We start from the raw sequence: 58,824 nt of genomic DNA, 5'->3' as shown, positions 1-58,824 counted from the left end.
AGTTTATGTCAGTTTGACAAGATGGATCTCAAAATCATACAGTCACTGCTGAAAAGGGTTCAAATATGCAGAAGATTTTGGAAAACTAAAGAATTTGCAAGACCTGGAGGATTTTTCTGAACAGAGGGCAGTTGAACTGCACAGCATTAAGAATTAAGTGTAGGGCCCTATGAAATCCATTTTATTTTTTCACAAATTCCGTTTTATTTTTTTCCAAATTCAGTTTTTTTCCGTTTTAATTTTTCTGGATTCCGTTTTATATTGTTTAAATTTTTTTCAACTTCTTTTTAATGGTTAAATTAATATTTATTAATCAAAGAAAATGTCTAATTAATTAAAATCATAAAACGTATACAATTTCACATCAATTTAATAAAGGTTTAACAAAAACGACATGTTTAGGGCCCTATGAAATGTTTTATTTTTTCTCACCATATGTTTTATTGTTATCAAATTCTGTGTTTTAGCATGTCTAATTATTTGAATGCATACTTAATTTATTCAAATTTATTCTTAAAATAGCCTTATGAAAGTTTTTTTTTTAACCTCAGAAATTCTGTGTTGTGTATTTAAACTGTTCTGGTTATCAAATTAAGGCATAAAACATTAATTTCATTTTTCATTAATTACTGAAAATTAAGCAAACTTTTGTTTTTGCAAACAAAGGGGAATTTACTATTAAAATTAAAACATGGAAGAAATGTTGTGTGATTATACCCTAAAAAATAATGTTTGTTTCATTTTAGTAGCAGTAGTAATAGTAGTAATATATATCTGGCACAATGTCTTCAAGTTAAACCGGACTTTTATTTTGATGGGTTGCCATGTCTACCATTACATTTCTGTGTGTATATGATATAACGCTAGTTTTCCTAAAATGGAATGGTCAAATGCTCATGAAGTGACTCTCAGCAGATTATGTTCATGTATTTATGACGACAGATGTTGAAATTACCGCGAGTGTCACACGCACTTCAGTGTGTGTAGTAAACAAACCCGCTCATCCGCTCCATTCATTAAAACAGAGACATGCAGAACATGCAGGATTTACATTTAAATGGTATTTTTGCAGCGTAATATTTACAGATACTAGTCCATATTGCGGTTTGATTTCAGTGCAATGACCTACTTTTGATTAATTCATTCAAACTTTTACAAATGCCGTGACATTCCGCGTTATTCAGTAAATTCCGTTTTTATGACTGGATTACACGATTCTGTCTGCATTTTCCGCATCGCAGAAATCATACATTATAAGTGTATGTAAACGTTTGAATGGGGTCATTTTTGTAAATGTAGTTATTTTTTCTTGACTATGCAAAAAAACGATTGATGTCTCCGTTTGCCAATCCCAGGTATAGGGTACAACGGGGCTAAAGGCACCCCAGGGTAAAAGGCACCTTTGATATTATTTTCCTCTATACCACTAGATGGCAGAAAAACGTGGCGTAGCACTTTCCCAAATATTTGCTTTTCAAGATGCACGTGCAAATTTGCCTGATCCTTAAAGCGATCGCGGATCTAATATTTGGTGTTTTTAAAAATTTTGTAGATTTAAGTAGCAAATGACAATCACTAAAAATTCTGAATATATCTTGAGACAACGGTCTTGTTAATGATTTTCAGTTTTGTTTAAGATAATTAAAGCAGCAGTTTCTACATAATAAAAGAATATGTAAAAGTATGGTGTTTGGGGTAAAAAGCACCCCTGTTGTTGGGGCTCAAAGGCACAATAATTAACATGATAATTAATAGAAGGCTTATTTTTTCCATTTGTTGGATATGACATTGTTAGATTCAGATGGTAAATATCATATATTATGTTGTGTGTCCATCTTATAGATAATCACCATGTTTAGAATGAAACCATCATATTTAAAAACATGATATTAGTCATATACAATATAATTTTTTTATAATTTACTACTGTAAATCTATATTAAAATTATTATGGGATCTCCTTCAATGCTTTCAGAACCTTTACATTTTAAAAATAATTTGTTTCTGTATTTTAAAGTAAATGTTTTATATTAACATATTTTAATGACAGTATATTTACTGAGCAAAAATTAATTCTTTTATTTATCAAAATAAGCAGAAAATAGTACAAACTTTGCTAAAGTGATTGTTTTGAATTAGTATTAACTTATACATTATTTAAAAAACAAAAAATACATTATTTTAGCTAAAGTATTTGTATCAATACTGTTTGCCTTCTACCCCATGCTCTTCTTATCACCTCATACATTTATACGATTTTTAAACAAAATAAACATCTTGCATGATTTATTTTCACACAAAATCTGCTGCTCAATAAATGTTCAATACAACAGTATATATTTTTCTGCAATAATACACTTTGGGAGCAGTGAAAATTAAACATTTTTAGGGTGTGCCTTTAGCACCGTTGTACCCTATAAATATGACCCACTCACATAAGGCTTACATAATAAAATGTTGGGAATACATATGTAATCACCCACTCAATCACTATTTATTTACCAAACAATGGTAATTTTCTGTAAACCTGTGACAGTTGCGGAGGGATTCGGGTGAGTGGTTCCACGGCAGCTTTGGCGTCTGCGCTCTATTGCTATGAATCATCATTACTGTGTCACGTTCTCATTGGTTTGTTGGCATGTGGGTGATTGCTGCCAGTTTACGATTATTGAAAATCACATTGTATTTGACGCAAAAGTCAAAAAAAAAAAAAAAAAAAATCATAACTGTATGTTTTCATATGTTCTCAAGTAAAGCAGATTTTTAAAGTCTACTGAAAACATTTCTTCTTACGAAACATTAAGAGCCAGGGGATGAAAACATTTGGCATTTGAAGACTGGTATTTGTACTTACTTTGTCTTCTAAGAAACAACATCTGAAGGGCAAAAAAATTACGTATCTTCACCCCACTGGTGATGCATTGTGTTTCCAACTTCAGCTTCAGTAAATGTTTGAACCTTTCGTAATTGTTGCATATGAGCCTCTGTTGTTGTCAGTGTAAAAAAAAAGATGGATCTCAAAATCATACAACCACTGTTGGAAAGGGTTCAAATATGCAGAAGATGCTGGAATTTGCAGGACCTGGAGGATTTTTTTTCTTCAGAGGGCAGTTGAACTGCACAGCATTAGGAATCAAGTGCATGTAAACTTTTGAATGGGGTCATTTTTATAAATGTGCGTGTACACGTGTAAGCCTGCCATCATGCTTCTAGTTTGTCATCACTGATAAATTAGATAGCATACTGATTGACGTCACCGTGTGCCACCGCCAGGTATACTAGACTCCCCTAATTGGTTCACACGACTCAAAGACAGCTAGTCTTGACAGATAAGGAAAAAATCACTGATTTACACTTGCTGGCCACCCGCTGCACCTGTAACATCATGTACTTGTGATGGTACAGACCTAGTAAACCCAGATGGAGCTTAATAACTATAATTCACTCGAATGAATCTGGATTACAGACACACGAAGGCCAGCCGGTCTGTATGTTGGCGCTCTGTTAGCTACACTGACATACTGGCAAGTCTGTCTCTCTCTGATAGATCCAGTTTTCATGTGGTGCTTTTATTTTACAATCATTGTCTCCAGGCCAATTTCAGAATCATAGTCGCTGGAACCACAGCGAGCAATCTTGAGATAAGTGTGTCATGGAAAAATCGCGTGAGAGTGATGGGAAACGAGCTTAGGGAGGACAGACACACGAATGGAGAACACTTCGTTTGTCCAAAAATAGGAGCTCTCCTCAGTTCTTTTAAATTGCCCAGTAATAGGAACTGACCCTTTTCTTTCAATGGTTTCATTAAAAGTAATTAAGTTAAAGAAAGAGCTACACCCGTGGGATTGTGGAAAAACGGCATATCTGCGTTAAAGTCGTGCATGAGCTGCCACCCAGAAGGCCCCTCATAAAACGCGCTGCCAAACCGTAATGCTGAGAGCCCTGCTGTGGTGCCACTGAGAGCCCCAATCACGGCCTGCGGTGCCCGTCTGAACGCCGAGCTGCTTTATTGCGTTCATTGTGCTACTTTCGCATGATTTTAGGTCAGGAAAATTACATTTCTGCTATTACGAGACATTATAGTTTACTAGTAAATTGTTTGGCGTTTCATAATCTCATGCAGATTCACTCATGACTTAATGAGTAGTGACAGCCAGACGAATGCGTACACGGAGGGATGTAATTTATGCAAGCTCCTACCCATAGTCTCTGCTAATGCGGCGCATCATTTATTTTGATCCTAATTAAGGGGATCCGGTGAGAGGCTGGAAAGACGATTCAGGTTGTTTCTCCACCTCCAGTTTGATCTGCACTGCCATCTTGTGGTTAAAACCATGCTTACACCACTAATTCAAATGAAAAAAATAAAATGCATACAGGAATCAATCAGGAAAGTAAGAAATCATCTGATTTGCATACTGATTTGCAGTTTAAAATGATAAACACAGCTATGATTAACCCTATGAAGTCTACTGTATCAGGAATATGCACATTTCTAAGGCCTCTAAATGATCAACGCAATCAAAACGTTAAATACAATCTACAAGCTTTCTGTGAAATGCTTTGTGGTTTTGCTGTGAAAACTTTACTGATTTTTGTGAAAAGAATAACTTTTATATTGTTAATAGTGATTTAAGATTAATGCATGGACTGAAGCAACTTTTAATTTGGTTATTCGTTTTTAGAAAAAGCATTTAAATTGTGAGTCTCAAATATGATAATCAGGCTTTTGAGGAATGTATTTGTTCATTTCTCAATCAGCATTGTATTGTATTAGTTAAAAACTAATCATTTAAATACCATCTTACTAAGACAAAACTGGGAAGATATACACATTTTTTTAAAAGGTTGTTAAATTCCTTCTTTTTTTTTTTGCACTGTTATGCTTAACATAATATGCATGTATACGCATAAACATATTACTGTAAGCTTAATTCATTTTCAACAAATAGCTGGTGTTTGATTTAGGTTCAGCTTTTTTATTTATTTGTTTCACAGCACTTGATTACCATGTCTATGTAACACACTGTGCATGAGTATAATTAATGACTATGGTAATGTGTACAACATTCAATAATTTTCAAGCTAATGAATTAATGACTGCATACTGATTGCATATTTTCTGTAATTGCAATGGATAGCCTGGAACCTGTCATGTAAAATGTGACCTGATACACTTCAGTTAACCAACATGCTGGAGTTTTATTTCTTTCATAATCACGGTGCAAAATGAATGCGTGTATTCACACGGCTGTGATTTGCTCTCACCTCTTTCACGACGCCGTCAAAACTGGCACGGTCCAGTTTAACCTCTGCCTGCACAGCGGGGACTTATTTACCCAAGTTCCTGGATGTAGTCAATGGTGTGGAGGAAGCACTGGGCCGGAACGAGGGAATACCTTGGAGGAGCGGCGCAGAGAAAGGGCCCATTCAAAGATGGAATGACAAATAGGTGAGTCTGTTTACGTACACGCTGTTGACACAAGTATGCATTTGGCTTGGTGGGTTATTGCTGGGTATTCGGGAATAAATCTCAACCTTTCAGGGCTACTGGGGTCCTGCAAAACAATGCCAATCTGTTTGGTTTAAAGCCACACATTTCAAAGTGATGGGTTTCCTAATGCCTCTTCCCTGCTTCTTATGTTTTGTACTGTACCAAGTGTCAAGCACTCAAATCATTAGCATTTTAATATTGGAATAATAAATACTTATTTTTTTTAATTATTTATTTATTCGTATTACATAATTGCATAACATAATATTAGTAATACATAGAGAGGTCAGTATTATTTTATGGGCCCACAATTAAAATCTCAGGTTGTTTTAATCCTGAAAACAAAACAATACAAAAAAATAGTTTTGATTTTTGATTTTTTTTTTTTTTTTGCTAAATGTTTTATGGCATTTTCTGTTGTTTTGTTATATGAACAACATTTTGAAATTATTTCATGGTCCTGAAAAAATAATCACATGAATTTCATCTAGTGGAAATGTTGACTAACATACTAAAGCATATAAAGCATATTAAAGTATAACTTTAACTGTAGTGTGTTATTTGATGTTACATTTAAATTACATTATATTTAAAGTTTATGATTTACATTATTTTTTATATATCTTATAATCTAAATGTACAAAATTGCAGCTTAATCATTACAAATGTGATCAATTACAAATATACAGAATTTGAATACAAGACATACAAGTTTAATGGAAATTGCTTTAAATATATATTAGTTCATCATAAATGATTGTCAGTACATTTGACAACACAATTTAACCTTATTTCAAAGACAACAAAAGTCATACTTAAGTGGGTGAAAAAAGCACTCTTAAGTTCAACTAACTGCATTTATTATAAATAATATATATTTTATTACACTTTCATTTTTTGTAGTTAACATGCAATGAAGTGTGAAAACATTACATTCAGTGCACACTCAAGTACATTATTTTAAAGTATATTATTTCCACAATATGTGCTTTTTAGGACAGAATTAATTTTTTTTTTGGTGAACTACCCCTTCACCATACCATCCTTTGCAACTGCAACTGCGTTGCATCAAGCATCTCTGTCCATGTTGAACATCTGTTATCTGCAATCTCATTTCAAACACAAGTTCCTTTTATTTCCTCAGTGTAAACAAGGCTTTTTTTTCCATCATTTCCAGTCCTGGATGATATTTTGGTCTTGTGGTACTCGCACTCGTAACAGCCTTGGGCTTGCCAGTGTCCCTCAGGCTTCTGGGAAGATGAAATAGTGCGCTGTTTCAAGAGGAGCACACTGCTTCAGCCACAGGTTTAAATTAAGCGTGGTGGAGCAGCGTCGGGAGGGGAGGCCTCAAACCCCCTCCGGCCACATAGGAAAGAGAATAACTCATGTATGGCAGCATGAATGCGCCGGCTGATACGTTAAATGTAAACAAGAGGAGAGACACGGTAAGCGAAGGGTCAAGTCATCGCACACATATCGCTTGAGCAGGGGAGGGCGTGCATTCTGCAGAGCTTATTTTGGTTTTGCTTTTCATTTTTGGTTTTACACCACGACGCACAAATCAAATATTAATGAGCAATGTGCGTCAGAAAAGAAGGCAGGAAAGTTTGTTTCCACTTTAGAGTGCCAGAAAGAGAGAGAGAGAGAGAAAAAACTAGTTTACCTTGATAATGTCTTAAAATGTTCCAACCGTTATTAAACAAACAGGATCTCATTATTATTTTATTCTATGCATAACTAACAAAAAGCGTGTCCTTTCTCATTCATGTTCTCGTGACCTCACAATCCCGGGTGGATTGATGTACTTGAAACGAGTCATTTGTTTTGTATGAGCATGTACGTGTCATAAACATGCCGGAGTTGTCCTTCAAAGATTTCCGTTTGCTAGCAAAGAGCCTTCTTCAGTCCAGTCTAAGTCCCCTGCTCATGCTTTCTGTGGGCCTGCTGGAATTCCTGTTTTGCTTGGGCCATCAGCACGTCCTTGTAGAACTGCAAGCCTTCTTTCTTTTTCTTCAAGGCATTCTTCAGAGCGGTTCTTGAGGTTTCATTTTCTTCTAGTTGCAGTGCCAGCCTGCATGGACAAGAAAATATGCATTTTAGTTACTCTTAGTTTTGCAGTCAGATTAAGCAAGCATCACTAATATAATAAACAATAAACTTTGGCATGTAACTGATTCTGCATAGATGTGCCACATCCATAAATGATACCCAATTAGTGTTGCCATGTGCTGTTATGTTCTAGTTCATTTCCAGAATTTCCTGATAATTTAATCACCCCCAAGCCATCTAGGGTGTTCATGTCTTTCTTTCTTTAGTCAAAAAGAAATTAAGGTTTTTGAGGAAAACATTCCTGAATTTATCTCTATATAGTGGACTTCAATGGGTTGAAGGTCCAAATTGCTGTTTCAATGCAGCTTCAAAGGGCTCTACATGATCCCAGCTGAGGAATAAGGGTCTTATCTAGTGAAATGATCAGTCGTTTTCTAAAAATATACTTTTTAACCACGAATGCTCTTGCACTAGTTCTTTGTTCTTTGTCTGTGTATTTCAGTTCAAAAAGGTAGGGTAGGGCCAAAAACTCTATCTCATTTTCTCAAAATTTCTTCAAAATCGTCCAACATTGTTGTTTTAGTTTTTTTGGTAAAGGGCATTTGACTTTCTTTGTACTTTCACCTTGTAAACACTGGATTGGTACTTCCGCCTATGTCATGCGTGGATAAAAAGTATGTAATTTTTTATTTTTATTTTTTTAGAAAATGACCAATTGTTTCACTAGATAAGACCCTTATTCCTCAGCTGGGATTGTGTAAAGCCCTTTAAAGCTGCACTGAAACTGCAATTTGGACCTTTAAACCCGTTGGCCACCATTGAAGTCCACTATATGGAGAAAAATCCTGGGAACTGTTTTCCGCAACTTAAAAGTTTAGTCAACTTGACATGTTAAGTTGTACTAAGTGACAACTTAGATATCCGAGTTCATTCAACTTTAAATTTTAAGGCAAGCCCAGCTTTTAAGTTTAACAAACCAAATTGTTTGTTTAGTCAGCTAAAATATCTAAGTTTTCACTTAGTACAACTTAACATTTCAAGTTGACTAAACTTACTTGAGCTGACTGAACTTAACATTTTAGGGCTGCAGGGTAACAAATTATTCTAAGTTGACTCAACAAATTGATTTTTGTTTCAGTGCTCAAAAACCTTAATTTCTTTTCAACTGAAGAAAGACATGAACATCTTGGATGTCATGGGGCAAGTAAATTATCAGGAAATTTTTATTCTGGAAGTAAACTACTTTAAGGGTTTTCACCTGGATGATAAAACTGGCAATAAAATGCCCTAATAGAAGATCTATAGAAAACAGACTTTCACATTGGCAGTTTAGGTCAAAACTGAGCACAGTTTTCATGAAAAAAATGGTCATGAAAAAGCAGTCATGTGGACCAAGGAGTGCACCACAGTACTCGACTTAAGACTACCTGCAGAAGTTTTCACATAAATGTCTCAGTTCTCTAAACTGGACAGCACAAAATGTGCCCAGTGTGAAAGCCTCCCAATAGGTCACATCCAAGAGTCACACCAGAACAATTTTGTAACCACCCAGAAATGTCCTACAGTTCCCATGAATTAGAAAAACTTGCACAGCTGTATCTGGGCAACTGCTAACAACAGCCCAGCAGTTGCTACTCAGGAGAATTCCTGTTGGGATGTAACAGCTTACGTGAAAACATGCTGAACTGTGACTTAAAATGTGACTGAAAATGCGCATCAAACCGTTAACTGTCACTGTCATTTCACTTCAAGGTAAGTTTCACACAGGACATGGCAAATTCAAGTTTCTGGAAAATTTTCAGTGTGAGGCATGTGGAAAGCGGCATGGTTTTGTAGCAGCAGGAAGGCGAGAAGGTTAGCAAATCTTTAGTGACATTTGATGTGCAAAAGGTTGATTGTAGTGGCTCATGAAGATCAAGCTGAGGTCATTTTTAAACCAAGCAGTTTTTTGTTGGTGACCACGGCAAATCATAAAGTTTGACCTTGAATACATGTGACCAAACTGAACCTGTTACAAAATCTGTGTGGGAAAAATTTTCAACCTTTTAAAAATTCCTAATTGCATGGATTCCTATTTAAATTACTGGATTTTATTCACCTGCAAAAATTCACCGAAAAGTAGTAAATGTGACCGCACCTCTTTTGCTATTGGCAGGCCTAAACAGAAAATGTGAAATCTACAGAATTTGAACAGCCTTCATTTAGAAAGTTATTCACATCCAGCACTTTTTAATTATTTAATATCAGAGTGTATATTTACACTAAGTGCAAATAGCCCGCCCTTGTAGTGTAAATATTTTGTGTAAACAGGCAGTGACTATTTACACTAACTCGGCCCACCAATGTGTGACTGGACTAGTCAAAATTAAAAAACACAGTTGTCAATCACAAACTCCAATGGCATTGATGGTAAAGCACGTGTCGTGTTCTTTTTGTTCTTTTTTTCCTCCCTTTTTCAAATATTATATCACATCGGAAAGGCATTTATTTTCAATAAAAATGGAAATAATCAAAAAGTTGAAAACAAGTATCAGGTAGGGTTAGGGTAGGTGTAGGGAGGGCTTTATTGTTCCAGTGGCATCTATTTAATAATCTGAATTAAAATTATAATTTACACTCAACACATTATTATTGCATACTGTTTTATAATGTACTACAATACTGAGTTGCAAATAATTGCCACTATTTGCAATAAATAGTATAAAAACCTGCTATTTTAACAAATGTAAATAGAATCTATAGCTATTTGCACTTAGTATAAATAGCATATTGCTAAAAATACTGCTATTTGCACTTAGTGTAAATCACATTTATCGCTAAGAAAAATGCTATTTTCACTTAGTGTAAATAGCCTCTATTGTTGTTTACACTTAGTGCAAATAGCCGCTCCCATTACATATTTTTGGCCTATGTTGCTAGTTAGATAACAACTAATTAGACTGTAGCACTTTCAGCTCAGCATAGCACATATGTGACCCTGGACCACAAAACCAGTCATAAGTGTTCCGAAATTGAGCTTTATACTTCCTCTGAAAGCTGAATAAATAAGCTTTCCATCGATGTATGGTTTGCTAGGATAGAACAATATTTGGCTGAGATACAACTATTTCAGTATATGGAATCTGAGAGTGCAAAAAAATCTAAATACTGAGAAAATCACCTTTAAAGTTTTCCAAAATAAGTTCTTCGCAATGCATATTACTAATCAAAAATTAAGTTTTGATATATTTACAGTAGGAAATTTACAAAATATCTTCATGGAACATGATCTTTACTTAATTTCCTAATGATTTTTGGCATAAAATAAAAACCTATATTTTTGACCCATACAATGTATTTTTGGCTATTGCTATAAATATACCCCAGCGACTTAAGACTGGTTTTGTGGTCCAGGGTCACATATTACTGTATTTGAATCCATTCCACTAGATTCTGCAGATTTCCTCCCACAATCAGGGTAAAATAACAAAACAAGCAATTTTGTCATCTGGGAACCGGGCATTTGTAATCAACAGCTGCTTTTTCACAGTCTGACCAAAGCGTTCCATTAACAGATAACTGGGCAAGTAAGTAAGTCAATGCCTTGGTAATGCTTGTGTTTACAGATGGTATGAGATGTAAATAGTGACCGTTTCATGGAGAATGATTACATTTTTCTGTTTACATTGCTTAAATAGCACGATCGACCAGGGAACATACAACTGACCAGTTCTGAATGGTGACGTCACTACATGCACTCTATCAGCTGGTTCATCACAACGGAGTCGAGAACAGTTTGTAATCGTGCCATGCCAAGACAAGTCCACATAGACATATAACTGTAACCATTTCTCTCCGTTTTTAGAACTGTACGGCCCATTGGTGGAAAAGCAGTTTATTTGACAGTTGTTGAAAGATGTTTTAGTAATAAAATGAGGTTGCATGTGAATACAAAATTTAGGAAGAAAAGCAGTACCGTGCGTGTTTTGAGTTCACTAAGTTGAGCATCACGGGTGACATCTGAGGAGATTCTGGGAGACAAACCCTCTTGTTTGTCAGGGAGACTCAGACTCAGACTCAGAATGCTGCCTGAGCTTCCTACACCAGGCCAAGAAAATGCAGTGAGACTGCTTTTTAATCAGACATTCAATGAACCTTTTACAGTGTAATAATAGTTTTAGTGACACTTCTGTGAAATATTATTGAAACTGAAAAAAGCAGTCTATGTGAAGTCATAGAGAACCTGTTCTACTCCGATTAGATGTTTGCAAACTCGCTTCTTTCCTTGAGTCCAGTTTGGCTTTCTCCAGCTGCTGCTCCAGTAAGACTGAACGCTGCCATTCTAGCCTGAGTTTCTGCTCAGCTTCTGCACACTGGCGCTTTGCCTCTTCTTCACTGTGCAATAAAGTAAGATTATTTAAGGACATAAACTGTAGCCATCCATGAAAGCAATTATATGTGTAATTTCTGTTTTACAAGCATCAACAAAACAGAATTGCAAAAATAATGACTTTTCAAACAGCCAGTCCCATTATAAGCTCATTGCCTGTCCTATATGCCAGGGTTTCCAAACAGGGGTTCACTAGGGAACTGCAGGGGGTTTGTGAGTTGACAAAAAGCTAATAATTCATAATATTGACTGTAACATTAAAATAAATATAAGGGGCTGCACAAGAATCAAGATATAGCTAAGTGTGAACATCTGAATTTTAACAGCATTCACAGGGACCCCATACACCGATGCCCTTTCCAAACACATACACTGTAACTTTCTTTCATCCATGGAACCCAAATGAAGATGTTTTGAAGAGAATTATTCATAACTTAGTTATTGATTCTGTCCTACCTGGTTTGCTGTACTTTGGTCAGCTCCAGCAGTTTGTCTCTCTCCACACTGGCAGCTTGATAAAGAGTCTTATACTCAGCACACTGAGCCTGGAGCGCTGGGATTTTAACAGCACACTCTGGACAGGCCGCTCGTGCTTCTCTGAAATAATATGCAATGCTTTCACTCATGTTGCTGTATTAGATAACAGCAGATACTGCAGACTGTATAAAGTGTGTGTGGATCTGTGCAGAAAATCACGGTTTATTTGTTGTTGACTAAGAATGTTAATACCTGGCAGAGTTTGACTCCCTGCTGTTTTCATGTCGTGATGTCAAAGGCCTGATGTTAGTTTGACTCTTACACTCTGACTGCTTCTGCACCAGACACACAAAACATGCATAAGCATGAGAAACGAAACGCAGCTGATGATGTGATCAGACGTGTCATACCATGAGCGCGAGTTGCTGGATCTCCTGCTCCAGCTCTTTGACCTTGTTCTCTTTCTCTGACACCATGACTTTGAGCTGCTGGATGAGGGAGGCGTGCTGCTGGGCCTCGCTGTGCAGATGCCTCTCCACACCCTGCTGAGCCTCCTCGCGCTGGAAGCCTTTCTGGCTTAGATGACCGAGCATGGCCTGCCACTTCGCCTGCTGCTTCTGCCAGAGGAGGGAGTCAGAGGTCAGCCCTGCTAAAATATTTAATATCACCTGCCAAAATTAATATTCAATATCCTGCTTCTGCTGGAGAAGGGAGTCAGGGATCATTCGTCTGTTTGGAATTTTATATTCTTTCTTGTTCATACATACTGTATGATAATTATTGGCAAGAATATCTATATCACATTACTATTTACAACAATGTAAACATTGCAAACACTATACCTAAACTTAACAATTACCCACTAACTATTAATAAGCAGCAAATTAGGAGTTTACTGTGGTGAAACCCTTATTTAATAGAAAATGTGTTTCCTAATCTAAATTCTGCTCATATTTACTGCTCACTATTAACTAACTATTAACTATAACCTTTGCCTCAATAAACTAATTTGCTTCCTATAAGATAGTTGTCAGGGTTATGTTTAGTTCTTGTTCTTGTCCTTGTGTTCATTGAGTTTTCAGTTGGCCTGTTCCCGTTACCTAGTTTTTCTTTGTTTCCTGATTGTTATTCCGTTCACCTGTGTTTATTAATTAACTTGTTAGTTCCTTTAATTTGCTCCCCTTCTTAAACCCTCAGTTCCCCTATAGTCTTTGTCCGTTCTCAGTCATTATTATTAGTTGTGTGTTCTCCCTGTCTGCCTGTATTTCAACTATTTTTCAAATCATTTTGTTTACAACATTCTCCATTCGTCATCTGCCTTCCTGCCTGCTACACAAACATGACAGTTGTACACTGACAATTTGTTGAGTCAACTTAAAATAATTTGTTACCTGGCTGCCTTTAAAATTTTAAGTTCAGTCAACTCAAAAACATTCAGTCAACTTGAAATGTTAAGTAGTAAAATTTTAAGGCAGCTGGGTAACAAGCCCAGCTTTTAAATTTAACAAACCAAATTTTTAGTCAACTCAGATATCTAAATTGTGACTTAGTACAACTTAACATTTCAAGTTGACTAAACTTAATTGAAAACAGCAGGGTAACAAATTATTTTAAGTTGACTCAATAAATTGTGTGTACTGATAAACAACCAAATATAATAGTAATATGCATGGTAGTTAACAGTGAAAATGGGTCCTTAAAATACTTTTTTACCATTCATACATAAATATTTATTTAATAAATGAATAATTACTTATAAATCTATTATTCTGACAATGACATTGTTAATATTAATAAATATAATTATTAATTGAATATTGGAGTCTTTTAATATATCGCTGTCACAGTAATTTTTAAGGTGAGCTAGCTCTTTAACCAGAACCTGAGTGTCTTTTAGCAGCCTGCAAGTAATATGCATTGGGCTCTTAAGGTATTTCACGCTCAAAACTAATCAGCACTAACTAACCGAGGTAACTGGTTCCTGAACTTGCTGGAGTTACATTACACTGATAATTTCACTAATATATATTTACCCACACCCACAAAAATAAATCTTCTCCATTGCCATTGATGGTTTTGTGTATAACTTCTAACATCTATTGAATTTTTACAAACAGTTCTTTAGATTTTTAAATGTTCTTCACAGTAGAAAGGAATGGTTCTTATAAGAAATGTTTACTGAGAGGTTCTTTGGTGAATCCCAAAAATAACCTTAATTTTTAGGAGTTTATATATCTATGAATACTCTGTATTGGGTATGATAATTCAAGAATCTGTTACCAATAAGGCATCGACCAGCTCATCATCGTGTTTGCCTTTATCCAGCAGAGTACTGATCTGGCTCTTCAGGGCTTTGATTTCTGTGCTCAACACTTTGCTTCTGGCTTTAGAGGCCTCCAGCTTCTTTTTCATGTCTGAGTGTTCTTCGAGCAGAACTTCATAATCCATTGTGAGCTTCTGCAAAGACACATCATTATAAGCATGTAGAAAATGTGAAATGTTATGACATACTCTGGGCCATAAAGATGTTTAATCGACATGCGCAACCTCCAGTGTCTCCTTCCTTTCCCTCTCTATGTGACGGATGTGGCTGAGGTTTCTGTCTTGTGTCTTCTGTTGGCCTCCCATTCTTGTGATCTCCTCCTCAAGGCCAAGCTCGCATAGCTGCTTTCTGAGAGAGGACTGGCTCAGCTGTTGTTCCAGGTCTCGCACCTTCAGTGTATAAAATGTAAAATATGACCTATGAGTACTAAAAAACCAACAGAGCAAATTCCAATAATGGGTGAAACTATGAAAGCCTGTTTCCACCATGGAATAAAAAATAAATAAATAAAAAAAAAAAAAAAAAAAAGAATTGCAGCTTTTTATCTGCAGACAATTCAAAGTTTTTTCCTCGCATTTCTCAGAATTGCTAGATATAAACTTAAAATTCGGACTTCCTCACAATTCAGAGTTTATATCTCACAATTACGATTTTTTTTTTCAGAATTGCAAGTTTATATCTCACAATTCTTACTATATCTCACAACTCTTACTATATCTCACAATTCAGACACAATTCAGAATTGCAAGGAAAAAAAAGACAGAATTGTGAGATAAAAAGTTACAATTGTCTTTTTTTATTTTTATCCTGTAGCACAAACAAGATTTCATATGCAGTGGTTGTTTTAAGCTCATTTTAATTTTGTCCAGTGAATTTGTGATTAGTGGGTAACTTTTTTTTTAACTTTTGCAGAGATTTCCATTTTGTATGATAGTGTATAGAATAAATATAAAAGAATTATCATTATTATAAAAGAATTAAGAGAAACAAGTCTGAATTGTAAGATATAAATTCAGTACTATGAGAAAAATAGGATAATTGTAAGAAAATTGCGATATATTAATTCAAAATTCAGACTTTCTTTCTCACAGTTCGAATTTACAAATTTGAGTTTAAACCTTGCAATTTGGACTTTTTTAGAATCATGAGAAAAGAGAGATTTGTGAGAAATAAACTCGGAAGAAAAGTCTATTTTGAATGACAAATGTTATACAAAAGAATAAAAAAATACAAAAGAAAAAACAGCACTTCTGTTTTGCTTGTGAAAAATATCCAAGAGAGAACAGCCATTCTCAATACATGAAGCTGATTATGTTTAGCAAATGAGTGAATAATCAACATCTACAACAAATCATTCAATTATCATGCTAAAAGTTGAACATGCACGTTCAGGTCATGTTGACTCACTCTGTTCTGAAGAGCGAGGATCTGCTGTGAACGGCCTCTCCAGCCTCCTGGGTTACACAGTATCTGCTGAATATTCACATCCTCACCCACCTCACAGCTCAACACCTGACAAAACAGTTTGACTAAATCCTGATGTTTGCTGAAACGTATTCATATAAATGACAAGATTTATTGCGAACAAACCTTGTGAGCTATTTTTAACTCTTGCTTAAACGTCTGGATCTGGTTGCGGTATTCAGTCATTTTGAGCTGGGCTGTAGATAATTTCTCCTGCAGGGATTTTACTACCGGGCTGTTCTGTGCATAAAAACATTATAAAGTCATGTAAAAACAATTGCACATGTCTAATCATGTACCAAATGATGAAGAACATGTTATAGCACAATATTACTTCAAGATGGTCGTTCATAGTTCTTGAATTCTGCATTTTGTTTGTCTTCTTTCCAGGATTAAGTAACAGCGTGGTCTGAAGCTAATAAAACAGCAGACATATTGATGAAATACCACACTTAGAAGAAGCTGATTGTGCACCAAAAAACGCATCTGAAATCAAAGTAGTTAACAATTCTGTTTTATCTATACCTCTTTCTCCAGTTCTTTGACTCGATTGTTTGCTTGTTTAGTTTTGGTCTTCTCTCGTTCTATGTCAGCAGCTAATTCTCGATTCTTCTTTGACAGTTCCACAATTTTGGTTGCTGCTGCATCTCCTGCCAGACCAGCAGTACCTAGGCCAAAAAAAAAAAACCATACAAAAGATTGCTGGGTTACACTTTATTTTGATACTCCACTTTAGACATTCTTCTAATTATAAGTAACTTTGCAACTACATGTCAACTAATTCTCATTAATTTGCAACTACATGTCTACTAACTCTCAAAGCAGACTGTTAGGTTTAGGGTTTAGGGTTTTAGTAGAATAAGTTGACACATACTTGCAAAGTTTAGAAGATTGTTAGAAGATATTAGGCAGACAGTCTACTAATACTCTAATGACTAGTTGACATGCAGTTGCAAAGTCACTTACTGTGAGTAGAATGTCTTAAGTGGACTGTCAAAATAAAGTGTTACCTTTAATGTTTATATTTTTTAAGAAATTAAGCAATGATGCATTACATTGATCAAAAGTGACAGTAAAGATTTATAATGTTCCATCAGATTTACATTTTAAATAAATGGTTTAATTAAAAAAAAAAAATCCATTTTAAATTTTAGATTTGAATTTTTGTTGTTGTTTTTTTTTTACTTTTTGATCATCAAAGAACCCTAAAAAAATAAATGTTATCTCTGTTTCCACAACAATATTAGGCAGCACAGCTGCCTTCAACATTGGTAAAACACTGCACATCAAATCATCATATTAAAATGATTTATTGAGGATCATCTGGCAGTGAAGACTGGAATAGTGATATTGAATAGCTTTCTATTTTTTTTATTAATTAAATGCAGCCTTAAAAGAGAAATTCACTTCCAAAACAAAAATTTACAGACTATTTACTCACCCCCTTGACATCCAAGATGTTTGTGTCTTTCTTTCTTCAGTCGATAATAAATTGAAGAGTTCAGATGCAAAAGCCTCTAAATCCATCTGACATTTTTCTTTAAAATGAGCATTTCTTTCTGGCTACTTTGTATAGGTTTCTATGTAAGTACTGGCACTTCTGATTGGGCTGAGGCTGGAATGTAGCGAGTTTAAAGTAAAAGTATTTGATGGACGTAAACTATGTGTCAGGAGCATTCACTCAGTATCATTATCTCATTTTTGACCAAGATGACTTTTAGCTGGTTTTGCATCTGAACTCTTCAATTATGTTTCTTGAGGAAAACATTTCAGGATATTTCTTCATATAGTGGACTTCAATGGTGCCCCCAAGTTTGAACTTCCAAAATGTAGTTTAAATGCAGCTTCAAATGTTTCTAAATGATCCCAGCCGAGGAAGAAGGGCCTTATCTAGCAAAACAATCGGCCATTTTCTATACAAATTGACAATTTATATACTTTTTAACCTCAAACGCTCGTCTCAGTTTTTTCCGGTTCAATGCGGTCAGTACAGTTAGGGTATGTCGAAAAACTTCCATCTCGTTTTCTTCCCCAAATTCACAGTTGTCCGACATCGCTGCAGAAGTACCACCCTAGTGTTTACGTGAACAACGTAAAGATCAAATGGCCTTTAAAAAAAAAAAGGAAGGTAAAACAGTGATGTAGAACGATTTTGATGTTGAAGAAGAAAACGAAACAGGAGTTTTTCGACATACCCTAACTGTATTGACCCGGTTTACATAGACTACGTATGCACTTTGCAGAGACGAGACAAGGCGAGCATTTGAGGTTTAAAAAGACCCTTATTTCTCGGCTGATCATTTAGAGCCATTTGAAGCTGAATTTGAACTGCATTTTGGAAGTTCAAGTTCAGAAAGAAAGACATGAACATCTTGGATGACAAGGGGGTGAATAAGTTATCTGTTAAGTATTGTTCTGGAAGTGAATTTCTCCTTTAATGAGATTTCTTTCAAAAACATTAAAAAAATTGTAGTAATATACTTTGACTTCATGCAGCCACTAACCAGTTCGTTAGTAGTCAATGCAAAAACAGCTAAGAACATGTAATGAGAAAAGCTTTATTTGTTTGCAGATGATACATGCAGTGCAAGGCTTACTTAAGTATGATGTACTGTAAGTGTCGTATAACTTATTGATGATATTCAATGATATTGAAATTGTATATCAAGCTCACAACTGTAGAAACGACATACTGTTTACCTGCTAAAGCCAATCGTTCCTCCTCTCTCTTCTTTTTCAGGTGTTTTATCTCAAAGTCTTTCTCACTCAGCAGTTTATAGAGTCTGCCATTCTCATCTCTCAGCTCCCTCACGTAATCTTGCAACTGTTCATTTTCATTCTGCATCACTCTGAATTAGAATACAATTACTATTTTATTAATACTTGGCATATGGAATAAACACATAGTTATACACACACACACACACACACACATATGGTTATGTCATTTTGAATAACTAAAAACTAGTGGAGGTAAATTCAAAAGAAAATCCATGCAGAGGTAATAGAATTTTAAATGAAAGTGGTAAAGGAGAAAAAAACTGAATGCAGTCTGCTAAATTACCAATGAATAATTCAATTAGGTGTCATTTCTGACATGATGGACTATGTTGTTGTCCTGAAAGGATGTTGTTCTCATAATTATATTTTGTGATAGCAGCTCTGTGGACTCATGTTTCATGTGTCACCTTGCGTTGAATACATCCGTCATGTCATCATCCTCTTCTGTGAAGCTTATATTGTCCAGGCTGCTGAGAGGAGGAGCGTTTGGGTCAGTCTTATCTCTTTCCGTCTTTTTCATCTCCAGTCTTTTCTGGATGCGCTGCACTTGTTGCTCTTGAAGAGCTTGAAATTGAAGCCTCAGCTGCTCCTTTATTTCATCACTGTCACCATCCATCACTGAGAGATCAGAGACAATATGACACATCTGACAAATGGCATGAGAGCTTGTTTACGCAGTCTAATGCAGTTATAGATGAGAGCTGTCCAAACATGCTTCAAAGAAACATCCATACATCCAGGTAACTTAAAGAGAGCACTTCACACCTGATTTGCCTCTTGCAGGATTGAGTTTTAAAGCACTTTCATTTCTTTTTTTTATGTTATTTCGTTGTAAGTACAATGTTTAGGCTACTCTGTGTTAATGTTTATACTTTGAGCTGCATTGTGCTATGCAAATAAAAATAAATAATAAATAGAAATAAAATATTTATTATTTTTACTACTACTCCTACTGCTTACTACCAGCTTCCACAAATAATATATGTATGATATCAGAGCAATTTAGATTATTTTAGATAAATTAATGTTTGACTCTTACCATACAAACTATTCACTAACGTTACAGTCCGGGGATGATTCTCAAGCGGTCAGTTTAAACCTGAACAAAAACTTACCGGACAAATTTAGAAAGATTCCGGTCAACTTAAGTTAAGAATTGGCATTAAAATTGACATGGTTATTAAGTTAATTCATAAAAAATAGCTAACAGAGTACAGTCCGTGAGTTAACAGATACTAAAGGTTTCACGAATAGTTTCCCGTCCATTTGTATACACGACCGTCTCCATGGGAACGCGTTGCCACACACTGAGAAAAAAAGGTACAAAAGCTATCACTGGGACGGCACCATTGCGAAAGAAACTATTATGTACCATATGGGTACTAATATGCACACTTGAACTACTAATATGTACTTTTAAGCTACTAAAATGAATCCTTGAGGTATAAATAAGGTGCAAAGGTTTACCTTTTGAAAGGGTATACCGTCCCAGTGACAGCGTTTGTACCTTTTTTTTCTTAGAGTAGCAGGAAGTGCGTGCAGAGGTGCGTTTGATAACCTCTGTTGACATCTGCTAGAAAAATAATGAGGCACGCTACAAATACCAGCAGGAATGTACATTAGTGGGAATTTAATACGTCTATATAAAAGGGTCAATGACGTGACGCCTAAATTTTCTGTCCGATTGCATTTGAATTTGATTTGCATTTGATTTGCAATTGAAATCCATTCAAAGATAGGAAGTTGCATCATATACCAATTTGCCCAGGACCCATGGAAGCATCAAGGAGGTTTGTAACTCTCTTTCAAATTTGGAAAATAATAAATAAATAATAATAATAACCTTGCTGATATGTAGTTACCACATTTGGATATCATGTGGTATGACCTTTAAAAAAAGAACAAATATTAAGTTATTTCTACAAGTATTTATTTTATTAGAAATTTAATAGTGACCTTTTGTGGGAAGCTAGCTTGTCTTGTTTAAGTGGTCAATTCTGTGCTTGTAAATTTTAACCGTATTTGAAAATATCATGTGGTGCGACCACTGCAGAGTGTTTTACATTTATAGATGAATGTAGATTGGCAGTTTTTGTTAAAGAAACATGAATGAACATCAGAAGGTATCTTGTTTCACCTGTGAGAAGATGTCAATACACACCATTTTTCAAGTTCAAGTCCACTGATGTTAATCTACCCTCCTGTCTGGTTTGTTTGTTGGACAAAAATGATGGATTCAGCGTAACAATTGGTCAAATCACCTGTTAATCAAACTCCTGGCGGAGGGTCAATTAACAACCAAGATTCAGAAATTCAGAAGTAACTGGGGCTTAAGAAGCGCTTGCAGTTAATGCCATGTGCTGCACTTTTCACATCTCTTTAAATAGATTTTTAATGATATAAGGTCTTTGTGTCATTTGGAGCGACCACTCATTATGTGGTGCGACCAATAATAGCAATAACTGTATTAAATTACAAAATAAAATATCTGATTTCTGTGCTACAGTGTACTTAAGTGAATGTTTTTTTTTTGTTTGTTTTTTTAAATATCAGTTTTATGCAACTTACAGGAAAAATAAGTCTTCTAACTACATTTAAGAAGGCAACTCTGAAATGATATAATAAATAATAAGATCGTTATTTAAGAAAATGCAGAAAAATAAATGCAAACGCTTTGTTTCTAAACACTTTAATTACTGAGAAGATCTTTAAAAAAAGTCCATCTCTTTTTAAAAGGATGCAAAACAATAGAAATTTCTCCCACACACAGCTTCCAAGTGTGAAAAAGACTTTTAGATATGTACAATAATATACAAAGTATATAAAAATAAGACACAAGAGGTAGTCAAACCACCATGCAACTCATTAGGCAAGCTAGTAACGACAACACCACACTATAGCAAACACTCTTAGCACAACAGGAAGATTACAACAATTAGCACTGCACACAACAGTAAGTCAGTATGCAATAAAACAGGAAGGCTAGCAACAGCAGAACAACAACACTACAAACACTCTGAGCACAACAGAGAAATTCAACAGGAGGTTATAGAGGATGGGCAGGGCTCCCTCTTCAGGCACTGCAGACGCTTTTATGCTGCTTGGTCTTTTTCACACCAATCACAGGTGATCACTGTGGTCTGATCCAGTCCTGTGCAAAAGCAACACATTTGCACACACACACATGTCTCGGACATAACAACGTGACTGATACTGTCAAATCAGATGTCCTTGATGATTCACCAGTTTATTCAATAGCCACAAGAATCTGACTTTCACTTTGAACTGACTTATTTTCAATTCTTCATCAAACAAAAGTAATAGCTTTGACTGAAAGAAAACTGACGCACTAACAGGAGTAAGGACATCCCTTCCTAACTCCTAGAAATGTTCAGTCTAAGGGAAACGCCATTTAACAGCTGAACAGCTGCCACTTTTATAAGGGTTTTAACCACTGAAGAAATCCAAAACTGAATTTCAGTATCACTGAGTATCAACGATGATCTGATATTCAGAACCGAATGCATTATCACAAATCAATTCTGAATTGCTTATAATATCCAAAACTAATCTGAAATTGTTGTTGTTTGTTAATTGTTTGTTACATTTTTGGTTGAGTACTAGTTGATTCTGGGTTAAACTGGTTTTCAGAGACATGTGTATTTCGTCACTCACTTTATCCACAATAAACTGCCAACTGAAAGTACCTTTGATACTAACAATATCTTATCCATGTATGAGTGTCACTCATCAGGTGACACCCAGATGACACACTCATTTTCTCATTTCCTTCTTTCTGAACATCATCCGGCTCAGCCAAACAATGCCAAACAACAATTTTCATACTCACTGTCCGTGGATAAAATGGAACCTTAAAAAAAAAAAAAAAAAAAAAAAAAAACTATCGGCATCAGTGGTTCCATGCAGAACCTGCTTCAATTGCACAAAAGGTTATTGTAGTGGAATAATGTTCTGAAGAAAAATAAAAAAATGTTCTTTACAATATGGTTCTTTTAAAATCTGTTCACTGAAATGTTCTTTAGGAAAACAATTTTTTTTTTTTTTTTTTTGTTGCAAAAGGGCAAAGGTTTGTTCAGCTTTGTTCTAAAACTCAGTGATATTAAGTTGTACAAACAGCAAGAGCTGTGTTACACACTACAGACTACAGCAACATCGTACAGATCTAAACCCTGCTGGATTAACGTGATATTTTAGTTAGGCCACCAGAGGGTGCTAAAATGCACTGTGCTTTGGGTTAAATGATGATGGCCCTGATTCTCTGTGATCATTACAAATCATTTCTGCCAAGTGTCACTTGATGTCTTGTAAACTGATTAAATGTAATAAATACAGATGGCAGAAAATTGTGGTTCATTGTCTTGTGATAGCTAGGTGTGACGGGCTGTTTCAACAGTTCATATAAGCAATGATGAAATCTAAATAATATAATTAGGCAATGTCTGTGAGAACACTGTGTATGCAGTCCAAACTTGCACAAAGTTCTATCATTCTTATACTACTGAATATAATGAAAATACCTGTCTTTCTGTTTCCAGAACCATTTTAATATTATATTGAATAAAATTTTAATTCATACAATCTCTCCTATATAACTTATCCAATACAATTATCTAAGGACATCTAACATACTCCTACAATATATAAAAAAAAATCAAGAAATCAATTTGCCTAATTGCGTGTATCAAATTAATAATAAATATATAAATAAATAACATTCTTTTTTTTTCTTCTCTGCTCTTGTTTCTTAACCCCTTCAGACCCTGCGTCCATTGAAATGGACATCACATGATTTTTTGTTTAAACCAATAAAATGTTATGTTTTTAAAATATGAGCAATGCCTGGTCACTGATTGGTCCCTGATCAACCAATTTCAATGAAGATCTGACTCCTAACTTATTCTGATTGAGCTACAGACATCACAAAAGAGAGACATGATAACCAACTAGACAGGAAGAGGAGGAACCCCATATTTTACCTTTTATATGCAGAATTATGTTAATGGTTTACTCATCAGCTTGCACCGGTTGTAAAATTAAGACTATAAAATGATAATATTCAAAGTTATTTTGAAGATCTGTCAGAGTTGCAGAACACAGGATTTAAAAAAAAAAAAAAATGAAAACATACGAGCTAGTCGCACGTCTAGCTTTCTAACAAACTTGCTACAAAACTGTTGCTTCTGTAATGAATTGCTCTTGTTTCTTCCTTGTACAGTAGTGAACACCCATTATTACAGGGCTTATATAATTTGTGCAGACAAGTGACAGCAAACCATAATATTCACCTTGAAGAACACGTTACTGCAAAAACCAACCAGAGAATTTCACAAAGCCAACATCCATGAAAGAGCTGCAATCACTAAAACTTTGATCTAAAGCACCAGTGCTGAAGTGCAAAATAGATACAGCTTAAGCAAAAGATGAACTTCATCATCTGCCCTGATCAGATAAATCACCTGATTTGAACATTATCAAACCACCACGGATGGTTTCTAGAGAGAAATGTGAGAAGCAGATTCCCTCCTTCAACATCTCTGAAACAACTGGCAGATGTTCTGATAGACGACATTCAACTGGAGACTAAAAGCATCTGCTAAATGCATAAACGAAAAAGTAAAGAGACACCTAGGTTTTATTCAGAATGGAATAATAGCACACGAAATCATCTCTTTTTGTGTAAACAATGAGATAAAGTTTCATTTATCCCACTGGAAATGCAAAGTCAAGTTAAAGAAACATTTTGGATACAGTATTATAGCAGTATGTCAGGTACAACACGACAATAACATAGTAATAATAATAATATTATTATGCATACAGAAAACTGGCATAATGTATATACAGTATACATACTATATACACCACAGAATTTATGAGAGCGGTAAGGCCAGTATACTATCCTGAGACTCCAGAAACAGGACTGTGAAACGCACATATCACAGTAATACATCAGTGTGAAATAAACAGATGTTTATTGGAATTACAACAGTTTTTATTGGCAAAGATAAACAGTGGTAGCTGAGATCCTAAAATATATATCACTCTAAAAGTATAATTTTGTAACTTTGCTTTGAAATATGAAAAAGGTGCAATAATTACCACACACAGCAACACAATCAATCAATTAATCTACAAAAGAACAAGCCCCTCTCATTCCTCATGACACATACACACTTGAAAATGACAGAGCAAAAATAAGAGAGTTGCTTCAACTCCTGAATATCCTGTTTGGACCAACAGCACTACATCTGCAAAGAACTAGTACCGTTAAAAATTTAGCAGTGGTGAAGTCCCCATATTGTTGGAAAAATGTCAGATGATGGTTCATTATGGTTGTTGTGCTGCCATTTCTTTAGGCTACTGACTTAGATACAAGAATGAATCCTGAATTTCAAGGAACAAAGGTTTTAATGCCACACCCTTTTCCCGAAACAAGAGCATAACATTGACATAAGCGCAGCAGCATTTAGCAGAAATGATACTAATCCACTAATCCAAATATTATCCAATTTTTTTTATAATTTTGTTACTGATATGATAAATAAATAATAGTTGGCAGCAATAGCTACAGTTCTGTCACACATACTGTACAACGTTTCTCAAACATGCCAGGCAACATAATGAAAACACTAACCTCTTCTTCTGAGGTTTATTAAAGTTTAAAAAGGAAACAGTTTAAAGAAATTATTAAAAAAAAAAAAAAAAGGTCCTAAAATATGTTAGCAATAAATACAAAGGGACACCTTAACGTGAGGTATTAAGGATATTGCAGGAATCGAACACATTTCTTTTCACTTTTTTTCCAAAGCCTTCTGCTCTAATGCTTTCTGCGCTTCATGTGGTTTGAGAATGTACTCTCTGTACATGGAATAGACCACTCCTGCAAACAGAAACACAAAATATTGCATCAAGCAACGCATTTCTCTGCAATTATGGGGATGTGTGTGTAAATTTAGGAAAGCACCTTACCTAAAGTCATCGCTCCCACCACAAAGCCCTGCGCAGCGACACGCATGTGAATCAGGTGGACTGACATCTTCGTGTCTCCTCTGCTCTTCAGTTTGAACAGTCTGTATGCCACAATGGCAAAGAACCCAGCCATCCCTTAAAAGACATAACAGCACGACAATTAAATACGATACACGAAACAGTTAGGATGGTGTTATATACATACGGCAAGATACACACGTCTGAAGTCATCATAAGTAATAATGTTTTGCATTTTTGTACTTCAATATAAAACCATGTGAGTTAATAATGAGATACAAATGAAATACTTATTGCATACATTTGAGGAAGTAACAAGTTAGTTTACCTGCAGGGACAAATGGATTCTCTTTAACTTTTCTGATAAACTTGGATTCATTGTCTTCGTATTCCATGGCAGTCATCTTGGCTAAAAGGCAATGTTAAAAAAAAGATTTAGATGTCATATATTAAACATCACAGTGCAATTCTCTGAAACTTTTTACACTAGATAAGCCTAACTAATAAAATTTCTATTATACTTATATTTTGTGTTGTTACAAGTTTATAAGTGGAACATCAGATAATCATTAAACTACCAAATATCAGCCAGTTTATCAAACTAGACAATACATTAAAAAGGTATTAAATTATTATAGACATATACTCATTAAAATATTCTGAATTAAGATCATATATTGTAAAACGTGAGATATTTTTATTTTAAAAAGGTTATTGGAGTGTCGTAGCAACAGGAGTTTAATGATACATCAAGGAAAGATAAAGGAAATCAATCAGTTCGTGTGATTAACCGTGTTGAGAAAGAGACACTGACATGTTACATGAAGGTCAAACGATGCAAATACGCCATTTAAAAATGATTTTACGCGGTTTTTGCTATAAGAATGGATGTATATGTGTAACAAACATAAACAGAATTGGTAGCCTTTTGATATATCATCAGCTTTCAATTCAAGATGTGACATTTCCTCAAGAATCAGCAGTTACATTAGTCACACACTGAAAGCACACAAAATCTCTTTCATTCCCTGTTATTAAAACATAACACTTATTTATATTAGAAATATATTCAAATATTACATAAAATGTATGAAATACCTACTTGGGAAGTTTTCTGCTGCTAGCTGGATTGAAGCTACTTGTTCCTGCCGGTTGAGAGCTGTTACGCGTGACTGTCTGCGTGCACGGGAACAGAGTGATGTAACATGTCGCACGTCAAAGAGACGTAATATACCGGCTATTTGGTACAAAATAAAAGTCCCTTTAATTTGACTCTCCGACTTAGCTGTTAAATTAAACAATCGGAACAATACGTTTTCGAGATATAAATAGTCTTTTATCCCATGAATATCCTCTATTGAAAAAACAACACATACTTATGTATGAAATGTTTTCATCTGAAATTTTATTTTGAAAAAACGACTTCTTTTTCAGTGAACGGGCTGTACCCTTGCGTGCAATGCCAGAGTCAATCGAGTTCAAAGCGATCCACAGCTTGTACTTTACATGTTATCTGTACAGTCAGGAAATTGTCCTAATTATCTATGCCTCTGCGTTTACATTTATTTAATTTTAAAAGAATGCATTTATATTCGTCGTGCAGTATTATTTGGATCATATTTACAGCATTAAAATGTACTGTTTGAATGATTGCCACTTTAATATTGACTCTGAGGCATTTCCCTGTTGAACAAATTACAAATAATTACATATTTACTGCACTATTTCTAGTTAATATACTGAAAACTGCAGTTCTGCTACATCAACAGATATTCAATAATTGATTGTACTACTCTATTATCATTTCCATGATTTATGACTGTAGAGTTCCTGTTAATGCTGATATTAATGATTAACTACAAAAAGCTCCAGTCGAACAGACCCACTGCAGAGGACTTGCGCTAGAAGTCATAATACATGCGATGTTATTGTATAAACTGTGGAAACATGTAACTTCTTTTTTAACAGGATTCAGAAGTTTACTCTGGTATGTTTCATTTCTTCCAATTGTACTATTCATGTTATAACTGAGGTTAAATAAACACATAGGTAGTTTTCTGTATGTATGTGTTGTCTGAACTCAAAATTGACCAAATATGAAGTGTTATGAACATATTCAGTGCTTAGAAATGAGTCGCTATGGCTTTTAGATAAAAGCTGAGTCACCGTGAGTTTCTGTTTGTGTAACATTAAGCGCTGCGCACTATAGGCACTGCGCTACATGATAGCCTACATAAAGTGTATATATGTATAATTATATATTATTCTAAATTACATACACTACATACTTTTCATGTAACTTATGTAAGTGCGTTATGTTGTGCTATCATATATTGCACCTATATGTAAGTACCCATAAGTCATTAGTAAGGATGATTCAGACAAACTTCCTAAAGGTGCAAACTCATAATGAAAGGTGCAAAAACATTATCCACAGGTGGTGCCAATAATCTCTTTAAAAATAAATAATAAGAGTATTTAAAAAACAAGAGTAAAAGTTGCAAGCACTTTTATGGGTGATTACATTTTTATAGATGCACACAAATTAAACTGATTTTAATAGATTTATAGTATTCCTTTGCTGACTCTGTAATGCTTTGCTGTTTTATTTTGTTATATATGCTTTCATAATGTTATCTTATTCATGTCTGTTGTCATTATCCTCTTCATGTTGTTCATATTTGAACTGTTTTGCACAGTGTTTATCTGCTTATTATACAAAAAGCAAGCCGCTTTGAGTTCGAGCGAAGATCTCACAGATTTTACATTATTTTTTTGTTTGTTTGTTTGTTTTTTAAATAGTTTTAAATTACCTGTCATTTCATTACCGTTTTCTGGTTTCCTTTGTGATGATTTTATTAAATTGCACATGGATGCTGATTGTACAGTATTGGTAATGTCAGATGAAGGCATAGTTTGATGTGTGAATGTGTGTTCATTAGAAATGTGACCCTGGACCACAAAACCAGTCAGAAGTGTCAATTTTTCTAAATTGAGCTTTATACATAATCTGAAAGCTGAATAATTAAGCTTTCCATTGATGTGTGGTTTGTTAGGATAGAACAATATTTGGCCGAGATACAACTATTTCAGTATGTGGAATCTGAGGGTGCAGAAAAATCAAAATATTGAGAAAATCGCCTTTAAAGTTGTCCAAATTAAGTTCTTTGCAATGCATATTACTAATCAAAAATTAAGTTTCAATATATTTACAGTAGGAAATTTACAAAATATCTTCATGAAACTTGATCTTTACCTAATTTCCTAATGATTTTTGGCATAAAAGAAAAATTTATCATTTTGACCCATACAGTGTACAAATACACCCCAGCAACTTAAGACTGGTTTTGTGGTCCAGGGTCACAAATGTGTCCAGTAAATAATAGGCTGGCTTTCTATTGCACTTCTTTATTTTCTGGGTTTTCTGTATGCTTCATTTGTTTTTCTGTTGGTTGTAATGATCCGAGTCTGACAGAGCACATATTTTCTTTTATTCTTCTGAAAATGGCTAATCTCATCCAGTAGGATGGCAAAGATTTCTTCTTTCTAATAGATACTACATGGGTTATATAATTACACTAAAATATGTGAAGGTCTATGGAGTCAGTATCTTTTGTGTGTACTTGTCTGGACCTGTCATGGACAGCTGTCTCCCAAAACTTTTCATATTCTGTGTGGCAGTTAGTTTACAGCAGTGTGAAAAAATAAACCTGATATTTGCCACCCTAAATGGATTTCCAAGTGTATTTTTTATCTTTATAAATTCTTTTTTCTAACCTTGTTAAATGTATGCATCATCTTTGATGTTAAATCCTTGTTAAATGTCTTATATGTCGACGAGAAAGACATTGGAAATGCTTTTTCTTTATTTTAAGCCTTCTGCATGCTATTTTCTTAAGTGGTTTTCAAAAACCGTTGGGGGAAAACATTTAGACTATTGTAGTAATAAGTCACAGAGAGAATGGTAGTTTATAATTTGATACTATTTATTGCTTAAATTGCTCCATATAAACACAATCAGATCAAATATTCATTCATTAAAAGCAAATCTCAAAAAAATATCAGATTTCCACTGAAATTAGCAGATTTATGTTGATACTAAGTCAGTAGATGTTTCAAACAAAAAAGTACTTGTTTCCGAATGTAGCTTTCTAAACTATGCTAGTGATGAATCGTTATGTTTCTTATTTGTAAGTGGTTTCGACTGAAGTGTCTGCTAAATGAATACATGTAATGTAAAATGTCAATAAAACATGCAAAGGAAAATATTAGAAAACAATTTCAACCAGATAAGGAATAATGAATACATTGTTAAATGTCGTGATAAATCTAACACTCCCCATGTGTAAATAATTAAAAAATCCAATGCATTACCAATCTAAAAGACATCTTAATCACCCAAGATAACTGATCAGCACCAGTAAAAGAAGAAGTTAATCTACATTTTGTATCCCAAACCTATATCCTGCTTATATCCTCATGAATAGAAAATCATTCTTAAATGTAAATTGTACACACTAAGCATAAGAATTACAATTAACTGTATTATTAAGATGAGATGTAGGTGTAAGTAACCGAAGGGCTGTAGTCAACACTGCCTCTGCGTGATCCGCTTCTTGAGGCGTTACGAGAGCCTCCTCTGGATCCTGTACGAGAGTTTGTTCCCGAGGACACGTTGTAGGGGCTGCTTATGCCTTTGGTAGACATGGAAGTAGCCTGGAGCATCTTCATGCCATTGTTCTCCTCCACCATGCAGTTATCCATGGCCTCTTTGTATGAGATTTTAAGTTTGGTTTTAGGACAGGTAAGGTTCTTCACGTAGTTCCTTGTATCCTGCAGCTTCTGTGCGCCTTTGCCATCAAGCCATCCTCTTCGGATGGCCTCCTCAATGGTCACCCGCCGGCCAGTTTCTGGCTCTAAGAGTCCACCCGTCAGGTACTGGAACTCCAGAAACCTCTGCCCTGCCTCGTAAGGCAACCATTTCTCCTTCATGGCCTCGGCCGCAGAGAGTTTCCTCTTGGTCTTCACGTCCTCGAAACCTGCGTAAGCCTTCTGTGCTGGTTTTAGCTTGATGGACATGTCTTCATCGATAAGGCTTTGCTGTACAGCATCATTCAGAGAGAGTCTTTGGCCAGTAGCGGGATTGATAATTCCTCCGGTGCAAACTTGGGCTTCCAAGAGCCGCTGAGCCGTGATGTTGTCCACTATTCCACGGCGCTGTGCCTCAGGGATGGTTATCTTCTCAAGGGTCTCAGTATCAAAAATGGCTCCCACGGGGCTGTGGTCATCAAAAATATCAGATGGAGGAGAAAGCGTAATAGATACGCTAGCAAAGCGTTTGCGCACTGTTGGAGAAGATGGCGAAATCTGTGTTGGACTACTGCAAGTAGCAATGTCCTCAGGACTAGTGGAGCAGATGGAAAGCTCAGAACTGTGGCTTTTACTTGTGATCAGGCCAGCGAACTCGTGGAGCGTCAGAGTCCCGGCACGGTACTTGTCCAGGGTTTGCCTATCGATAATTCCCCTATCTAGGGAGTCTTGAATGTCATACTGGGTGCCGGTTTTGCGATCGACGATAAATAAACGCTTGCTGCCGTCAGATGATTCAATGGTGATTTCCTCCCACTCGCACTCTTGTTCCGAAAGCTCCAGGAAAGTGTCATAGTCAATCAACTCTCGATGGAACGCTTCTCGTACGGTCATCTCTTTGCCGGTGTCGGGGTCTACAATCACCACTCTTCTCTTACGCAGCGTGTTCTTTTGAGACGTCGTTTGCTTTGGCTTCTTCTTGTCCGTCAAAGGCAAAAGGGTAAGCCCAGTCTTGGGATCTTTGATGCACCTCTGTTTTAACTGCAGATACGTGAGGTTTTCGTGGGTGTTAGGATCGAAGAAACCTTTGGTGTCATCGCCCTCGTAACTCAAAATTTCATTCATTTCACGATCAAAGTAACCTTTCCTGTAAGCCACTTCCACATCAATTCGATGGCTCCCTTTAGGATCGATGATGCCGCCACTGGCGATCTGAGCTTCCAGCAGTCTAATCCCGTGACCCTTCTCTATAATCTCCTTCTCAATTGCTTGAAAGAGTGAGATGACCTTCCCGGTTGAAGGATCTTTGTATCCGGTCACAGCCTTCTCAGCAGACAGCAGTTTCTCCTTGAACTCCTTTCCCACAAGAGCTCTCCTCCATGCTTCTTCCACTGTCATGCAGACATTGTTGACCGGATCGATTATGAAACCGGAGGCAGCCTGGGCTTCCAGGAGCTCCAAAGTGGTTCCCCGCCGAAGCAGACCTTCTTTCATGGCCTGGTAAATGGGCAAGACCCTATTATTGGCCTCATCGTAGATTCCAGCGATGCAGTCGGAGCCGCCTAGGTACGATCTGAGTCTGTCCTCGATATCTTTGCCTGTTAGCTGTCCTCTGTTTATTTTATCCAAATCTGTCTGATCGAGCAAGTTGGAGTCTACAAGCTCAGTGAGCGAGACCTCACCACGGAGACCTTTCACTGTCATTTTCTTGGAGCTACTATCAGAGACAGTCTCAGTAGTCTGTGTACACCGACAGCATGGAGCTGGACGCTGTTGCAACATCCTCAATTCCCTTTCCAATGTCTCCTTCTTCATAGTGAGCTCTGAGATCTCCTTGTCTGACATCTGAAGACGACTCTTGTAGCGTTCTTCCAGACTCCTCAGCTCGGCGGTCAATCTTTGGATCTCACTCTGCAAAGAAGACCTATCTCTCTGTACTTTATCTCTATCTGCCTCACTCTGTCTGATCTGGCCCTCCTTTAACTCGTATTGGCTTTTCCAGTACTTGAAGTCCTTGGTAAGTTTATCAATTTCTTCCTGGAGACGTTGCTTCTGTTTGATCTCGGTTTCCAAGGAGAGCTTGATGCGCCGGAGCTCTTCTTCGGAGCGCTGCTGCTTGTCTTTGTCTTGTTGCAACATCTTCAGTTTGACTAGAAGACTATCCCTCTCTTGCACAATCTCTTTGTAGTTGGCATCAGATCGCTGGATCATCATGGATGTCTGTAAACATAAAAGAGAAACGGTTTATTGATGAACTCTTTCAGATTCTAAATCACTTACAGGATTTAACAAAGAAAAGATCTGTGTATCACAACACCAACACCATTTTGATTAGAACATGGTTAGAATAAAACAACGAAAATTATTTGTTTTCTAAAAGCAAATATAAAAAAATAGCATTTTGTGATTATAACCATGCAGCATGCTTTCAAATGCAGCAAAGGATTATGCAGCAAAGTGTTATCCAGCAAAGCCAATTGGTGATGTATTTTTGATTCGATTGATGCCCCTCAGAAAATAATACCTCCGAGAACTGCTTTTGGATTTGGGCGATTTCCACCCTTAAATTCTCTCTCTCTTTAGTCAGTTCATTGATTAGTTCCTGCAGTTCCAGTGCTCGGTTATTGCTGGTTTGTAACTGGAATTGAATGGCAGACAACCGGGAGGCGCTTTCACTCTCGATGGTGCTCAGGCTTCGTTTTACGTCATCTCGCTCTAGTCGCACGCTCCTCAGTTCCTCCTCCAGCCGCAGACGCTCCTTGGTGAGATTCTGGGTGAGGGTCTGCAACTTCTCGATCTCACTGGTGCTCTCATTTAGCGCTCGACTCTTGTCTTCGATGGTCTTATAGAGGGAGTCGTTGCGCTGATTGGCCTCACGGACGAGGGCTTGTTCCCGCAGAAGCTGCTGTTGCAAAGCCTTCAATTCGGCATTTACTCTGTTCAGATTCTCTATTGTGATTTTGTACTCCTTCTGGCTTTTCTCCAACTCATCCTTCGTGTTGCGAAGCTCCTGCTCGTACCGGCGTCCAGAAGCGTTTTCCTGCTCTTGTTGGACCCGAAGAGTGCTGATGGTAGTGGTGTATTCGCGGCACATCTGATTCACCCTCTCCAGTTCGGTTTCGATTCTTTTCCTCCTTGTGACTTCATCCTGATTACTCCTCTTCTCCTTGTCCAGTTCGCCCTGCAACTCATTCACCTTTGTCTGCAGCTCACTGATGCGACTCTGCAGCCTGGCGGCATTCTGTTCCAGTGTGCTCTTTTCATTCTTTTGTGTCTCCATCTCCCGCCTTATGATGAGTAGCTCTTGCTCAGAGATCTTTAACTTGTTAATGGTCTCGGTGGTTGAAGTGTGTTTGGAGAGCAGTTCAGCCTGAGACTGTCTGAGACTTTGATTCTCGACCTCCAAGGCTTTCCTCCTCCTGCTCTCGTCTTGGAGAGTCTGGTTCAGCAAGGTGAGCTCACGGGCCTTTTCCTGAGCAGCTCTGTTGGCATCTGCCAGTTCCACCCTGTGTCTCGTTTCAGTGTCTTCCTTTTGACGCAGTATGACTTGAATTTGCGTCTCCAGTTCCTTCTTGAACCTGCTCCCCTCGGATGCCGAAGACCTCTGCTGATGAGCGTCCTCTTCTGCTTTCCTTCGTGCCGCTTCGACTTGGGAGAACGAAAGCTGCAGCTTTCTAAGTTCCTCTTCCAGGTCTCTTTTTTCAGAGATCAACCTATCCAGCTGAAGTCTTAGAGATGCCGATTCCTCCTCCTTCTGCTGGTTTGCCTTGAGCACAGTGGTCTTGGTGACGTGGATCTCAGATTCATAAGTTTGCTTTAGGCTATTAATGTCCTGGTTCAACTGTGTTCTTACCTTTGAGGTCTCTAATTCTGCTGCATTGCGCCGGGAGGCCTCATCCTCCAGCTGTATTTTCAGCCGTTCAATCTCCCGCTCTTTTTCTTTGATGGCCCTTTCAAATTGACTTCTGGACAAACTGAGCTCCTCGAGTTCTTTCTGTCTCTTGCGGACAGCGAGCTCATACTCTTCCTGCTGGTTGGTGTATCGCTCTTCGGCCAGCCTCCGTTTGCGTTTCTCCTCCTCGATGAGGAAGGTGAGGCGGGACATCTCATCTTGTAAGTTCTTCAGCTGAGTCTGAGTGCTGTCCAGGCTTTCCTGAGCGCTATTGCATTGTCTAGCCTGGGTTCTCTTGATCTCCTCCATAGATATAAGCTCTTCTTTAGATTGGTTCAGCTCCAGCCGATAGCGAGCCAGACTATCCTCCAGTGTCTTGTTTTTCTGACTTTGATCTTTGAGGTTGTCCTTGAGACGTCTTAGTTCTTCCTCCAAAAGGTCAATTTTAGTGTTCCTCATCTAATTAAATGAAAAAGAATAGTGTAAGATAGTGGTAGTAACTTATAAACATAACAAATTCTCACTTTTAAGAAAGCATTTTGAACATTGTGCTTCCTTTTTGAAGTTTCTTGTTTTTGGCATTCTTATAAATCACATTCATAGTCTTCAAACAAATTTATTTGTAAATGTAAAGAAAACATTCTACATTATATATTTCAGGGATTCCCAAACAACCGTTTTGCCTGGTGAACTCCTAATCAGTCTTATTTTAGTATCATAAGAGATAACAAGAGATAACAAGTTTTTATAGTTAAAGTTTCAGTAATTTTGTTGGTGCTTTTGTCCATTTTAGTAGTATTTTTTTACTATATACTGTATATATATCAATGTAGTTTTTATTAATTTGCATTTCTGTTTTAGTTTTAGTTATTTTAGTACATCAAGTTAAACTGATTTAAAGTGAGAAATGCTGCCTTGGCAACAGGGTTGCCAGGCACAATCACATTTCGAGTGTTCCCCGGTAAAATACGCATTCTTTTGGCAGGGTTCCCTGGTAAAACGTTCATTCCAGGGGCGAAATATTACATTATTGGGGTTGCTTAAACCCGTGGACATTAAAAAAAAACACCGGCAACAGTGTTAAAGTAGCCCAATTCCTGCGGACTTGGCAACACTGCTTGGCAACTACCTGAAATGAAAACCTTTTTATATGTTCTATTATATATTGTACATTTTCAGTTAAAATGTATTTTAATTCAAGCTCTGAAATATCTTTTTAATAGTTTTAATTTAGTTTCAGTTGTAGATAACTCTAATAATCCTACTGCAAGTATTAGTTAACATTAAAAATTGTAATGTTAACCTTAAAAATGTAATGAATTTCCCAACATCTTTGTATGTTTATGTTTCCATTTTCTTATTCTTACATTTCTACAAAAGCTAATATACAATAATATAGTTCATACATCTCTATGCAATTTGGCACTGTCATCTCACGAACCCCTGATTCAGAATTTTATTTGGAAAGATACAGTATATGCACAACACTTCAGATAACTTTTACCTTTAACTCCTCCATGTTTTTCATCATTTCCCCAAGGAATTTGTAGTAGTCGCTTGAACGTGTCAAGAGCTCTATGTAGCGTGACTGCAACTCTGTCGCCTTTAGTGAAACAATTAGAAGTCAGCAAAGGCAGGAAATATACTCATACGCTCAAAATAAAGAAAATGCACATGAACTGATGTCAATTCACCATGTTTAGCACTATGTGTGAAACTTTGGATCTAATCTCTGAATCTTGGATGTAATGTCATTACCTCCTGCCTCAGTTCAGTGGATGGAGACTGCAGCATAGTCCTCTTGATGGGAATATTGAGCAGCGTCTCCAGTCCAGCACTGTAGGATGCCAGCTGGATCTCATAGTCCTGCGAGAAACAGTTTTATGAGAACTGAGCCTTTTGTACTGCTTGTATATACTTGCAATTATCAAATAAAAGAATAAGAGTCTCACCTTTATGGAGGCAGCGCATGTGTCTGAATCTTTGACCACATCATCCACTTTTTCTTTCTTTCCTTTTATCTCAGAATACAGAGCCTGTACGTTGACAACATATTTTCTCAATTACATATTTCATTCAAGCTTTACCCAAATCCAAAATACAGTTACTTAATTAGAACACGTCAATAAATTCTTAATTAGTTGAATTAAAATTGTGCTATGGAAATACGTTATTGCATTTTATTACTGCAACAAGATCTGAACCACAGCAGCAGATATGATACTTGCTCAAAAAGCCTTTTATAAACACTTTGTTAGAAATTCTTCTTACAGTCATAAGGTTTTGTTGTGCCACGATAGCAGAAGAGAAGTGCTGAAGCACAAATGACTTAAAAGAACTACTCCACATATTTATATTTCTATCTTCAGTGATAGAGAGGCCCTAGAGCAATAGTGCAGCTTTAAATAGTAAACTATATTCCATCAAAATAATTTTCTTTCGTACCATTTGCAAGTATTTAAAAATCAAGCAGAAACAGAAGCAGAGCTTCCTTGAATTCAGATGAGAAAAGTACTTACAGTACAAAAAAATGCATATTACAAAATATGAGATCAATTAGTTGTGTGAAGAGTGCACTCCTCACAAATCAACTGTTTCTTGTTTTTCACTGGCATGTCATACATTCAGTATGAGTAAAATACTAAAGTACTATTAAAACCAGATACTTTAAGACTTTAACTGAAGTGGTATTAGGCTTGTAATGGAGTAGGTTTCGCTGTTCGGTATTTCTATATTTACTTAAGTATGGTTTTCAGGCACTCTTTACACTCTCGCAAAAAAGGTACAAGCTGTCACTAGGACAATACCTTTGAAAAAAGGTACACCTATGTACTTTATTTACCCCTAAAGGGTGCACATTAGTACCTTTAAGTACATATTAATACCTAAAGTGTACATGTTAGTAAATATATGGTACATACTAGTACCTTTTGAAAATGTGATCTTGTCATAATATTGTCAGTGTGATCATTTCATCTGTCTAGGTAAGTATCTCACTACACTTTGTAGACTTTTGATTTAACAACATTTGTCCACATGTGATCATTTTATTGGGAGTGTATTGAACTGACTTTTTGCTGGTTCAGGTGGTCCATCAAACTATCCAGACTGTTGAATTTAGTAATCTGGAGGGCATCTTGGCGCTGACGTGTGTCCTGAATCCATTTGTTTATCATGGAGTTGGTCTGCTTGTAGTGACTCAGCTGTTTCTCTTGTTTCTCCAGGTCCCATACCCTGACAAACAAGTGTGAAAAATTGAATAAAACTAATTATGGTGGTGATTCCTTTTACATTTCTACAGCATTTGTCACTGTGTATCCTAAAAGTGCGTGTGGAAATTAAAGACAACGTCACAACACTATATTTCTTCCATACCTGCTATCAATCTGAGTCACAATACGGCGCCACCGGTCGGTCATCTGTCCAACGAGCTCTGAGTATCTGGACAGGTCAACATCACACTGGTGGAAAGATTTGTCTATTTGACTGTTCCAGTGCACAGCCTTGGACAGCTCAGACTCCATAGCCTTCAAAACACCTTTCTTCTGCTCCAGCTCTGCTTTCATGGTCTGCAGTGCATCACATTCAAATAGAAATATATATGTAACATGCTCAGTCAAGGGGTCACATTAAAATAGAGTTCACCTATATAAGTTCACCTTGAGAGTCATGAGGTACTTTTCCACTTCGTTCAGATCAAGTGAGGAAGTCTCTTTTTCTGTCAGACGAGCCTCATGGACTTTAATGATGTCCTCAGCCTGCAGGAGGTTCTGGAGAAGAGCCTGAAGAGCAGTGAGCCTGGAAACACAGACAAATCCTTATGAAAAAAACTATAAGAAGATTACTGCCAATTAATCAACATACTAATACCTTCTCCTATCACCTGTTGATGTACAGAAACAGTTCTAAGTAAGCCATTCATTGGTTAAATGAATGAGAAAGACAGTCTGAGCCTGATTTTTATCTGTACTGCTTTTTAACGTTCGCTTGTATATGTTCTTAGATCTTAGATGTTGAGGAGATGCTGTTCATTTACATTGCAAGGGCAAAAAACATTGACTTTCTATAACCCTCACCAACGCTATAGTTACCACAGATATAATACTGTTTACAACTGCTAATGAAGCCTCTGGAGATGAAACCCAGTTATGGTAAGCTGTGTTATGTTGGACATGATCTAATCAGTCGACTAATCACAACAGACTGGGCCAGCTGACCAATCAGAGCAGACCTTTTCATAGTGTCAGGCTTTAAAGAAACAGAGTGTGAAAAGAGGTGCTGCAGCAATATACAATATGAGAAAAAAATGTTTTTGTTTTTTTCTTTTTTTTTATGTATTCAGACCCAGTTTAATAAAAAACTTGCTAATTATTATAGGCAGTTTAAGCACAAGCGGACCCCAGAAGTGGACCAAAAAAGGTGAGAAAGGCTGAGATCAGGTGAAAAACAACAGTTCTTTAGCATCATTTTGCAATTAACATCCAATTAGCAATTACGGGGTCTCAGACTTTTGTGTTTGTGCTGGTGCTTTTTGGACCTAGTCCATTTCAATACGTATTTGGGGTCCAGGACTATGCGAGTATTGGGCATATTGAGTGTAACTCCATTACATTATGAAGGTAACAGTTTATGTTGGTCCTTTTTAAACATTCTGTTGACTATAAAAAAAAAAATAACTTTGCAACTATGTCAACTAACAGTCATGTTAACTATTAGTAGACTGTCTGCTTAGTATCTGCTTTATTTTGATAAAAATAAACACACATTCTACGCACTATAAGTAACTTCGCGAGTACATGTCAACTTATTCTACTGACCCTAACCTAAGAGTCTATACTCTGATGAGAGTTAGTTGACATGTAGTTGCAAAGTTAGTAGAATATCTAAAACGGAGTATTGAAAACAAATTGCAAATATGCTGAACTTTATGTGGTTCATGTGTTCCCTTTAGACAGCAAGACATTCAGCAGGTTTAGGAAGAGAACGAAAAAAAAAAAAAAAAAAGAAAATGTTTTAAATATGCTTGCCTCTGGATGTAAGCAGCTGAGAAGCCTTGCAGGCTGCCCAGTTTCTGGTTGATGTGGTCCAGTTCAGATCGCAGGTAGCGGGTCTGCTCAGCGTTAGTGCTTCCTTCCAGCTCTCTCAAAATCTTCTCCCTCAGACGCAGATAGTCGTCCCGGATGGTGTCCAGATCATGATGTACACCCTGACAATACAGACCAGGCACAGATCTTTAAGCCAATTTACTGATTAAATTCAAACTACCTCATATGAATCAAGAGATTGTCAAGAGGGGGCAAAAACGAAATCTGGATTTGATCTCAGTGCCCAATCTAATAATTCCACTTTTAACAGACTTCTATAAAGCATTGCACTCTAAAAGATTAGTTCACTTCCAGAACAAACAAATTTATTAATTTATTTACAGATAATTTACTCACCCCCTTGTCATCCAAGATGTTTATGTCTTTCTTTCTTCAGTCGTAAAGAAATTATGTTTCTTGAAGAAAACAATACAGGAATTATCTCCATATTGTGGATTTCAATGGTGACCCCAAGTTTGAATGTCCAAAATGTAGTTTAAATGCAGCTTCAAATGGCTCTAAACAATCCCAGCCGAGGAACAAGGGTCTTATCTAGCAAAATGATCGGTTATTTTCTAAAAGAATTTACAATTTATATACTTTTTAACCTCAAATGCTCTTGTCTTGTTTCGCCGATGCACACACATAGTCTGTGTAATCAATACAGTTAGGGTATGTCAGAAAACTCCCATCTCATTTTCTTCACCAACTACAAAATTGTCCTACTTCGCTGTTTTACCTTTTTTTTGTAAAGGGCGTTTGATCTTCGTTGCTTGTTCACTTTGTAAACACTGGTAGTTCTACAGCAATGTAGGACGATTCTGAAGTTGGGAGCTTTTCAACATACCCTAACTGTATTGACCCGGATTACACAAATCACGCATGTGCATCGCAGAGACGAGACAAGACGAGCATTCGAGGTTAAAAAGTATGTAAACTGTCAATTTGATTGTTTAGAGTCCTTTGATGCTGCATTTAAACTGCATTTTGGAAGTTCAAACTTGGGGGCACCATTGAAGTCCACTATATGGAAAACATTCCTGAAATGTTTTCCTCAAGATACATAATTTCTTATCAACTGAAGAAAGATATGAACATCTTGGATGACAAGTGGGTGAGTAAATTATTTGTAAATTTTTGTTCTGGAAGTGAACTACTCCTTTAATATAATATACAATCAATCAAAGCTGCCATAATCATCCACCCTCAAAAAGTGTTGAAAACACATTCCATTATTCTCATGCTCCAGGTCAATGACTGTTTTCCACGTTATTATTATTTATTGTACTATTGTGTTCTGTTTTCTGATTTTTTATTACAGAAATGTATTTTGGGAAAAAGTTAACCCAGCTTGGAAAATCTTCCATTTCATATAGGTAAACATGTGAAAACATACTTACCTATATTCATATCTTTAACATGAATGCCTCACCAAAGCTCTCTTTTTATATCTTATATCTCGCTTTACATGGGCAACTAAGGATTTTTGTGAAGACAAACTTTTTGAAATTCAGCTTTTAGTTGCTATATGAAATGGCAGTGGCCAAAAAGGATTTACAAATGATTTTTTTATTGATCCCTTACTGTAAATTCAGAAATCAGTAGGAAATTTTTTGTGGTGGTTGGTGAAAGAAATCAGCATTTTGGATTTGGACGCCAATAAAATTACAGTCTAGGCCTTGTATATGTTGAAATTTCCTTTTATCCCCATGAGAAACAATAATCGTCCAAAGAGGGCTTTAGGAATTTTAGGTTGGATAGGCTTTCAATGTATAGCCAAAAATGATTAGAGATTATTAAAACGTTTTTCATGTGTGTCTTTTGGGAATGACATGAGGTTGAGTAAATGAGGTTGAGTAAAATCTAATTAGCTTTTTAGGAATATGTAACAGATATTCACTTATTTTTTTCAGTCTGCCCTGTCAACAATCACAGAGATTTTGAAGAGTACTGAAATCTGATATTCTCAAAGTTATTCCTGCCACTGTATTACATTTTTAATTGGCAATAAGAAATATTTTTGTGCGGGCATGGTTTTTAGGCCAAATATTGTCTGACCAATATATTATGCCACTGGTGGTGATGTTTTTGTGTTTGTCTGTACCTGCAGCAGCACAAGTCTTTGGGAGCACTCCTGTACGCCGTTCTCCTTCAGAGGCACGTGGAGGTGCTGAATCAAGCCTGACTCCGCCACCTCCACTCTGCGTCTCAGAGCACTCAGATCTGACATGAGACTCACATTCAGACCTGAGCTCACCAGCTTTCCGTTGCTCACCGGCTTTCCATCGGTCTTGACCGACTTCCCATCTGTCACCACTTCTATTTTTACTCCATTCTCCCCTAGAAGACACACAGAACAGTAACACAATAGTTAGGTTTTTGTTTAAAAGTACATGAATAGTTTTAGTACCTAATATTATTGACTTTTAGGTGCCAATTTGCATGCACCACTGTTATTTTAGTATCACTGAGATACTACATTACATTTTATTTTTATACATTTTTCATGTAATTTTAATTTTACTTCATGTTTTATTCATTTTGTTGTGTGTTTTTGCCATTTTTAGTAGTTTTTTTTAATATACACTACTGTTCAAAAATTTGAAATGTTTATTTAAAGAAGTCAAAGTAGCATTTATTTGATCAAAAATACTGAAAAAAAACAGTAATATTATGAAATATTATTGCAATTTAAAATAACAGTTTACTATTTAAACATACTTTAAAACATAATTTATTCCTGTGATGCAAAGCTGAATTTTCAGCACCATTACTCCGGTTTACAGTGTCACATGATCCTTATCCTCTAATATGCTGATTTATTATCAATATTGGAATTTTTTTTTTGCTGCTTAATATTTTTGGGGCTGGTAATTTTTTCTCTCTTTTTTTAAACTTTTTAATTTTAAAGCTGTGTTAAATTAATAAAGTGATGGTTAACATCGATGGTTAAGATTTATAATGTTAGAAAATATTTCCATTTTGAATAAATGATGTTTTTTTTTTATTTATCAAATAATCCTAAAAAAGTATCACAGGTTTCAAAAAAAGCAGCAAAACCATTTCCAACTTTGATAATGAATCAGCATATTGTTAATAAATCAGTTTTCTGAAGGAGCATGTGACACGGATGACTACAGTAATGGATGATGAAAATTCAGCTTTGCATCAAAAGAATAAATTATATTTTACAGTATATTAAAACAGAAAACTGGCCTGAACTAAAAAACGACAGAAGTGTGATCCAAAGGTCTGCTACATTTTAGTGAAGTTTTAGTGAACACTGAATGTTATGTCTTGTAGATGGGTTAATTTCTATGCACCTAACTTCAGATTATTTCAGTAGACTGACATTTGTACAGAAAATAGGCAATCAATGAACTACTGACAAGTTTAATTGTTTCAATCATATCTTGATGTTAATCAGAGATTAAGTCTACAGACCCTGCCAGAATCTGTGGATTAATACATATTAATCAGAGTGCCTTACTATAGTTGGGCAGCTGGATCACCAGCTGGTCATAATGGGATTGAGCTCCTGTGTACTGCATCTCCATCTTTCTCTTTTCTTCATCGCTAAACATTTCGGAGCCGAGACTGTTACGCATAAACTCCTGGTAGTGGAGCTCCAGGTTCTTAATAATGTTGCGGTACTCTTCAGGACGCATTTGCGAGAGCTGAAACAGACAGAGAACAAGATGTAAAAAATGAAAGATGAAGGCATTTGTGAAACAAAATTCAAAGTCAAAAGCACACTGAGTAAAAGATTGATCTGATCAATTCATACCATGGAGAGTGTGAGGGAGTTGATGTACTGGATGTCCTTCATGCAGTACCTCCAGGAGATCAGACTCTTGATGTTGATGTACAGCTTACTCCAGATGGACATGATGGCTTCGTAGTACTGCTCGTTCCTGTCAAGCAATCAGTTCATCAGTGCATGTCTGTACTATAAAACGATCGGCTGCTCTGTGATCGGTGTGCATGTGTGTTTTGGTCGTACTTGTTTGCCAGACTGATGCTCAGAGGGTTTGGTGGTGGGATGATCAGACACACTGACGGGATGAGCATGTCCAGTCCTCCGGGTCCAGTCACGTGCCACTTACTGCGCTGAGAGTTGTCTTTCAGGATGCCTTCATTCCCTTTCATAATGCCCTTCTGTAACAGCCAAACTATGTTTCAGCATTTCATTTGGTTTTGTAGAGATACATACAGTGTATGTTTACATACTGTTTCTGGGAAAATTAGGTCTAGCTTTAAATTACACATGAACTAACCTTTTGAAAATTACATTAATCACAGCCAAGTGCTTAATTCAGAAAGAAATGCATTTACATTTCTTCATTTACAAATGAGGAATATAACAAAGAGATTCATCCTAACATGAAAAGTGGTAAAAAAACTAAAACTGGAACTAAATTAACTCCCTAAAAAACAACTGAATTAGTCACAACCACATTAACATTAAACTCTCAATGGCCATGTTAAAGGGATCGTTCACCCAAAAATGACAATTCTGTCATCATTTACTCACCCTCATGTAAACCTGTCAACACATTAGTTTCAATTTCATTAAAATCTAAAAGGTTCAGGTATAATTATTTAATTGTTATATTTTCTGTTTCATTATAATTTATGTCTTATTAATTTTGTTGTGTGCTTTTGCCATTTTTAGTAGTTTATATATATATACATAGTTTATATATATGTCTTTATAGTTGGTTTATTTATTGTTTTTTTAACATTTTAATTTTAGTTCCATTATTTTAAAATGAGAAATGCTGCCTTGGCAATTAGTTGAATGAATCTGTATATTTGTTTTACCTTTTTTCAATTACTGTTCTTTTTTTTCAAGTGACAGAAATGTTTTTTAATGGTTTTACTTTACTTTCAGTTTTTGTTTATTATAATAACCCTGCCCTGAACTAAGAAAAAATATAAAAGTTTAACATTGAGTGGGGGGTAATTTCCATGCATCCATGCATGCTTAATCAAAACACAGAAGATTTAAAAAGCTCATTAAGTTGCCACAAATCAAGAGGTTTAATGCCAGTCTTATGAGGAAATATCAGTTTATATAATGAACATACATTAATTTAAAAACATACATGGATTGAAACACATGGAAAACACAGAAGCTTATTCACCATATGTGATGTGCTCTGTGTACAGGATGTAGGCTTTTATTTACATCATATAAAGTGACCATGTCTATTCACAAGACTTGGATTAAACTGCTCATTTCATATGGATTCATTTAAGATGACATCTTAGTTTTAAATGGAGGAACAGAAACTCTCAGGTTTCAGTAAAAATATCTCATTTGTGTTATAAAGATGAGCCAAATTCGTACAGGATTGGAACAGCATGAGAGTGAGTAAATGCTGGGTGAACTGTCCCTTTAACAAAGTCAGTGTTTGTGATGTTTAATAACAGATGTTACTCTTCAACTGTCCTCCTACTTCTTAACACATTCCATTAGCTAAAACAACTTCTTATTGCTACTCTGTTGTGGTGCCTGATGAGAAATCACTTGCTGACAATGCCAAATGAAAATCGTTTTACAGTGTATTAAATCTTGGTAATGCAAATGTTAATCATCTTATTTTAAATTGCATGTCACATTGTATTACTAAAGTTAAAAAAATGTTTACTGGCAACAAAGATTAATGTCTAGATTAAAAAGCTTTGCTGATTATGATGCCATCATAAATCAACATTGCAATGGCACATTATTATAGAAGTACACTGATGAGCGGTGACACGGTCACATATTTGTTAGTCATATTTGTAATTTATTACTGTACAGTTTTTTTTTAACATTAGAGTCATTATGTAACTTAAAATCGAAGCTAGTTTTGCACCAATGGAAGACTTTTCATTTTGTTATGAGAATGGACAGTGCTCAGTTTTCAGCCCTTTTCCAAACCGCAACTAACATGTCCTTCTGAATAGCACTTGACTATATATATTGATTTTCAAATACTACATAGAAAATAAAGAGGACATCAGTGTGGATGTGAGAGTGACTGACCTGGTCTTGTTTGAAGTCACACAGAGCTTTGACTATGACCGGACTGCTGCTCTTCTCCTCCGGGTTACGAGGCTTCAGACACACGATGTTCTTGGACTTGCTGACCAGTGTCTGCACCTGCCTCTTACTCTCCATGATCCTGTCTTTCTCTTTCTACACACACACACATACACGCTCAATTATTTACAAAACGATGAAGTGCAGTCTCATCATATTTACATACGAAATGACACTGCAGAACATCATATGTTATATATTTGTTGATGTAACGTTTGATCAGATGTTTCAGTCTCACCTCCAGGTTTTTGAGCATTTCTGTCAGACTCTCCAGAGGTGTGTTTTTGTCACTGGTGAACTTCTTACAGATGCTCTCATGGTCTTTCTGCAGTCTGGTGTACGTCTCATTGGCCTCCTTGAAGAACTACAAAGGAATGATAACAAAAATAAAACTTCTGTTATCATTTACTTCCCTTTACGTCCAAACCCGTATGAATTAGTTTATTCCATAAAACAAAAAAAGACTAATTTTGAATAAGGACTAGTTGTTCTTTTTCATGCAATTACAAAATCACCGTATACTGTAAGTCTCATAAAAGTACTCCACACACCTTGTGATCTATATATTCCAAGTCATCCGAAGCCAAATGATTTCGTGTGAAGAATAAGTTGGAACTGAAGGCATCATTCACAGCACTTTTAAACACTAAATCAATAATTTGTCTTTTTAAAAGACAGTCTTATCTTCACTGATGCTTTCTGAGAATGGTTTACTATTGCTAACAACAAAACTGAACATTATCTAAATCTCTTAAATACATTTGAACATTTATGTGTGTACCAAGGTTATTTTAGCTTACAAATTTATTACAGCATTAAAAATGTCATAAAATAAAATAAAATGTCATAAAATAAAATAACATTTTAAATTTTCAGTAGTTGCCTGCAACATTTCTTATTTTAATTTGGTTTAATATTATATTAATATAATTTATATGAAATAAAATGTGTGTATGTGTATATATATATATATATATATATATATGTATATACACATATATATATGTGACAAAAAACAAAATTACCAAAACTTTAACTAAAAATACCTTTAACTAAAAATATTTATATATAAAAACTATATATATATATATATATATATATATATATATATATATATATAAAAGATTTAATATGTTAATAAAAACTAGTATCTCAGTCATACTAAATAGTATGTCAATGACACTAAACTACCAAGTGTCAGACTTTTTATCTGTGACAGCCGATTATATTTTCAAAAATACTTTTTGAAAATCACTTACTCTTGCTAAGAACAATACAGTATAGGGATGCATATTTATCAGCTGATTTTTGATTATTTTAAAGCCATCGGCATATCGGAAATAACCGGAAAAAGGCAGATACCGATGATTTATTAATTAACTGCATGGAGACAATCAGTTGCCGGTCTGTTGCATAATCGAGCATTTTTCTCTGGGCAAAATAATTAAATACTTTCCAAAACAAAATTAAATCTGTACAAAATATAGTTTGTCAGATACTTCATTATTATTATTATTATTATTATTACAGGCAAAAAAAAGTTTAAAAAATAACGCTATTAACTGGTATTTTTTCTACTAAGGGTTTCAAAACTGTAATAATACAGAGGAACGCAGGAACAGAAATGTTTAAATACAGATTCTGCTTAGAATCGTTTATGTATTTATTTGACCAATTGACCAATATTGTTATCAGAATTGGCCGATAATTGTTTGTTAAAATCGGTACCCATATCGGCCAAAAAAAAACCCTTTGGGTGCAGTACATTTATATCACTACCACAATAAATATCATCATATCCCTCAGCAGTAGCCCTTAGCTATGACCAGTTGTTTTCTTCTTTATACACAGCAAACGACCAAAGTCTTACTTGGCTATAAGCAGCATTCTCCTTCAGGTGAACATGGATACACTTGGTGATCTGCAGTAACCAGCTCCACTGGGTTTGCAGTGTGTCCATATAAGCCTGAAAGAACGAGAGAAAAGTGCTTGTTTGCAGTGATGTGCAGAATTCCTTGAACAAAATAATGCATAACCCATTCTATAAACAAGTTGCTAAATAAAAAAATATATAAAAGCTCATGTTTGTAAACCTAATACAACAATGCGAACTAGCTTTGAGTCTGTACATTAAGAGCTTCAAGCTTTTGTTGCTTACTAGACAAAAAAGAAGTATTACTCATACCCACAGCATGAATGAGACAAGACTAAAGACCATCATGCACAGTTATTATGTAAACTACTTGTATAGTCTGTCTTAAGTTATGTGTATGTATAGTCAATTATTTATAGTATATGTATAGTTACATGTATAGGCTTAAACAATTGTTTCTACGTCTAGTGCATGTATGTTCATATTTATGTTTATTTATGTAGCACTGTGGTCCTGTGAGACACGGCATTTCGTTCCACTATATGCGCACACATGTAGCGGAATGACAATAAAGCTTGACTTGACTAAATTTGTTATTGTTCTAAGTTGAGCGTGAAGGTGTTTGCTCACCTCTATCTTATCAGATGCTGGGTGCTGGTTCTTCAGGAGGATGTCTACCTTTGCCTTCAGTTTATTCAGCTCTTTCTCTTTCTCTTCCAGAGCACTCATCAGTCTCTGACAGGAAGGATGTATTTTATAAGCCAAAATCATCAGGCATTAACATGACAGGAAATAACTGTCTAGCATAGTTGAGACTAGCTTTTGTTCATTGTCTTAATGTCATTAAATGTGATTGGGTTTTTTTCTGTTTTCCCATGCGCACATTTAAGTTTTATTTCATCTGTGCATGCATCTCAGTGTCGCTGATGTCCACCTGTTCTGTTGAGACATCACAACTGAATTCCTGTATTTTCTGTACACCTCTGCTCTAGCTTCTATAGCTAAATTTTGCTCTAAATTGTGTAAAAAAAAAGCATTTTTTATTTTAAAATTGGTATATTTGTTCTGTTGGATCTTTTGACAAATTGCTTGTGCTCGTCCTCATTTGTAAGGCACTTATATGTAACGCCTTACAATAAGGTTTGCATTAGTTTAAAAAAATGCTTTTAAAGATTCTGAGTTCATTGTATCATTGAAACATGCATTTACTGTAAAAGCTGTTCTGAAACAATCTGAATTGTGAAAATATGCATGTGTGATCACTTGCATTGGTGTATTTTGTTTTCTAATGATTGTGCATGTCTCCTTACTGAGTAGCTCTCTTGTTTTTGTGGGATGTACTTGTCGATGTTTTTATCTCCCCAGTCAAACACCAGCTCCTCTTCCTCTCTGTCGTTGACCCACATGATGGCTCTGGAGATCTCCTCGATGATGTTCTGCAAGTCCCGCAGCTGACCTATACGTGCGTGGGACATTTTCTACACGTAAGAAAAAAGATCAGAATATACAAATGATTGTTAATAGTCTCTACATAATATTCTCATTTGTGTTATTATATAGTTTTGATGACTCCACTATTATGAGTAGGTGTGTCAAAACTTTTGACTGTCAGGGACAAATGTTGACAAACAGAAGACATGAGAGTTGGCAGTGTATAATCAGTTGAAGTGAACTCGGTCAAAGTGTAGAAACATCTCAAAGATGATAAAGAGAAATGGGAGATGTTTTATTAGCTGACCTGTAAATTGTCCCATTCTTGGTCCAGAGCGTGGAGTCCAGCCTTTTCTCTGCTCTGCATCTGAAGCAGAAAGTCAGTACATGTTTATAAAGCAACACTTGAATCAGTTCTGTGAATTTATTTAAATGTCATTTCATTTTAGTGACATTTAAATTCAAATTGCAAAATTCGAATTTGAATTCAAATTTCGGTGGAATTTAAAATGCATTCTAAACTGCACAACTGTGTTCAGTGAATTCACTATCAATGCAGTGAGAGTCAACAATACGCCCAGGCATCCAGGCCTATGTTTGCATTAGCATGAGCATGTGTGCTTACAGCTCGCGCTGGCAAGCGCTTTCAAACCACATACCAGTTCATCCCGTGCTCTGTCCACTTCTTGGCTTCTCTGGATTGAACTGTGGAACTTGTTGTGATTGAGGATTTGTTGGCTGATGGTCTCCGCATCATCACCAAAGGGTGCAGTTTCAATGAGTCTCTGCAACACACAAACACACAAGCCGATTTAGACATGTGCCTACAAACACAACCAACTGATTTACAGTCTTCTGGAGTGTCGCCACACTGTAATTATCATCTTTATTTCAAAAAAGCAGGGTTAGTTAACTTAACTCGTGTTTCGAAAGCTTAACTTTCAGGGAATGTGATAAACCACAGCAACTGTGAACCGAATCTGTTCCAGTGGGTGTGACAGAGCAATATAATTATAAAGCATTGCTGTGACACAGCAATGTCAGTTTAATTCTACCTCATAAATCTTAAACTCAACACATTCTCATCTCTGTTTTTCTGTGACCCTGGACCACAAAACCAGTCATTAGGGTCAAGTTTTTTAAATTGAGATTTATATATCAAATGAAAGCTGAATAAATAAGTTTCTGGAATTTGAGGGGGTAAAAAAAAAAAAAATTAACTATTCAGAAAATCACCTCAGCAATGCATATTGATATATTTACGGTACGAAATTTACAAAATATCTTAATGGAACATGAACTTTATAATAATAATTTTGACCCATGCAATGTATTTTTTAATATTGCTACAAATATACCCATGCTACTTAAGACTGATTTTGTGGTCCAGGGTCACATATAGTTAAACTTTTACAATAACAAATGCAATGCATTTTCAAGTCACTATCTGTCTGTTGTTCCAAAGATTCTTATTTTGATTCTTAAGTTTCATACGGCATCCCAATTTGCATACTATTGGTCTTAAATATTACATGAAATCAGAATCAGTGTCTGAAATCACAGTACGTTGAGATGGGCATCCCAAAAATCTATATATTTCCAACGGAAATTCAAAGTGCATATCCATGCACATTTTATCAGCAAATACTGACCACAATTCATTTCACTTCTAATTAGAATTAGTCTCAAAATGTGCCTACACATTCAAAAGTATACACTTTTTCTTTACAAAAAGAGTACTTTTAGGGCATAGGACAAGGATAACATTAGATTCTGTTGTTGTAATATTCACGTCCTGTGTTTCTTCCTGTTGTTCACTGGTTTCCCTAGTTAGAGTTTACCTTCACCTGTGTCTAGTAATGGTTTAACATTATCTTGTGTATATATAGCCTTCCTTTTCCTAAGCTCATTGTCGCCTATTGTTTTTCTTTGCGTGTTAAGCATGTTTCCATATCCATGGGTTTCCTCCTGCATTCCTGTATTCCTGATTTATACTCTTATTTCACTAAAAGCTGCAGTTAGATCCATGTCTCTCTTTGCAACCCTGTGACAATACATATAAGGCACATCTGAACTTATGTAGCAAAAAATAGAGATATAAATATAAATCATAATTAAATAAGACCACGTTTCTAAAACTGATAATAACCAATGTTTGTTCTAATCTATTTTTGGGAAACCACAGCTTCTGCAAATGTGATATTTTTCACTAGTGTCTGAGCACATGTAGATGTTTGAGCAAAAGTTAATAATTACTGTGATTTATAGCCTCTAGGTGGCAGTGCTTAATCGTTACCCTCAGCTTTCAACTAGTCTCTCTTTCACACTGATCTCAGAACAGTTTCGTGGCTTCTTATATAATGTCTAGGAATTCGGATTAGGGTCCACAGGAGGGCCACATTTTTGTTTTGGTGTCTGTAGAGTATTTGAAGTATTTGTCCTGACAGAACCCAGCAGAGATAGGAATAAAAACCACATTGAACCCGTCACACCCCAGTCACTCTCACTGCTTTTGTCTTGGTTTCTTTTGCTTCAGCCACTCCCTGTTTTTTCCTCCCTCCTTCCTGCTCGGGCGAAACAATGTGTGCTCTGTCTAACCTGTAGTGAAATGTGCAGGGGTGTGTGTGTGTGTCACAGGTAGATGATAAGTGTGCAATATTTGTATGAGCATATGGTTACTAAGAAATAAAACAACAAATAAACAAGCAAAGAGCCTGAGTGGACCTGACAACACAACATTGACTTATCAGTGGAGTGAATTTGAAGAGGAACTACTATCTGTTTGTCCAGTCAAAGGGAGTGGCCAAGAGAAGAGAGCTTTTATTGACAATGCTAGTATTCACTCAGGGCTAAATTCAGTCAATCAGTGCAAGCAAGTCTTGCATGGTGTCTGCAGGTTTGACGAAAGTACATTTAAGACATTATGTAACCCTGGAGCACAAAAGAGCACCAGTCGTAAGTAGCACGGGTATATTTGTAGCAATAGCCAACAATACATTGTATGGGTCCAAATTATCCAAAAAATCATTAGGATATTAAGTAAAGATCAAGTTCCATGAAGATGTTTTGTAATTTCCTACCATAAATATATCAAAACTTAATTTTTATTTAGTAATATGCATTGCTAAAAACTTAATTAAAGGTGTTTTTCTTAATATTTTGATTTTTTTTTTATTTTTTTTTGGCATTTGATTCCATATTTTCAAATTCCTATATTTCGGCCAAATATTGTCCTGTCCTAACAAACCATACAACAGTGGAAAGCTTATTTATTCAGCTTTCACACATAAGTTCTCTTAATGTAAATGTCTAGCAAGCACACAATGAATCATATAAGCAACATTTCAAAGTTTTAAAAATACAGCTTCCAACTTATCACCATTGCTTTTTAATTAATTTGATCATAAATTAATTGTTTAAAAACTTACTCTACCTTCTGATCACAATGCAAAACAGTGATGCTCTTTCTCAGTATTTTTGTCTTTTTTTCTCATGCTTTTATTTTACTTCCAAATGCTTTTACTTGAGAAGCAAAATGGCATGATATAAATCTGGTTCTTCTGTGGAATTTTAATTATGATTAAAACATGAACAAATATCTGCCAATGTAATTAAACAAGTTAATTCGAAAAAGATTTCATACCGCATTGATAGATAGTTTGAAGCATAACTTCCATCATTTTTAAGGCTTTTGCATCTCAAGCAAATATATCTTGATTTAACCCTAGTAAAATAATAAATATACTAAAATGTATTTAAAATACATTTATTTCATGCTAAGTATACTACAAATACATGTACATATTATGTACTTAAAATACCTGCAACTGTATATTTAAAGTCTGCTAAATTGAAACAACTAATTGTGTACTTAATGCACTTTAATTGTGCGGACATATTGCTAAAGATCTACTTAAGTACATTTGATTGTGCTAAAGTGGAACTTTTGCAAATATACTTTACGTACACTTTAAATATCTTGCATTTAATGACTGATATTATTTAAAACTCATACAATCCTCATCAACAGTGACATTAAAACATATTTTAGGCTTAATATTAAGAAATATGCATTGTGCACAAGTAGTACTTTAAATAAAGTTTATCTACAATATATCAATAAGGCTCGAGCGATATGTCAGTAAATATGTTAGTATACTTGAACTATACTTAGTATAAAATAAATGTCTTTTTAAATCTATTACTTTTTTACTAGGGAAGGATGTCTATTTTTGTGTTCGAAAATAAAAACACTGAGGACAGCATTCTTTTTTTTGCAATTCATGCAACATTTGATGCCACAATTTTATGAGTTCAAGACCTTCTGCTCTGATTTACAGCTTCTTAAGGTCTTAATTTGTGGAATTGCAAATGAAGACTTTTAAAGACCCACAGAAACCCTGTCTTGCGTTTTCTGCCACTCATTTGCTTTAAAGCAAAAGTGCTCAAACGGGTGGGTGAAGTGGGAGTGTCACAGAAACACCGGGTGTGTCTCCTACTGTAGGTGTGGATGCCATACAACTCCACACTTGCACATGTAACAACAAGTTACTGTCTAATACAGGGAGTCTGATACACTCCTATCTCTGTCTTTTTTGGAAATGCGTCAGATGTCAGTGGGTCCGGATGTCAGATAAGCCAGAATCTAATTACACTCACAGGCACTGAACCAGCCTGGACATGAGGGGGAGGCTGAGGTGTGAGAGTAAATTCCAGTAAACTGCTGTCATTGTGGGCTGTACGGTCTGTAAGCCCTGCACATGTCTTTCAACAGGGTGAGAAATCACCATCTTCACAACTTACTACTATTTTCCAGATAGCTCAAGAGTCAAACTGGGCAACAGATCTGCTTTGGTAGTTCAGCTCCAACAAAAGCTTTATGGTTTGTGCCAAAATTAAACACAGGAAATGTTTTCGCACTTACATTGGAAGTTTATCGGGCAAATATAAAATAGATGATGTCAGTAAAGCATATCTGTGTTTTCTTGGAATTTCCCTTCAGTGTAAATACAGTCAAAATTCACCCAAGAGTAAAAACACGTCATTTAATCACCCACAAGTTCTTTCAAACATCCACACATGAGCTGCTGTTCCCCACTGGAAGTCAATGGGGACCACAAACTGGTTAGCCAAATTCTTCAAAATATCTACTTTTGTTTTCAACGTACAAACATAATTCCTCCAGGTTTGGAGGGTGAATAAATTAAACTTCTGTAGTTGACAGAATTTTGGGTGAACTATGCGTTTAAGTCCAAAAGCTGATGGTAACAAATAATCTACAGCAGTCAAAAATTGCAAAATTGCAAAACACTGCACTGCTGATGTCTAAAAATAGCTAAGATTGAAATGAATGCCATTAAGTTGCATCACATTTATCATCAAAATGTTGCCATTCCAATAGAAATTTTGCATGAGAGCAAAAAAGTTCACAAAGATTACACTCATGTTTAGGCTGCTCATGCGAATCGCTGCATTGCTTTCAGAAAAAAGGTACAAAAGTTCTCGCTGTGATGGTAAGCTTTCAAAAGGTACTACTATGTGCACTTCAGATAGTAATATGTCATATTCAGTACCTTTAAGTTACTAAAATACACCCGTAAATAATGTACAAAAGTATCCCTTTTGAATATATATATATATATTTTTTAGTATAAGCTATATTTTCAAGACGGCAGTGGTGACAGCAATGGTAGCAAAGGAAAAGAAAAAAAAAAGTTACTATACTTTGAATTTTACATGTACTCAAATGGCAAAAACACTTCTTTCTCTCTCCTTTTTCTTGACATATATTTTTATTTTATCATTATCAATAATAGCAATGTGTACATACTGGATCTACATAATATATTATTATTATTACCACTACTTCTACTGTTATTATTATTACTTATTTATACAAACTTTTTCGTCTCACATGTATTAGAAGGCAGGGGAGTATTGCAGCACAACACATTGCATGTTTGTCCATATGTTTGTCTTTGGTTTTGGTGTACTTCCTTTGTTTTGTTTTTTTTTTACTGTTTTTTGTTATGTCTAGTTTCAGTTTAAAAAAAAAAAAAAAGAATAGTTCCCGGCACAATGATAGCTTTTGTAACTTTTTCCCAGAAAGTGCACTGACCGACAGAAAGTTGCTTGGTTTGAAAGTGTCTTCTGTTTGAGCTGTGCTTTATACAACTCTAGCAATACAATTTGCTTCTTTGTGTCTTTTTTGCACACAGAATTGTGCATTGTGAGATTTAGGTAGTCTTGACAACATTAAGGGATATAGATCATTAAATGTACCACATCTTACTGTCGACAGTGCACCATGCGATTAAACAATACGACAGTTAAATAAGTTACTAATTAGTTAGATTGTTTTGTTTTTACTAGATAGATGGAGTATTATTGAGTGTTTTTATATTCATTTATATTTCCAAAGAATGGCTCATACATAAGGAGCAGGCGTGCTGTTTTAAACTGTGGCACAGAGACAGACCTTTTTCTGGTTGATCCATGCGACTGCATCCTCGAAGCTCTTGCTAGGGTCATCCCATGTGGCAACGGCAACTTCTGACCCGACGAGCCGACTTCCTCCACCGCCCATGGCGGTCCTCCTGAGAGTGGTGCCTGTGATGGAGCTTCGAATATCTGCGTGAAAGGCATGGCATTCGTCCACCCTGAAAGACAGAGCGAGAATTAGATACTTTGCTTTTTAATCTACAATCCTCTTTATTTTATCTTCAGGAATTGGTAGGGTGTTTGTTCAACAACTGGCATTTTATGTCATACTAATTGATTTGTATTAAGAAATTGCAACTTTTTTTGTTATAATTGTGAATAGTTGCAAGAGAATCACAGTTTTTAAACCAATTACAATGCTCCCAAAGTTTTTTCAAAATTGTGTATACTTTAATTATCAGTGAGACAATAATGTTGCATGCTTGAGATGAATTATGAAACACGCACTGTATTGTGCACCATTTACAATCAATATGTTACTAAATTTGTGCAAAAATGTGAAGGTATTAGCTGTGAAATTAGCTTTCTTATGTGGAAAAAATTGCACTTAGTAAATATTGAATGTGCACTAGGACTTCAAATCTTAAAAGTACATTTGCTATAGAATTATTTTGGTATTGCTAAGATACTGTTATATTTTTTATTAATATTTTGAATTAATTTTATTATAAGTTTTGCATTTTGATTGAAGTTAAAGTTCTAGTTACTTTGTTTTTGTTTCAGTGTCTGAGTAGTTTTTATTTTTGTTTTAGTTATCTTGCTTGATCAATTAAAAAGAATAAAAATACAAAATGTTCCCTTATTAACTAGCTGAAATAAAATAATTTTAAAGATTTTTACATTTTATTTTAATATAGTTTAATGTATTTTTAGTTTAGTTTTTTAGTTTCAGTTACCTACAATAACTCTGATTTACTGTCTGTACCTTTTTAACAAGTGCTTTTTGTAATAACTTTTAAAATAAATTTGACTTTTAAGTACATTTTAAATCATGTCATTGTTTGCTGTACACTTATTTTGAGATGTTGACTTACATACTAAAGCACATGCAACATAACTATAATTTTAACTTGAATGTACTCATTTGCAACTTTATCATTATAAATGATAAAGTAATGAGTAATTACATATAAGAAAGTAGATTTTCGAAACCTCCACAATGCCAAAAATATCCACATCTGAAGAACCACCCACTGCTGCTGAACAACTTTCACAATACATTTCTAGTTACTGACATTTTACTCATAGTGGGCAGGGCTGTATGCTAAAGCGTGCATTATGTGACAGCATACTAAGAAGCTTCCATTTATTAATGTCAAAATTGCATGTACCAGCGGAGGATCATTTCATTGGATTGACCGGCATTGCGTAAATCCATGGCGTATTTATTCATCTGGTCTATCAGAGCCGCTGCCGCATTCATGTTTTTGTCCACTTCAGCTGCTGGTCCCATCTGCAGAAAAATGACAGACAAAAAGCTAGAATCTTAGAAAGTTATAAGTTCGCATGCATAAAACTTTGTCAAAATGTGCATAAATGACACTTACATTCTCTAGGATGTTTTGTGCTCGATTCAGGTAGCCCATACAGTCTTGGAAAAGCATCTGAGCTCTTTTTTGAACAGAAATGGATGACATGCTAAAAAAAAAAACAGACAAGATAAACCAATAAAAACACACATTTTGACAGATCATGTATTAGATCACTAATTATTTAAGGTATTTTAAAGCAAACTAATATTTAATGTCTCGTTAAATAGATTTAACCGTCTTCCAGTTAAAAGACAGATTAGAACATATTCTCAACTGGGAATAGTAGCTGACCTGTAGTGTTTAATAACAAACAACCCAGGCTACTTTATGAATTACATCATGTACCATTTTAATGCATGCATTTACATGCACACAATAAAAGCACTGTCTGATATGTGACCACATAACAAAAATGCAGAATAAAAAGTGCATATGCACAATGGTCATATTTGACACTGCCAATATTGAACATAGATGTGGACTCTTTCATTCTAGTAACTTTCTCTCAGTAAATTTCACCAAAACACATATAATACAAATATAACAATTGTTGACATACAGTAAGTAGTGGGTTGTTCAATGAAATGCTCAGATAATTTTCTTATTTTATACTGCAGACTTTGAATAAGAATTAAAAAAACTTTATAATTTATTAATGGAAACTCACCTCTGTCCTCCTCCGCCTCCTCCTTGTGAGTTTCTGGAGAAAGTGTGTGTAAAGGTCTGCGTATAGCCATCATTGAAGTCCGACTGGTATCCATTTCCACCCATGTAGTACTGCGCACCGTCATTCCGGGGTAAACTGTAGCCCACGGTGGTCAGATCGGGCCGGGAGTTGGATCTGCGGCCGATCTGGTGCAGTCTGGTCTGAGATCCGGACAAACTCATCTCTGCAGAAGAGCGCAGCACCAATTCAATGACCAGTCTCAACCAAAGAAACCGCAAGGAAAGTTATAAAAGTCCTCTGTTCTCCTCTGCTCTTGTTGCGCGTCTTTGCTTGTCGGTGACTGCGCAGATACTGGTCACTGGACTCTGGATAGTTCCGGTTTTGCAGTTAGACCACACCTGCACATTCTCATTGCTGCGCGCCTCGTCCGCCCGCCGACAGTGTTCCCAGAAGGTGCGGCTCATCAGGCGCGATCTCACTCATCGTCACTTTCCCACGGAATTCTTTCATACGGCCAGATAGGGATTCTTTTTCTTTTCCCTTAAAACATTTTTCACAACTTTTTTCATTACTTGAACTTCAGCCAACAAGCTGCACATGCATTCCATCAAAAGCTGAGAATGTCCTGTGATTTTTCCTGTTGTTGTTATTATTATTATTTACTAAAACAAAACTTAAATATTTTTAATAAATAATAAATTATATTTTTTGATGACTTGATCAGTTGAATTACTTTCAGATGCTTATTTTAGTACTTTTTCACATTTTTGTCATTACTTGAAGCAAGCAAGCTGCAATATCAAGCAGTCTCAGAATTTTTCTCAGAACTTTTTTACATAATTATTTTTATTAATTACAGTTGAACCCAAAATTCAAGTTAAGAATGCAAATATGCCCTTTTTTATTTTTCTTTTATATTTACAGTTGAAGTCAAAAGTTTACGTACACCTTGCAGAGTCTGCAAAATGTTAATTATTTT

At 35.7% G+C, this 58,824-nt stretch overlaps 3 protein-coding genes across 6 annotated transcripts; all 3 read right to left on the bottom strand.

Annotated features, from left to right (window-relative positions):
• Positions 1 to 6,356: 6,356 nt before the first annotated feature.
• Positions 6,357 to 20,308, bottom strand: ccdc13 (coiled-coil domain containing 13). Of its 2 annotated transcripts, none has more exons than XM_051126000.1 (15): positions 19,997 to 20,308; positions 19,365 to 19,575; positions 18,877 to 19,025; positions 16,702 to 16,844; positions 16,511 to 16,591; positions 16,303 to 16,416; positions 16,120 to 16,224; positions 14,937 to 15,101; positions 14,670 to 14,846; positions 12,800 to 13,006; positions 12,642 to 12,724; positions 12,369 to 12,509; positions 11,766 to 11,917; positions 11,499 to 11,620; positions 6,357 to 7,565 (listed from the first exon to the last, which is right to left on the bottom strand). In XM_051126000.1, exons 2-15 carry the CDS (start codon positions 19,571 to 19,573, stop codon positions 7,539 to 7,541), a joined length of 1,875 nt encoding a protein of 624 aa, XP_050981957.1. In that variant the 5' UTR covers positions 19,574 to 19,575; positions 19,997 to 20,308; the 3' UTR covers positions 6,357 to 7,538. The 2 variants fall into 2 exon arrangements, with proteins under 2 accessions (XP_050981957.1, XP_050981965.1); XM_051126008.1 differs by having other exon boundaries at positions 20,073 to 20,308.
• Positions 20,309 to 24,933: 4,625 nt separating this feature from the next.
• Positions 24,934 to 27,184, bottom strand: higd1a (HIG1 hypoxia inducible domain family, member 1A). 2 transcript variants are annotated; one of them, XM_051095099.1, is made up of 4 exons: positions 27,068 to 27,184; positions 26,294 to 26,374; positions 25,948 to 26,082; positions 24,934 to 25,858 (listed from the first exon to the last, which is right to left on the bottom strand). In XM_051095099.1, exons 2-4 carry the CDS (start codon positions 26,367 to 26,369, stop codon positions 25,770 to 25,772), a joined length of 300 nt encoding a protein of 99 aa, XP_050951056.1. In that variant the 5' UTR covers positions 26,370 to 26,374; positions 27,068 to 27,184; the 3' UTR covers positions 24,934 to 25,769. The 2 variants fall into 2 exon arrangements, with proteins under 2 accessions (XP_050951056.1, XP_050951063.1); XM_051095106.1 differs by having other exon boundaries at positions 27,064 to 27,174.
• Positions 27,185 to 29,933: 2,749 nt separating this feature from the next.
• On the bottom strand, positions 29,934 to 58,218 carry dspa (desmoplakin a). 2 transcript variants are annotated; one of them, XM_051129817.1, is made up of 24 exons: positions 57,846 to 58,218; positions 57,194 to 57,284; positions 56,978 to 57,099; positions 55,624 to 55,804; positions 49,805 to 49,930; positions 49,453 to 49,512; positions 49,025 to 49,192; positions 48,345 to 48,449; positions 47,712 to 47,807; positions 46,080 to 46,205; positions 45,785 to 45,937; positions 43,754 to 43,908; positions 43,538 to 43,664; positions 43,241 to 43,427; positions 41,855 to 42,090; positions 39,694 to 39,872; positions 38,326 to 38,464; positions 38,042 to 38,235; positions 37,738 to 37,900; positions 36,619 to 36,702; positions 36,425 to 36,532; positions 36,171 to 36,269; positions 33,299 to 35,125; positions 29,934 to 32,994 (listed from the first exon to the last, which is right to left on the bottom strand). In XM_051129817.1, the coding sequence occupies exons 1-24, from the start codon at positions 58,064 to 58,066 to the stop codon at positions 30,514 to 30,516; spliced, it is 7,428 nt and encodes a 2,475-aa protein (XP_050985774.1). In that variant the 5' UTR covers positions 58,067 to 58,218; the 3' UTR covers positions 29,934 to 30,513. The 2 variants fall into 2 exon arrangements, with proteins under 2 accessions (XP_050985774.1, XP_050985781.1); XM_051129824.1 differs by having other exon boundaries at positions 34,628 to 35,125; positions 57,846 to 58,217.
• Between the last annotated feature and the right edge of the window lie 606 nt (positions 58,219 to 58,824).

This window comes from Labeo rohita, chromosome 2 (genome assembly GCF_022985175.1).
Source record: "Labeo rohita strain BAU-BD-2019 chromosome 2, IGBB_LRoh.1.0, whole genome shotgun sequence".
Lineage (NCBI taxonomy): Eukaryota > Metazoa > Chordata > Actinopteri > Cypriniformes > Cyprinidae > Labeo > Labeo rohita.
Note: the sequence above shows the minus strand (reverse complement) of the source record. Positions and strands in the feature narration are given on the sequence as shown.

Excerpts from the sequence above, each read along its gene's own strand:
- higd1a (XM_051095099.1), bottom strand. The coding sequence starts at position 26,369 with ATGACTGCCATGGAATACGAAGACAATGAATCCAAGTTTATCAGAAAA. Across the intron at positions 26,083-26,293 it reads GAATCCATTTGTCCCTGCAG|GGATGGCTGGGTTCTTTGCC; the intron begins GTAAACTAACTT and ends ATGTCTTTTAAG. Across the intron at positions 25,859-25,947 it reads GGTGGGAGCGATGACTTTAG|GAGTGGTCTATTCCATGTAC; the intron begins GTAAGGTGCTTT and ends TTCTGTTTGCAG.
- dspa (XM_051129817.1), bottom strand. The coding sequence starts at position 58,066 with ATGAGTTTGTCCGGATCTCAGACCAGACTGCACCAGATCGGCCGCAGA. Across the intron at positions 57,285-57,845 it reads GGAGGCGGAGGAGGACAGAG|CATGTCATCCATTTCTGTTC; the intron begins GTGAGTTTCCAT and ends TTTTTTTTTTAG. Across the intron at positions 49,513-49,804 it reads ACAGAGCACGGGATGAACTG|ATGCAGAGCAGAGAAAAGGC; the intron begins GTATGTGGTTTG and ends TTTCTGCTTCAG.
- ccdc13 (XM_051126000.1), bottom strand. The coding sequence starts at position 19,573 with ATGGATGGTGACAGTGATGAAATAAAGGAGCAGCTGAGGCTTCAATTT. Across the intron at positions 16,845-18,876 it reads GGAACGATTGGCTTTAGCAG|GTACTGCTGGTCTGGCAGGA; the intron begins GTAAACAGTATG and ends TTTTTGGCCTAG. Across the intron at positions 12,510-12,641 it reads AGGGAGTCAAACTCTGCCAG|AGAAGCACGAGCGGCCTGTC; the intron begins GTATTAACATTC and ends ATATTATTTCAG.